The 72,089-nt window shown below is 40.1% G+C and overlaps 1 protein-coding gene and 1 non-coding gene across 3 annotated transcripts; one reads left to right on the top strand and one right to left on the bottom strand.

Moving 5' to 3' along the window:
* Positions 1–16,939: 16,939 nt before the first annotated feature.
* Positions 16,940–65,374, bottom strand: LOC126293489 (uncharacterized). 2 transcript variants are annotated; one of them, XM_049986743.1, is made up of 8 exons: positions 65,206–65,374; positions 64,772–65,065; positions 64,347–64,684; positions 57,854–58,024; positions 56,231–56,372; positions 46,136–46,317; positions 36,977–37,053; positions 16,940–21,081 (listed from the first exon to the last, which is right to left on the bottom strand). In XM_049986743.1, the coding sequence occupies exons 2-8, from the start codon at positions 64,976–64,978 to the stop codon at positions 20,891–20,893; spliced, it is 1,308 nt and encodes a 435-aa protein (XP_049842700.1). In that variant the 5' UTR covers positions 64,979–65,065; positions 65,206–65,374; the 3' UTR covers positions 16,940–20,890. The 2 variants fall into 2 exon arrangements, with proteins under 2 accessions (XP_049842700.1, XP_049842701.1); XM_049986744.1 differs by lacking the exons at positions 64,347–64,684; positions 65,206–65,374 and having other exon boundaries at positions 64,772–65,045.
* Positions 25,426–25,499, top strand: Trnat-ugu (transfer RNA threonine (anticodon UGU)). The gene has a single exon. It is a non-coding gene; the product is annotated as a tRNA-Thr (tRNA).
* Positions 65,375–72,089: the final 6,715 nt, after the last annotated feature.

Raw genomic sequence — 72,089 nt, 5'->3', positions numbered from 1 at the left:
ATGAGAAAAATCTGTGTTCATCTTTTTACACACTGCGTCCTTGTCTTCCCCTCAATGTTAAATACTTATCTATTATAGTTCCTAAAAACTTTGTGCTGTGTTTGTTGCTTCTCTATTTATTTTAATATTTGCATTACATATTTCACCCTGGTTTGAAATACTCCATACATCGTTTTACAGTGATTTACAAAAAGAATGATTTGTAGGAGATACTTATTTGCATTTTCAGTTTTTAGAACCTCCTCTTGAAATTCATTCTTAGTCTGAGCTACACAGATAATTATTATGTCATCTCTATACAGTATTAGTTTCTGTTTTGCATTGCCTAGGAAATAATTTACCTGGAGAATGAGTAGGATTGTCCTGAGTACAGTACCTTGTGACACACCATGTTTGACAGTCTGTACATCAGTTCTTTAATAGATTATATTTCCCTCAATAGTATGTCTGATTTTTGTCACTATATGGCAGGAGCATATACAACCACAGATTTCCATTGGTTTACTTATAACATGAAGTGTTAATGGTACAGCATGACACAACACTCTATTGTTGTCATCACTAAACATAATAGGTTACATGAATACATTATGAGAAGTGTTTGCTGCAATTGTTAAGCATATGTGATGTCTCTAAATCAGAAACAACATGCTGATAGTGTGGACAAAGGTATTAATAAAAACCTAGCTGCAAAAAGACAGCAGCTAACTATGCAACACAGCTGCCCAGCTCTGAGACACAAATACCATTATCAATGGCGATGCAGTTGTTTGAAACCACATGCAGACTAGCAATACACGTCTCGTGATTACTGCTAATTGAGGACAACCTGTCTCTTGAAATATTCATTTCCCCTAGTTGGTTCCGTAACACTAGATTTAAGGTTGATTCGTGGTAGAAGTCAACAGATTACCACTTCATGTCAGGTCACTATCATGTTAGGGTGTATTCACACTGGACATGACGTCAAGTCACATCACGTTGATTTGATGAAGCCCCATATCAAACAGTGATAGTGAGGTTACGGCATAGCGGATATACCATCTGTGATACAAAACGTCGAGAGTATAGTATCAGAAATGAGGATCTAATAACGATAAAGTTTATTAGTGTTCAAAGAAAACTTTATAGTGTATGATCTTGACCAACTTTGTGTGGTAAAGTGCTGAGAAGTGAAACAACACTTTCAAATATCCACATTTATTTGCTAGTGAAAATGTAAGGGAAAAATACGCCTGTTTATCTAATCCATTATGTTTTTTTTTCTTTACGTAACCAATAATATTATACATGACTGTAATTTTATCCTTCATTAGAGCTGATTTTTTTCTTTTAAAAATGTTATTTTATAAAAATTATTTCATCAACTTATGTTCCAATTTCTACACAGTGAAAGCGTCAGCTCTTTTCTGTTGCAGTAAAACCAAAATAACGTTTCAATTTCAGATATCTGGCCTCACTTGTGGGTGACCACCGAGTGGAAGAAATAAGCAGATCGTCATGGAACATTTGCAAAGTTGGCACGAGGACAAAAGAAAAAAAAGATGAAGAAGAAACAAAGGCACAAAATATACTACAATAATATGTGCGAGCCATGGCCGCCTCTATTAGCGACGACGGAACAGGTGGACTCCAATGTTAACAGTTGAAGGTGCAGTCAAAAGTTTCTCCCCGCGAAACCTTGATGGTGACGTGACGTCTGTTGATGTTCTGTTGAAATGTATGCTGAATGTTTTGGTGTGGAGTGGGGTGATGTGACAGCAAATTTGAATTTGCCTTACGATGCCAGCTATCTGCATAATTTTGAATTCTGGTGTAGGAGGATACGCTGTAGACGACACTATCTCTCGTTGCTGGGATTTGGCTGGAAAAAGAAAAAAAACCAACAGACTTGTAAACAGTCAACTCTGTCACTGTGAGTAACAAACTGAAGGCGAAAAATAAAAAAAAAATGAAATAGCGACGTGATCCATCAATTCATCCATCTCAATTTCATCACAGTCTAACATAACAGTCGCGACACTCAATGCTGTAACAAGTGTTAGCATTTAACAGCTGAAGCGCTCCAGGTGTAGAGAAAGGAGAACTTCAGATGCGTCATAAGTACTGTGTTTGTTTTGCATCCCTTACCAACGTGATTTACGAATTATTTGAATAATTTTTTTCCTCCAAGTGTTTGTGTAATATCAGAAAACAGATGTTTCTTAAAATGTTTCTAAAATAAGGGCAAATAGTGATGAAACTCATGAATCCAGTGTCAAGTTACAATACATCCATGAAGAAACACTTTTGACGTTGGATAGAACTGCAGCTTACCACGTTAATATCAACAGAATATAAACACATAGATTCACACATAATAAGCACAGACATATATATCTACATGTCAAAGTGGTCGACGCCCCATTTGTAGTTCCATAGGCCTGCTGTGTTTTAGTCATTGTCGCCTATTGCCACAAGTACAACCTTCATCTTTATATTATTCTAAGTGGGACAAGCAACTGCCAAACAGTGTGAGAAATGTAATGTGAGTGTAAACTTCAAGTCATCAAAGTCATTAACACTGTCAGAAGTGCTATCATATGTTGAATTTGCCATTAAAGACGTTTCATCCAATGACATATGCAATAGTTTATGAGTATCGGAGAAATGCTGTATCGTCTGCTTTAAAAGGTGGAACTTATTGTCACTTACCCTATATTTTATTTGTATGTCTTCCACATACCTCTGTAATGTACACACTGATGGAAACGTAAAGCATTTTGACAAAACTTGTATCCCTGAGTGCTGTAATATAATAAGATAAGAGCAAACAGTTTATTTTTGTCTTTCCATCTTGCAGATGGCATACTAACCTGGTGTAACAACTAGCCAAGGGCATCTTTTTTTAATATTTTGATCCTATAGTCTTCAAATTTTGTTTGTTCTTCTTCACCTGATCCTTCTGATACAGTTTCTGTTGCTGTCTTTACTTAAAATGATAGGCACTTTTCTTGTCCCATAACAGTTTTGCACGAAGTCTAGCGATCTGCACATTCTGATACTCCACACGCTTTTTCTAAACACGAATAACTGCACTTAATTTTACCACTTCATTATCAAAGCATGTCTGTGTTGACGATTCAGACGAATCGGACACTGATATATGGAGAGTTGAGCTGGCTGCTTCCGTGCCATAGGAGTGTTTTACACCTTTAGACGGATTGTGTCGAACCTTTGTGGCAGTCTCCTCTTCATCGTCTGTTAACGTGGCGTATATGGAATGTCAAACAATGTGACTTACTGCATTCCACACGATTTTATTATTGTCTGCATTCATAAACTGGTTTTGGTCGACGTGTAGCGGACAAAACTTAACATTATTATAAAGGCAAACAGGGCCTTTTTTCATAAGGTCTTCTCGTTTGCTATTCACTAGCCATTTTCTACTCCTACAACGAAACATTAATCATTAATATACATGTAATCTGCAAGGGAATTCAGCGAATCCTGGCGATATAGTTCAGTAAGATGATGGTATACAGGAAACGTAAAAAAAAAAAAAAAAAAAAAAAAAAAATGGTATCTTCTTCTTCTTGTTGTTACTCAAATGTATTGCGCTACGCTACGCTCCCATTTGTAAAATCCATTGTACAAGCCAAAATAAACAACTAATATTTGCTTTCGCTTTAACGAGCGCGTAGAACTCAACAGTTTAATTTACTGGCCGCTTGGCGTGCTGCTGGCGCAGTGTTGCGAGTGTAACGTTAGACAGTGATTTCTCTCTGGTCGATTTAAGAAGAAATCTAATCGACCATTATAAAACGTTTGTGTAGTCGCAAGGGCGCGACGTTTCAAATAACCTATGGAGCGGTGTAAGTTACAATGAATGGGAACTGACAGAAGTAAATGACGTTGTTTGGTTGGTTTGTGGTGGTTGAAGGGACCAGACTGAATGACGTTAAATTGATTTATTAAGATTCGTAACAAGTGATACAAAAAGTGAAAAATGTCTCAGAGGCAAGAACAACGGAAAATACTCGTGTGAAACGGAACGATTTACACAATGCACTGGCGGCAGTGCAGATGTGGGATCCTATGCAAGAGATATTAGCAGCTAAAATGTCATGTTATATTGCAGGACGCTAGCCCAGCGTGAAAAAATGGCGCGTTGTTCGTAAAGAACAAAAAATCCACTTAGGAAATAGAACAATGTTTATCGCAAAACTGATTTTCAGGCTTTACATTGGATCTACTACTTCCATAACACTTGCTGAAAAAAATTCTAGGTTGTTTAGGACTAAAGTGTTTGAACATTACGATTTACGTGATACAAAGTACATGCAGTCGTCCAGCACGAGTCTGGACGTTTTGTGAATCAACTGATTTGTACAGTGACGTAACCAGTCAAGCGGGGCCCAGAGCGTGAATCTAATCAGGGAGCCCCTCCTTCTCCTCCATGTCTGTCACTCCCATCATCCTCAACGCCACAAAACTTAACCCACACTTCAACTCCTATACCCAGACTCCTGCCTCCTTTTCGTCTATAAAGCTTTTATTCATTTGTTGGTGAAAATTCTCTCAGTACTCCATATTTTACAGATATCTAAAGCTTCTATCAATCAGTTTGTCAAATGATACTTTTATGTTAGTTATTTCTAAGAATACTATTTCTGAGAGGTTATATACCGCTGTAAAATCCTTATTTGCAAATTACAAAACCTCTGATGTTTTTCAAATTTTATATTGAATTACTAAAGATGGAACAAAGTGCTATGGTTCAATTTTCTCTTAAGACATATGGCAATACTGCACCACATTTCTTCCCCCAAAAGATTAACAAAACTCCAGGATTCAATTTTGTATTTTAAACTGAATTCTACATTTCGTTCATTGAATATCTTACTCATAAGAATGTTTATCAGAGTGTTGAGAATATAAATGAATCTTTTTTCAAGTGCGTAGATGGTATCTTTTATCTCAGGCCAGCTTTGGTATTACCTAGCAGTAGGTCTAACAAGTTTTTGAATCATGGATAGCAGATACATAGTGACATTGTCATTTGCAAAATGCCTGATTTTACTATAAATATTGTCTGCAAGGTCATTAATATACAACATGAACAGCAAATGCCCCAACACACTTCCCTGGAGCACTACTACATCTCATGATGACTCTCCATCATGCTGTGTTCTCCCTACTAAAAACTCCTCAAAGCAGTCAGATTTCACTTGATGCCGAATATTATTGTACTTTCGACATTAAGCATACTTGTGGTACTGAATCAAATGCTTTTTGGAAATCTAGAAATACGGCATCAACCTGGTTGGCTTGATCCAAAGATTTCAGGATGTTATGTGAGAAAAGGGAGAGTTGGGTTTCACGTGATTAATGTTTTTGGAACCCAAGCTGGTTGGCATTGTGAAGGTCACTCTGTTCGAGATACCTCATTATGTTTAAGCTCAGAATATGTTCTAAGATTCTACAGCAAATTGTTGTCAAGGATACTGGACAATAGTTTTGTGGATTACTTCTACTATCTTTCTTGTAGGCAGGTGTTACCTGCGCCTTTCTCCAAGAACTGGGCACCGTTTTTTGTTTGAGTTAGTTATAGTTAGAAGAGGGGCTGCAAATTCAGTATAGAATATGACAGGGATTTCATCTGGGCCTGGAGCCTTGTTCAATTTTAATGATTCCAGCTATTTTCAACACCACTGACACTAATACTTACTTCATTCATTTTTTTCAGTGGTGCAAGGATTAAACTGGGGCAATTCCCCTGGGTTTTTCTTTGTAAGGTGTTGTTGAAAATGGAGTTAAGTATTTCTGCTTTTGCTTTGCTACCCTCAATTTCAGTTCCTGTCTCATTTGCTAGGGACTTGACACCAAATTTAGTGTCAGTAACAACGTTTGCATATGAGCAAAACCTATTACGCAGTAAGCTCTGTTTCCTTAGGAACCTTTAGTGAATCTTGTTCATGTGCCATAATGTCAAGAGAATTTTCAGTGTTACACACTCTCACACTGCAACAATTAACCTTTCCGGATAAATGGAAAAGTTGATTCTTCATTGAATATCAGATGAGCAGTAAAATGTTCATCTTCAATAGCTTCCTGAATTGGGATACAAAATTGAGGATACTGGTCAGAACCTTGTGATTTTAATTGTTGGACAAGCTACAGGCAGTACAGTTTGAAATGTAACTGCTGTCACAAAATATTTCACACAGTTTGCTGCAGTGTTCCAAGTTTGTGGCTTGCATATACCATCACCACAGTTGCATCTGGTACACATCTATCTTCAAGAGTCTTCCAGTTCCGTTCCTTCAGTATCACTGTGACACTCGCCCATGGATTAAACAAACCTGTTACCATTCATGCAGAACTTCTCTGTATATGTTCAATATCCCCTGCTAATCCTGTCTGGTATGGGTCCCACACACTTGAGCAACATTCCAGAAACAATGGCATGACTGATTTCTAAGCAGTCTCCTTTGTAGGCTGATTAAACTTCCCCAGTATTCTGCCAATAAACCAAAGTCTACATCCTGCTTTATCCACAACTGAACCTGTGTGACTGTTACATTTCTTATCCCAACAAAGTGTTACATACAGGTATTTGTATGAGTTGCCCGATTCCAACAGTGATAATTGATATTATAGTGATCATTGATATTATAATCGTAGGATACTACATTTTCTTAGCTTTGTGAAATGCAAAATTTTACACTTACTATGTGAGATATGAATGTAATAGTCTGTGGAGAGTGATCTCTTGGGTTCTCTGGGTGTGATTAATTAACGGTTATCAACAACTCAGATAAACATCCAAATGCACACCATTAGTCTGTGTGAATTTTAAAGTTATTACCATACAATTACGACTGAAATCCCTCTGCAAAAAGTACTATCAATTCTTATCCGAGTCAGATAAATGTACTAGGGATAAAAGCTGTAAGCAGAAAAGTTGTCCAAGATACAGATGTTAATTCCCAGAATGACAAATGTTATGCACACAGATAGCTGGCACACTGGAGCAAGGATTTGCTTTTCACACTGTCTATAAAATTGGTACTTATTGACAACTTTTTTTAAGCTCGATATGTAAATGGCTCTGCGTTCACTAACCTATGTCTAAATTTTCTGATGCTCAGTTTTGAAAAAGTGAAAGTATAAATATTTACTGGGGCAGATATAGAGGATATCTTAAAGACACTCATTTTGAATTAGTGTGCAAGGATAGGGAATCGAATAAGTTAGTAGGAAATCTGCTTCTGGTACTGGGCACTGCAAATGTTGAATGCCCATGAGAGGAGATGGACTTGGATAGCAATTAGAGGGTACTGCAGCTGCACTGCCCTGTGCTCACATGGCAAAGGTGCCACTGTCACACCATGTGAGTACAGCAGCCAATACAACTCCACACAGCCAGCATATACGGAGCCATCCAGTTCATTGTTTGTGTTCGGAACCACCTACTGGATTTGAACTACCTTCCTTGTTGTTTGAGAACTACCTTCCTTGTTGTCAGCTTATGCTCTCTGGCCGCATCTCAGATTCATCTCTCTGCTGTTCTTGGCCTTTTTATTACCGTGGTGGTGATGGCTTCACATAGGGTGTCATTCTGGTATAAGTTGTTTGTCCTTGTCCTGGTCTCTTGTCTTGTCCTCAGTCTGTCTGTTGTATTTCTGTGAATTTGGATTACTCTTCCAAATGTGGCCGTCCCGCCTGGAAGTTTCCTCCGTTCCTCCATTCGTCCAGAACTGCAAAGCATATACGGATATTCGGGTACCTACAGATATTGCTGCCTCCTCAGTTTTACTACATAACTGCTGATCATCTGCTGTTATTAGCTTAATATTTACTTGATTGTAATGGTATCCTTGAAAGAAAGTATTTGCATATCTATAAATGCTGAGTCTTATTTATAGTGTGTTATTACTTATTATGCAGCTTTATAACAAACACAGCTAACTGCCATGCAGCCAACATAACTTCTGTGTGTGTGTGAATCTACATATTAATACAACATGTAGAAAGAATGGCTAGTGAGCTGTGTTTCTGAAACTTCCTGGCAGATTAAAACTGTGTGCTGACCTGGGACTCAAAACCTGGCACCTTTGCATTTTGTGGGCAAGAGCTCTACTAAGTGAGCTACCCAAGCACGCCTCATGATGTTCACTCAGAGCTGTACTTCTGCCAGTATCTCATCTCCTACCTTCCAAAATTCACAGAAGTTCTTCTCTGAAACTTGTGGGTCTGACATTCCTGGAAGAAGGGTATAATGGAAATATGACTTAACTGTCACCTGAAAGATGTTTCCATAATTAATGTTTCACTCTATAGTGGAGTGCCACAGCAGAACACTGTTTTAATCATCCAGGAAGTTTCATATCAGCACAGACTTTGCTGAAAAACGAAAAATTCATTCTGGAAATATTGTCCAGGCTGTGGCTAATGTTCTTTCTTCCAGGAATTCTTGTCTTGCAAGTTTCACAAACCTTCTGTGAACTTTGGAAGATAGGAGATCAGGTACTGGCAGAAGTAAATCTGTTAGGAGGGGCTGTGAGTTGTGCTTGTGTAGCTGAGTTGGTAGAGTACTCGCCTGCAAAAGGCAAAGGTCTTGGTTTCGAGTCCCGTTCTGGCACACAGCTATAATCTGCTTGGAAGTTCCATATCAGCATACACTCCAGTACAGAGTGAAAAATTACAGCTAGGTTCAAAATTTTTTTTTTAACTGGTAGCAGTTTGTGAATTGTTGCTTTATGTTAAGATGGAAGGTTACTGTATATCTTACTACCATAGTACATAACTCAAATGGCTCTGAGCACTATGGGACTTAACTTCTGAGGCCATCAATTCCCTAGAACTTAGAACTACTTAAACCTAACTAACCTAAGGACACCACACACATCCATGCCCAAGGCAGGATTCGAACCTGCGACCATAGCGTTCGCGCAGTTCCAGACTGTAGTGCCTAGAAATGCTCGGCCACCCCCGCTGGCTCCATAACTCAGTTATGAACGCTGTGCAAGGAGGAAAACTACACAAAAATTGCTTTTGTGTCTTGTATTGTGACTGTGTATATAATAGTTCAGTTAAAACCGATTTTGATTATCATCAACATAACCATTAAGTACATGTATTGGGAAGTGAGTGAAGAAGTCCAAGATTTGTGGCTTCTGCAAGATTCACTGTTATCTACTTTATACAGTATTCTTAATGCTCTCTTCTGCAAAACATACTCTTTTTTTTTTTCTTCAAGTACACTGTCCTAACAGATAATTGCATAAGGTGAGAGGGAATGAGGACATGCAAAATACGAGGGTGTGCTGAAAAGTAATGCCTCTGAATTTTTTATTCAGTTCTCAGTATCGGTAGAAATATTACATGTCACGCATATTACTCTGTTGACTTTACCACTTCGCTAATACAAGTTGCAATCCTCTGCCGCGAGGTCTCCAAACAGTAGCATGTAATGTAAAAATGTCAGTGAATGCACATAGAGCATTCTCTCCTTTGACACGACAGTGCCAGGCCACACACAAGTACTGCAACAATGTGATGCATTAGGTTCACTGTCGTCAATCATCTTCCATACAGTTCTGATTTGGCCTCACCCAATTTTCATCTGTTTCCAAAATTTAAAGAACACCATCAAGCGTTTCACTTTAATAGTGATGAAGCAGTGTAAGTTGAGGTGCCACTGACAACAAAGTCAAATATTCTACTGCGACAGTACTAACACATAGCAAAGCAAGCTGAGACCCACTTCCATTTTGTTTTGTTATTTGCCTCCTCACATACGACAGCAAGTCAAAAATTATCTACACTTTTCATTCTACCATTTATTAACATGAAGCTAGGGGTATACAATGCACATCATTTTTCTACGTAATCTCCCTTCCTCTCAATGCACTTGGCCCAAAGGTCATCGAGCTTACGTATTCCTTCCAAATAAAAGGTATGTGGTTGGTCGTGAAGCCACTTGTGCACCGCATTTCGCCCGTCCACATGTGAGGCAAATCGGCAACCACACAAAGCATCCTTGAGTGGCCCAAATAAGTGAAAGTAACTTGGAGCAAGGTCTGGGCTGTAGAGAGGGTGTTCCAATACCTCAAATTTCATCTTGTTGATGGATTCAATAGTGTGACGGACCGTGTGTGGCTGCGCATTGTCGTGCAAAGACAACACCTTCTTTGACAGCAAACCTCAGTGTTTGGTGTGAATTTCTGGCTTCAGCTTTTTGGCAATAATTCACTATACCCCCCACTGTTGACAGCCGTTCCCTTTTCCATGAACTCTGCCAGTGTGGCCCCTTGTGAGTCCAAGAACACAGTTAACATAATAATCCATCATAAGACAGAAATTTTGCAGCGGCTGAGATCAGCAGTTCAACAATTGCCACAATGTTCTGCTCGATAACATGCTGTTGCATTGGGGATTTCGGATTGCAGTTTGAGAAGGATTGTCCAAAGTGATTTGAAGTTCCATCCTTTCAAAATAATGATTGTTCATTAAATACACCCAGCAGACTACGCCTACCGTCAAAATCTGTGTGAGCAAACACTTGTTCAGATCCCCCCGAATGCAGCTTTCATCAGTAGTGACAAGGCACATTTTCATCTTAGTGGGTGCGTGAATAAGCAAAACTTTCACTACTGGGCTGAAAATAACACCTGAATTATTCATGAAAGTCCGCAACATCCTCCTAAAGTGACAATGTGGTGTGCCATATCACAATTTGGCATTTTAGGACCCTACAATTTTGAGGAAGGAGTGACCATGACAGTGAATTCAACATGTTATGTTTCAATGTTGCAAAATTTTCTGCAACCCAGAATGGACGAGATTGTTGAAGAACATGGACTGTGGGACATGAGGGTTTCAACAGGATGGAGCTACTGCTCACACAGCTCGAATTTCACTTGATGTTTTGAGAAAAATGTTTCTGGGCTGTCTTGTCTCTTTGAGAGCTGATGCTGGGTGGCCTGCAATTGTCACCAGATTTGAGACCACTTTCTTTGGGGATATCTGAAGGAAAAGGTTTTCAAAAGCCGCCCTCATGCCCTACCAGTGTTACAAGAGCGGATTATTGACGAAGTAAATGCCATACCCTGCGATGTGTGTGCAAGAGCTGCTCGAAACTTCAGGGATCGTCTACAATAATGTAATGATGCTAACGGCAGCCATCTTGAGGCCATTATTTTCAAAACTAAATGAATGTAAAATGGTATATTGTACTAATTTAGAAAATAAAAAAAACATTTTCTCTCTATACATCCAGATTTAATTTTATTGCTCCTTAAAAAAGGTTAGGCAGTTCTGCTGCTCCCTGTATATGGGGTCCCAGAAATCGCAGAAAGAAACTGTTGTGACTGGCACTTACGTATATAAGGTAGCCACTGCTTAACAAAAACATTGCTTGTGTAGCCACCAAAGTACCTGGCAGGTGAGCAGAGAACCAGTGTTTGATTCTCAATTTATCTGTGTGGTTTTTTTTTTTTTTTTTTCCACGTAATTGGTACAACAGTTAGTAAAATAATCAGTAAGGAATAATAACAAGGTAGGCAAATTTCTCAAATGGCTTGGATTAGTGAAGGACTAAAATTGTAAGCCTTGTTATATTCAACAATTCTGAATAATACTGCTGTGAATTCATCAGGAGAGACTACAGATAGTCAACCATGCAATGCTTGTTTACAATGAGGCATAAACTTTATTTAACATTTAAGAATTTCAGTGTGCTCCCTGAAATCCAGCAGGAACTGTACAACCACGTGGATGTAATAATTCATAGCGTAATTCATGATCAACTTTCAGCACCAATTTTTGCGACAATGCTATTGTATGTGTGGTATGAATTAAAATTAATTAATGAAAAAGAAATACTGTATTTTGAAATGTAGACAAGATCTGTTTTCAGCCAAATCTTGGGAAGGAAAAATGTTGTTGCATTAAGATTGCAAGCGTGAGACGTCTAGATGCTGCAGGTATATTTGTTTCAGATGTTGATATTACAGTTACCATCAATGCAGTTGTTTGAAGGAAAGTGAGGACGTGTAGCAGAGTGGGAGACAGAGTCGTTGTAAGGTAACCATTTGAGAAATTTATTTGCTTTCCTCATTACTATTATTTATTGATTAACTCTTCTATTTCCACCAATGTTGATACAGGAAAAAAAAAGCAAACTGGACAAAGCATTTGGGATTTGAACACAGGTTTTCTCCTCCCTAGCCAGATACCTCCACCACTACACCAGTGTTGCTTTTGTTGAACAGCATTTATGCGTACATAAGAAGTACCCTTGATTACCAGAAAATACCAATTTTCAGATGCCATGTATAATTATGAAAAATAACCAGTTTTCAATTATCTATTGATCCTGTCATTTTTGAGCCAATTAAGACATGAACATTAGGGGTGGTCTTCTCAAAAACACGTGTATGTGAGGAGGGCGGGGGAGGAGGAGAAGGAGCAGGAGCCAAAATATCTTAAGTCTTTCATTTTAGATTGTACACAAGTGACTTCTCAAGTACAATATGAGCGAAATGGGTTGGCAATGTCTTGGGACTTCCCCTGTGAGTAGCAGCGAGACAATGTTCAGTGAAGGACAAGTACAGCAATGTGAAATTATGGCCTGAATGGGACTTCCGCTGAAATTATCAGAGCACACATGATGCTAGCATTCGAAGCATGTCAGAGGGAGGAAGCTTCACCATAAATTTGTTTAATTTGCGCTGAACTGTTGACTAGCCGAGATGGCTAGTTTACCTGCAAAAGCTATCACATGGTGCAAGATCCACAGCAAGTTGTTTGATTGCAAAATGTCTGCTTCCATTACAGATGTTTGTTGTAACAATTGGCAGTTTCTTCAGCGTAACTCCTCCCTACACACATCAATTAAAGAAATAGTGCTTTTTTTTACGTCATTGGACACAAGTGCAACAATTGAGAGGCACTTTTGAAGTCAAGTTGCATTTGAGTGCCTCCCTAGTGTCCTCACTCTTGGGGGTGTGGTCCTGACATGCAGGTCATAAAATCAGATGCGAACAGGAGTCGTGATGGGCAGCAGAGGTAGCATTCAGATAATCTTACAAGGAATTTAGCACCAGAGCTATCATCCAAAAATGTGTACACCTCCCTGCACACAAACAGCATACAGTAGACCTCTGTTATTTCGAAATCGGATATCTGAAAACTCAGTTAACCCATACTAGCTGTTCAGTTCCAGTCGAATTACATCAAAAAATTTACTGCTTAAACTGAATTTCAGACAATTTTTATTACAAACTAAAATCACATAAGCCATATCTTATTCTTCACCTAAACCGAATCAGTGCAGGGTGGTTATAATTAAACTTTGCTACTGGAGAGGGGCCCATGAAAAACAAGTAATCATAGAGAAATGAAACTTTGTGGAAACATCTTTGTAATAACATGTGGAAGAGAAATAATGAATAAACTATTGAAAGGAACACATTTTAATTTCCTTGTGAGAGGGTAACATTTTTTAACTGCATACCATGTTTACCTCCCATGTTACAAATTTTGCTTGATGTGACAACCACCTGCATTTACAACAGCCTGGAACTGCACTAGAGATTACTTTGCAGCTGCCTGAAACATCTCAGGTGGGACGTTAGGTACCTCCCGTGCTATGCTAATTTTCAACCTCCGAGTGTTAGCAGCCCGTGATAAATCTGAAGTCTACTCTCTCATCAGTAAGAGGTTCAAGACAGAAAATAGAGACAAAAGTGGCAAGCAGCTGTTCATAACATCATGTAGCCAGTCAAACACGAAGTAGTGGCGAAGTTAATATTTGAATGGTTCCAACATATACACTCACAGAAAATTCTATTATCTGGCCATATGCTTCAAGAAATCACCCAGAAAAAGGGAATTTATTTGTTTGTGTGTGTGTGTGTGTGTGTGTGTGTGTGTGTGTGTGTGTGTGGTGGGCGCGTGTGTGTTTGTTTTCTGAGGCCTGGCTACAGTGTTTTCAGGAAAGGCATAAAAATAGTACTGTCGGTGTCTGCGGGGAGGCACATGCAGTAAATGAGGAAGATGCCAATGAGTGGTCATGACAATTTAAATCAAAGATATCACATTTGTATCATCCAAGAGATGTTTAATATAGATGAAACTAGGACTTTCTATAACCTGCCTAAAAAAATGTTAATGTCAGTGGTGAAAAAAAATCACGAATCAAAATGCAGCAAGGAGAGACAGACAATGATCTTGTGTTGTAATTCAATGATTCTGAGAAGCACAAACCAACAGTGATTGGAAAATACAAAAATTGGACCACTGCTCAGCATATCAGTTCAATGATCTGGAACGACTACTTACCAGCTATGTAACACCACTAGCTGTCTGCAGTCATTGGACTGAGGAATTAAGTGTAACTTCAGGTGCTGACTTGTTTAGGCTGCTGTCAGTGCAATTGAACTACAAGAAACAGTTGCACATTGGAATGAATTACAAGCTATTCAGAACATGTCTGCTACTTGGGATCCACTTACGACAGACACCATAACTAACTCTTAAGCAGGCCTGATAACTCCTCTGAAACTGAAGAGGAAACAGATGATCCAGTACCCGAACTTATTCATAACATGGATACAACTTCCGATTCTGACATCGCTCTTATACAGGTTTACTACTGATTGGTGACTCTCGTACTGCCAATATGGAAGAATGTACACAGACAAATGACAACATCCATGCTACTGAAGAGCCAGTTATCAATTCTGCTTAAGACACAGAAGAGAATGATAACGTTTTACTGTCATATTTTGAGGAAGAACAAGACGATGTGACACTTGTCACCCCACACTGAAGTCACAGCTGCAGTTGTTGTTCTCGTGAGATCTGCTGCCACTTCTGATGTCTTCATGGGATTTCAAGCTGCCACTGGATGTGGCATCTTCAGAAAGTCCCATAATTTTATGACTAACTGTCAGACAAACAACAATTAATGATTTAAAAAAATAATTTAGAGACAAGAACGTGTAATGAATAAGGAATGCTGTAAGCTAAAATGTGTTCTCATTAAAACTTGGTGTGTTAAAGAACATCATATTCAAATGCTTCTTAGGATTATCGACTGTTTTATTACACGATACACTAATTCAGTAGGTACAGTATTGTTCCACAACATATACGTAATTATACAGCTCGAAAAAAAAAGAAAAGATAAGAATTTGACAATATATACATATATTTCCAAAGTTACAAAAAATACCCGATATACTATTGTACAAATATGGTGAAGATATACTTTTCCTTAGAGTTCATGAAAATAGAGCACCTTCTTTTGTTGCTTCCTTTAACAAAAGAAAAAGATAACTGAACAGTTGTGTATTTCTACAAAAATAAATAAATAAATAATAATGTCACTAATTCAAACTTCATTAAACCAAACTGGCTATATTTCAGTGTCTTGAAATTCGGTTAAGAGAGGGTCCACTGTAGTGGGCAATGGTGCCTACTTGGGAGCAGTCACTTATGTTGTACAGTAAACGCAACAAATCTTACTCCATGTCAAACAAGCTTTACTGATCTGCTTGTATTTGGCAACCATACAGGGCACAGAGAACACAATGTATATTTTTGAAGCGGATGATGTGCTGAATATCTCAGCACTGTAAAAATAGTTTTGTTTGAGTCACAATTCGAATTTCTTTCTTTGGTGGTTTCGTGGACTTTGCCAATTTTTTGAGTGCATTTCTAAGAATTTGAAATATTTACTGTTGTGGATGCTGGTTGAGTGAACTTTTGTGAATTAGCAACAGTTAGCATTTGAATTCATTTGTGGTTCGACGAATAGTCAGGACACTATTTACTTGCAGCTGGTGGTTCAGACATGACTTGGATTATCTACAGTCAGAACTTCATTTGCCACTGTTCCGGTGACATTCCAAGTAAAATCGGTCAGGCTAACATTCATTTTCACAGCAACATTAGTAAATGGAACGAAGAGTCATACATATTTTAAATCACAAACTTCTATTAAGTCAGTACTGTTATACAAAACGTACACAGCCTTTGAAAGAATAATTTAACATTTTAACGAGTAAATATACATATATATGTTTGCACAACATGCTGCAAACCTTTGTGTCTGTTTCTGCTATGTATTCCAATTGTCCTGATATCACAAATAAGTATATTACTAAAAAAAAATTTCTGTTTAAAAGATCAAGGGTACTGTTTAAAAAGCAACAACATTTACTTGCAACTCAGTGTTCAGAACATAGAAATTCTGAAGTGTTGTGCATAGTATAGTGGGTGGGCTTACGAGTCAGACTACTGACTTCAATAGTTTCAAGCATATCTGGTACAGTACTTTGCTGTTAATAGCACTTTGGGCTAACAGTGAAGAGTGTTGATGGAATTTGTTACATTAAATTCTCGGCTAAAGTAATTTGTAGTAGCTTGCCACTTCACTGCGACTTATTTGTGCACTTAAAGGAAACTGGGTGCAGCTGATCATTAACAGAAGCGAAAGCACTGGATGCAACCAATCTCCTAGACAATACAGAGCCAAAGACAATAGTTGCACCGCACTGCAGATTGGCCATATTCCAGGTGACAGTGTAATTTATTATTAACAATCTAGCAGTAGTGTAATAAGAGGCCCATTACTGGTGTAACTGCATACAATTGCAATACATCAGATTTCAAATAGAACTTAATTCCTGAATACTCTTTCCATTAAACACCAAGTGCTGAATAAATCACAGTGGATGTTGGAGAGATCAGTAATTTTAAAATCCAACAGCCACTTATCTTGAGCTCTGAGCAGGGAACATAGGTATTTACTGTCACAGGTTAGAAAACCATTGCAAAATGTGATGTTCATTTACCTATAATGCAAGTGCAACTGCTGAACAAGAACAGTAGGAATGGGAGGTTATAGTGGAATTGGTAAGAAGGTTGTGGTTCAACGCAAAAAGTTTTGCAATTCATGTGTCGATTTAACCTACACATGAGATGGTATTTATTATAATCTAAATATTGAAATACACTGTATTTCCAGGTAAAGTCATTTAGGCTAACATTTATTTTCTCAGCAACAAAAATAAATAGAACAAAGAGTCATACATATTTTAAATCACAAACATCTGTTAAGTCTCTGAAAGAACAATTCAATGTTCTTAGCAAATAAATAGATATATACATAGATCTGCACAACTTGCTGCAAAGCTTTATGTATGTTTATGCAATACATTGCAACAGTCCTGATATCACAGATAAGCATATTATTAACATTTATTTCTGTTTAAAAATTTCACATATACTAACAACATTAAGTACAAGAAAATATGAACCCCTTGAATTTGCACAAAAAAAGTGTGCTTAAGATATGTACATGTTGCAAAAGGACCTTAACTGGTTTCAATCTTTACTTTACTTTGAAACCCTTATAGATACACACTTGATATGCAAGAGACAAGATTCCAACTATTATCCTCCATCTCACTTCTGCTGTGCCACAAACCCTGTTGCTTTCTGTTCAACAAATAACAAGAATTTCTCCTCTCCAATATGGTACAAGTTTTCACTGAAATTCAACTATAAGAACAACAAACCATTTTCTTTATTACAGTTGTTGCATAAGAGGGAGGGAATAGGAAATGAAAATGTACCTTATCACTTCTTATCATCAAATAATCAAGCAAAAGCAGAAAACTGAACAAAATTTTTGTAGGAATCTGAGATTTCGACTGCAGATTAAGTCAGATAATTGACATAAAATCATTTGTTGCTATACAACACATATACTAAAGGCTACTGACCAAACCACAAATACTGTTTTACATGGATAAACGTAAAGTAGCAGCATTAATTATTCAATGGTTCACATACTATTAGTATGAACCTTGTATGTAAACATTAGTTTTAGTTTCATACCAACTGTCCAGCGTATCAAAATATCAGTACTGGTGTCACACAGTATGCAGTACTTTGTTTTATTTGCTGAACTATGAAGCTAAGTCAGTAAGTATCTGCACTTCTGCTCCAATTATCTTTAGGCTGCCTCTATGGCTTTTTGTGCTCACCAGCACTACACTGCACCATCGTCTTCACCTGTGGTAGGTTGCAGCATCATTACATCATCTGCTTTGTACTGTTGCAACATAAAGAAGTCTGTGCCGCTCTGTTTGCACTGTAGAAGAACAGCGTTCCGTCCGTTTTTTGTGGTCTGAAGGTGTACCAGCAGTGGCAATTCATAGAAGATTGTCAGCATAAGATGGGGACAATGGTTTGTTTGAAAATGGTTGGATGAGTGTGAAGGACAAAGAAAGAGTGAGTTGTCCAGCTACAGCCACAACTATGTCAATATTGAATCAGCCCATCAAATGACTGCTTATCATGTACCATGTACAGATTAGTTATAGCACACAAAAATCATACATAATGAGCCCAACTTTCACAAAATCGGTGCAAAATATCTTAAAAAAAGCTCTATGAAGAGCACAAGTGTAACTACATGAAAATCTGTCAGCACCATCATGCTAATGAATGTCAAACATTTCTAAAATGAATGGTCCACTTAAAGGTGGTTTAAGTGGCCACCGATTCAGCTCCAGTCAACAGGCAAAAGTAACGGTGCATACATGGCTTATTGTGCAATCAAATACCTTTTTTTTCAGAGGGTATCACAAAGCTTGTGGAATGATGGACTAAGAGCACTGGAAAGCAGGATGATGACTGTTGAAAAATGATGTCAATAAAAATTTTGTACTCTTGTTGTAATCAATTATAAAAATTGATTGTAGATACTCATGACTTACCCTCATAGATATGAATAAAAGAAAACACTACCTACCATAATTTCAAAATTATGTTAACTTCAGACAGCCTCAATCTTATTTAAAGAACATGAGATTCAAAACAAAGGTTAGAAACTACATCAAGAACAACTATCTGCTTTTAGTAGTTTCAGAAACTGAAAAAATTATATAAAAGCTAAGAAAACACAATCGTAGAAAATTTCTTTCGTACATTACTTTCAGGAAGTGATAAAACGGTTCCGTCAATTTGGATGAGAGCAAATGTTTTTTCCATCTAATTTGGTGCCCCCAGGTCATGACAATGAAAAGGGAAAGACCCGGGGTGGGGGGTGATGATGAACTAAAAAAACCACTGTGATCAGGTCCAGTACCATGGGATGCAGTACACACAAACTTAGTTTATGCCTTTTTTCTATTTATTTCCATACCTGTTAGCTCACTGTAAAATACTTCCAACTGGCTGCAGCTCATAATTTGTATTCTGGAATTTGCAATGAAGTAAGACTAGCTCCTCACTGATATGGTGTTTAGAAATGCAGCATCGGTTTAAATAAGAAAAGGATACAAAGGTGGGAAAGAAAATTCAGACTCATCTTTCTCATATTGATAATCACAGCATTAATATTAATCAATTTAGGAAAACCACTGGAAGCTTAACTTGGATTGTCAAATGAGAACTGAAACCTTGTTCCTCCAAAATGAAGACAAGTGCATTAAAGATTGTGCCAAATTGCTTGTACCTGTTTACGATCTACAATCCAATCACCAATCCAATCTGTGCATTAATGTAGTTTCTTTCTGGGAAGTTAACCTATATCATATCAACACATCACAAAATAATGCTTAAATTGGGAAGGATACTTTAATTTCTGCTAGACCTTATTCCTTGGCTTTCAAAACTAAATTTTACCTTTGTTTGAAATTTATGGCTTTAGTTAACCTTCTGACCTTGTTATTTATTTTCTGTGATTAAACTGCTTATCCGTCTTCCTCCATTCCCTTCTAAGATATTTTTTCCATAAAGGTAATCCATTTCAGATATAGGCTATAGTTTTTGTTTTTATTTATTGTAACCCAGTTCTCTCATGATAACTACATAAAATGCAACCTGTATATTATACTGACCAGAGGGAAATTTCAAGAAACAGTTTTCTACTTTCCATGTTTCAAACATGTTATTTGATGTTTAAATATCGTCTAGCACTGTTTCTCATTTTATTCCAAAAGATTATGAATGAAATACAAGTCACACAACAATTGTTGTTCAACTACCAATGCAGTCATATAGTTTTTTATATTCTGACTTACATTTCAATCTGGTATGTGGTAGATATGTTTGTACACACATTTGAGAATGAGCAACACTGCAAACTAACTAGTAGTGCACAATAAAAAACTATTTTAAAAGAACAGACTTGTGGAAATAATGTTCTTCAATTTCATTATTACCAACTGACTACTGTAGATTAATGCTATGTGTTTTTGTTGTTCTTCAAAATAAGATTTTTAATGGCTGGTGAAACACCCTTAACATGTACATTTTAAAGCAAATGGAAAATTACAACATTGCACATCTTGTACAAATTAATTTTTTTTCTGAATGGAAGATAAAAGCAAAGTGACCATAGCAAGAACACCCCCCCCCCCCCCCCCCAGAAATGGTCGTAATTTGCTATGTGACTGAAAATTTTCTTCAAGTCACGAAATGCACAATCAATTCACAAAAGAAAAGGGGAAGTTTCAACACATTTGCAAAATATTCTTTAACTATGCCTGCTGACACTTGAGAAGCACACGTTATAAAAGACCTGCTTGAGCTTCACAACAGGCAGACTTACAAAATTTCTAATGCATGTCATTCTACAGCATCTCTGTTACCTTAATAAGATTTGCATTTCTTCTGCAACTGCTTCACTTTTATGAACTGTCAGTAAGCAATGAGACTTTTTTTCAGCTTTCAATTCTCACCTGCCTATTGCTTATGGATAGCAACAATAAAAGTGCAAGTGTAGAAAACAATCTTGAATTTTAAGCTTTGTTCTCATTTTCTATAGGCCTGTCAAACTTACGTTACTAGTTATAACATTTTCCACAAATTGAAGAGAGATTCAGGCATCAGTTTCATCAGAAACAGGGAAATCAGGTGATAGTGGTGTGTCTGGAGTGGAGGTAGCAGGAGAGCTTTCGGTGGGAGAACTTTCAGCTGGTGATGTGGTGGTGGGAGACTCTGAGGACTCATCTTCAAGTGCCTGCTGCATCTCCCTCTGCCGCTTCAGGCGGCGCTTCACCGCCATCACACCTGCAACAAAAAAAAACCGGAAAGAAGTTAGTGTACAGGAAAAGCAGGAAACATCAATTGATCATATAATAATAATAATAATAATAACAACAACAAATGCGAGTTTTGTAAACCCCGCACCTAACGCATCCCCAAGTAGTGGATATGCGAATGCCCAACAGGTATGCAGAGTAGCTGGGAAATAAAATGCCACCCATGGACCAAAATAACAACCAAAACCCATGCTGCACCTGACTTGGAGCAAGTGGCGGTATGGTTAGCATCCGTTCACCACGAGGTGCGGCTGTAAACATGCTCGAAGAACTCACAATCCCTGGTTCTACACCACTAGCAAACGCTAAAAAATTGATGACAGGCAAACATGACTCTTACAAGTAAAGACAGAATTACCTCAGGTGGACAATCCGCCCACACTGATGTGACAATCAAGCGTTTGGATTCTGAAGAGCTTGCAGTGCTCTGGTAAACTTCCATGAAAACCACACACTTATATTGGCACTTTCAACATTCAGGCACTCAATCGAGCAAGAAAACTACACAATCTCACAACAGAACTTATGAAAAATAAAATCACAAATTCTCTTCTTTCGAGAAAGACGCTTCACAGATTCAGGAACAATAGTCTACAATAATCACAAAATCTTAAAAAATGGAACAAACAAGAAAATTGGCAAAGGAGTGGCACTATTTGGCTCATCGTAAACAAAAAATTTTAGATTCAGTATGAGATATGAAACCAATCAGCAACTGACTTATGACTTTAAGAATCAAACATACAAATGGAAATTACACTTTTATTTAAGTATGTGCACCAATTAAAGGGGACAGTAAAAAAGAGTTCCAATACAAAGTGAAAGATTCTGGGAAGAACTTTAAACAGAGAGGGCGAACAACCTACAGAAGATTAGGAGAAATTTCAAACTAAAATCAGCCAAACAACAAAAGAGCTGATCCTTCTTCACATAAACCGAAACACCCTTGCAGGACTGAAGAATGTGAGAACGCACTAGAAGAAAGAAAAAAAAAAGGCATTTCAAAATTACAATTGCAACAAATTAGAAGAAACATAGAAGAAATTCCTCAAAGTTAGCAAACAAACATCTAAGATTGTAGGACAACATAAATGAAAATATGTCACTGACCTACTGCAGTCAATTTAAGACAACTTCAAAACTTACAACACATGCCATTTCTACAAGACCTTTGTAAACCAAATCAAAGAAAGCAGAACCTCTGCTATCAGAAACAAGGTGATAAATTAGCCTTGACAAATAAATAAAAACTGCCAGGAACAAGCCACATTTTTCACAGCTTTTAAACTGTCCAGAATCCAAAGAGAGATTCCCAAAATTACATCCAGGTGTCACAACAGAAAGTTCATCCCCACCAACATAATGAAGTTTACTCACACTTCAAGAAACTACGGGTGGGGGGGACAGAGAACATCAGGGGAGGACAGAAATGTGGCTGAACTCATGAAATATTTAGGATCAAACTCACTCAAAGAAAATACACAAATATTCAAAAACATTTGTCAAAAACCGAAAAAATTCTCTATGGTTGGAAGATTACTCTAATCCATCCACTACATAAAAAAGGCCACAAATCAAATATAAACAACTATAGAGGAATCCCACCTACAAAATCTTATCAAGTTGTCTTGACTTATCGGATTTAATAGAGCATAAAAGCAATTAGAACCAAGATTAGCAGAATACCAAGCAGGCTTCAGACCTAACAGATCATACCCAGAACAAATTTTTAATCTCAAAACTATACTCAAAATGCGAGCCCCTCAGACAAAAACCTCCAGTATGCACATTTGTGGATTTTGAAAGGGCCTACGCCGACTTGACAAACAGGCCTCCACTATTTCAAATTTTACACGAGGAGGGACTGGGTCCCAAAACCTGAGACTTCATAAAGCAAACCCTAACTGGAACAAAATCTAAAGTAAAATTTATGTGGAAATTTCAGAACCTTTTGACAACAAAACAGTAGTGACAAAATGAGATGGACTCTCTCTCCTTTTCTGTTCAATGTTGTCCTAGGAAATAATATGGAAGAATGGGAGAAAGAACCTATGAAACTTGGGTTTTGGGAGACAATCCTACTGGGCTTTCCCAAAAAAAGACCTCTACATACCATACCTCGCATTTGTGGACGATACTCAAGGAGGGTGAAAACACAGCGGTCAAACAGCTCGAGATACTTAAAGATTGTGCATAAAAAGCAAGGTTACAAATCTCATTCTTACATTCAAATACAGAAGTCGTGAGCGTGATAAAGGTAAAATTAACTGGTTCCCATAATTAAATACACTGGAGAATTCATCAAACTGACAGGCCTCGAAAAATCTCCCAGCAAAATTACGTCAAAAAGTCAAAAAAGCATCAAGGTTAGGCTAAAACTTCTACAACAAAAAAATCCATGTGAAGACAAAAAATACTTGGCTCTACAATACAATTACAAACACGAACTTTAAGAGATCAAAAAAGGAGACAGAATGATCATTAGGAAAATTTTAGGATCAAGACATACTTAAGATGGTTATGGGCTACAACCACTCCAAACAACAGTAAAGTGTTCAGACATCAAAACTGGTATTAAGAAAATGCAAATGTAACTCTTTGGTCATCCAAACAGACTACCAGAAAAGTGACTGAAAAAAAGGATAACAGACATAGTAACATCACACAAGATCTCACCACCTCGACTCAACAAAATTCGAAAGGACCCAAAAGATGCATATGTAAGACAAACCAACATTTTAGAAAGAGACACCTTCAGACATGAAGTAGGCAGATGGGAAGTTAATTAGAGCATCCAAAACACATACACTATAGACCAAAGTGATTGGAAGAACGTGAACAAGCCTTCTCGTAAAAAAATGAAAGCCTACTGGAACAACAATAAGAACCTAAAGAATAGTTGACAGTTTTTTTTACATCTTCCATTTATTGATAGCATTTGGCAATAATAATAATAATAATAATAATAATAATAATAATAATAATAGTAACAATCTTTATCTGTTAACAGTAATTTCAAATTCTTGGACATTATTATTTTTTTATAATTTGCTTATACTGTGTTGCAGGCAGGCATGATCAAAAGACTGTTTTACACTCACTCTCTCTCTCTCTCTCTCTCTCTCTCTCTCTCTCTCTCTCTCTACCTCGAGCCAGACTGTAGTGTGGCCAGAGTGGGCGGGGACAGCAGTCACTTGCGGTGTACGGTGTGCTTGCTTGCTTGCTTGCTTGTGTGTGTGTGTGTGTGTTGTGTGTGTGTGTGTGTGTGTGTGTGTGTGTGTGTGTGTGTGTGTGTGTTCCTCTTTTCTGAAGAGGCTTCGGCCAAGAGCTAATATGTAACAGTCGTTTCATTATGCCTGTCTGCAACTCAATGTGTCATCCTATGTTGAGAACCAATCTGTCGTTTTCATAATATTACAAAAAAAGATAGATTGCTACTCTCTATATAGTGGAGAGTTGAGTCACACACAGGCACAATACAAAGACAGTTATACATTTAAATTTTCAGCCAAAAGGAACACACATCACACAAGCACAACTCACACATGACCACTGACACTGAGGCCAGACTGCAACTGTGCCCGATGGGAACAGCAATATGGTGTGAGCAATGCGGGTAAGAAGGTGACATGGTGGTGAGGAGGGAGAGGGACAGCAGCTGGTGGTGGGGAGGGTGTAGTGCTGTGTGTGGGAGCTGCAGGGCTGTAATGGTGAGATGGTAGGGAAGGCAAGTGGAGTCACATGTAGTCTGAAGGTGTGTGTGTGTGTGTGTGTGTGTGTGTGTGTGTGTGTGTGTGTGTGTGTGTGTAGTGGGGGGGAGCAGAAAACAACAGAAGTAAAAAAGAGGGAAAATGCTTGTGGGTGTGTTGGTAAAATAGAAAACTGCATAGCACTGGAGTGGAAGCAGGGACGGGGATAAGTGTGTGGAGGACAGGGCTAGTGAAGGTTGAGGTCAGGAGGGCTACGAGAATTTAGGATATATAGCATGCAGGTTTCCCACTTTCACAGTCCAGAAAGGCTGATGTTTGTAGGAAAGGTCCAGATACCACAGACTGAAGCAGTCACTGAAGGGTAGCACACTGTGTTGGGCAGCAAGTTCAGCAATTCGACGATCCACCTGTCTCTTGTCCACAGTTTGGTGGTGGTCATTAATGCAAACAGACGGGTTTTTATTTATATATACGAAGACAGTAACTTGCTCTCTGTTGATGACCGTGCAGCTTTCCCATGGAATAATGATGACTAACTGAAAACATCAGCTGCCGACAGGTGTTGAAGGGATAAGTCCCTGCAGTCGCGCTAATCATCTGTGTCCTCGGTGGCTCAGATGGATAGAGCGTCTGCCGTGTAAGCAGGAGATCCCGGGTTCGAGTCCCGGTCGGGGCACACATTTTCAGCTGTCCACATCGAGGTATATCAACAACACCTGTCGGCAGCTGAGGTTTTTAGTTAGTCATCATTATTCCAGGGTTTTTATTTGTCAGAATCACATAGAAAGCAGCACAGTGGTTGCTGTTTAGTTTGTAGAGGTAGGCTTTTAGAGGTAGGCCTGCCTTTAATGGGGTAGGAGATGCCTGTAAATGGACTGTAGTAGTTGCTGGTGGGAGGAGTAGGGATACTGTCAGTGGTAGCCTGGTGTGATGTGGATGGAGCCATCCCTGAGATGGATGTCAGCATTGAGGAAGGTGGCTTGTTGGGTTGAGGAGGATCAGGTGAAGTGAACGAGGAGAAGGTACTGAGGTTCTGGAGGAATGTGGATAGGGCGTCCTCACCCTCAATCTGGATCATGATGATGTCATCAATGAATCTGACCCAGATGAGAGGTATGGGATTTTGGGTGGTTAGAAAGGATTGCTTTAAATGGCCCATGAGTATATTCGCACAGGATGATGTTATGCGGGTGCCCATTGTCATACACCGGGTTGGTTTGTAGGTGATGCCTTCAAAGGAGCAGTAACTGTGGCTGAGCATGGTCATGGCGACTGAGGAGGAGGTTGAAGGTCCAGTGTTTGTCAGGTGTTGGGAAAGGTGGTGTTCAATAGTGACAAGGTCATAGGCAACAGGGATGTTACTGTACAGGGAGGCGGCATTGACAGTGACGAGCAAGGCACCGTGTAGTAAAGGAAAAGCTACTGAGGGGAGTCGCTCGAGGAAACAGATGATGTCTTTTACTGGTAATAGGCTGAAGGGGCTGATCTATGACAGCAGATATTCTCTTAGTGGGGCACAGTAACTGGGCCCAATAGGGTGTCCTGTGTGGATGGGTTTATGGAATTTAGGAAGCATGTAGAATGTAGAAGTGTGGAGGATGGAATTAATGATTTTGCGAGTGACTGGAGTTACTGCTGGATTTCAGGAATGGGTTTGCTGTAGCAGGGTTTGTAGGTAGACATATCTGACAACTGGAGACCCTCAAGGTAATCCTGTCTCCCAACCCCTTGCCTCACAGCTCGTATCCCTGTAATAAACCTAGATGCAATACCTGTCCCATACATCCTTCTCCCACCACCACCACCACCACCACCACCACCACCTACGCCAGTCCTGTCACCTATCTCCTATCCCACCAGTAGCAGTGCTATCTGTAAAAGCCATCATGTGATCTACAAACTGTGCTGCAACCACCATGCTGCTTTCTACATGGGCACGACAACTAACAAGCTGTTTGTCCGAACAAGTGGCTCCTGTCAAACTGTGGACAAGAGACAGCTGGAGCACCCAGATGCTGCACATGCTGCTCAACATAATGTACTTCACTTCAATGACTGCTTCACACCTGCACCATCTGGGTCCTCCTTACCGACATCAGCACTTCTGAACTGTGCAGGTTGAACTCCCTACAACATATCTTTCATTCTCACAATCCCCTTCGCCTCAACCTTCCACCCACTTCCCTCCTCCCACTCTAGCATTATCCATGATTCCTACTCCACCAACACACCTACTAATCATTTCCCCTCCTCTATGTCTTCGCCTCTCCCCTTCCCCCCAGCACAGCCAATCAATTCTGTACCTACCAGTCCTATCTTGCCCCACCACACACCTACCTACTCTTCACACTAGCATTTCAACTTCCCCCACCCTTAGCCTCCTACACCTCACCCTCCCCACCCAAATTTTGTGTTATAGGATTAAATCAATCAAATAATACGTCACAATTGTGTGCCCAGGCTCAATGAAGATTATTTATTGTTCATTATATAATTTGTCCTGCTGGAGAGTGAAGGATAGAGAGATGTCTTCAATTGTCATTTATGCTTTCAAACCATACCTGGGTAAGGAGACGATGCACACACTGCCACAAAGTGGGTAGCAAGGCGTCCAGCAAGAACCGAAGAATCGATACAAATATTACCCTGACAGATGAGGTGCAGAATGACCAGAAGACTATGGAGTTAGGCTTATATCTGGCATGAAAGGAGGAGATGCAGTACTAACAGCATTCCTTCTTACTGTGTTTAACTGGATAGTTAGCCTTTGCACAAAGCTGCATAAAGGTGAGGAGGATTGTCTGCGAATCAATGATCCTCCGAAAACCTCAAACCACACACACACACACACACACACACACACACACACACACACACACACACACACACGTCAATGATCCTGGATAGCTGTTAGAATACCTTCACTCTACTATGGCGTCTGTCAGCAGCTGAGGGGATCTGTATGAAGGGGAATACTAGTTCCCACAGCACAGGTGATCATGTCAGAGATGCCTCCCAGTCTCATTGATGAAATATGACACCGAGGAAGTGATATGACAGAAGAGGTACATAACTGCCAGTTGGCTCTTCTAAGAGCCCGACATGATAAATGGTCCTCTAGCCAGTGACAAGGAAGGGACAGGAACATCGGAAAGTGGTTACTGTCACAAAGATTAGCGTGCAGCACTAACTAGTGAAGTGGCGAGACTGGAGGAAGAGAATGTAAGGTCAATAGCCAAAAATGTATCCCCATGAGTGGCACTGACTTTGGTAGGAATCTCTTAATTGAGGAGACACACATCACGATCAACTAGAAGCTGGTCCATCAGAAGGCCCCCACTAGACGACTTGGCAATACCTTATAGAGAGGGGAATCTGTTGAGAGGCCAGACAAACGTGTGGTTCCTGAAGTGGGGCAGCAGCCTTCTCAGTAGTTTCAGGGGCAACAGTCTGGATGATTGACTGATCTGGCCTTGTAACACTAACCAAAACGGTCTTGCTGTGCTGGTACTGCGAACGGCTGAAAGCAAGGGGAAACTAAGGCCGTAATTTTTCCCGAGGGCATGCAGCTTTACTGTGTGATTAAATGATGATGGCGTCCTCTTGGGTAAAATATTCTGGAGGTAAAATAGTCCCCCATTCGGATCTCCGGGTGGGGACTACTCAAGAGGATGTCATTATCAGGAGAAAGAAAACTGGCGTTCTACGGATCGGAGCGTGGAATGTCAGATCCCTTAATCGGGCAGGTAGGTTAGAAAATTTAAAAAGGGAAATGGATAGGTTAATGTTAGATATAGTGGGAATTAGTGAAGTTCGGTGGCAGGAGGAACGAGACTTCTGGTCAGGTGACTACAGGGTTATAAACACAAAATCAAAGATGGGTAATGCAGGAGTAGCTTTAATAATGAATAGGAAAATAGGAATAAGGGTAAGCTACTACAAACAGCATAGTGAACGCATTATTGTGGCAAAGGTAGATACGAAGCCAACAGCTACTACAGTAGTACAAGTTTATATGCCAACTAGCTTTACAGATGACGAAGAAATTGAAGAAATGTATGATCAAATAAAAGAAATTATTCAGATAGTGAAGGGAGATGAAAATTTAATAGTCATGGGTGACTGGAATTCGGTAGTAGGGAAAGGGAGAGAAGGAAACGTAGTAGGTGAATATGGACTGGGGCAAAGAAATGAAAGAGGAAGCCTCCTGGTAGAATTTTGCACACAGCACAACTTAATCATAGCTAACACTTGGTTCAAGAATCATAAAGAAAGGTTGTATACATGGAAGAATCCTGGAGATACTAAAAGGTATCAGATAGATTATATAATGGTAAGACAGAGATTTAGGAACCAGGTTTTAAATTGTAAGACATTTCCAGGGGCATATGTAGACTGACCACAATCTATTGGTTATCCTGTAGATTAAAACTCAAGAAACTGCAAAAAGGTGGGAATTTAAGGAGATGGGACCTGGATAAACTAAAAGAACCAGAGGTTGTACAGAGTTTCAGGGAGAGCATAAGGGAGCAATTGACAGGAATGGGGGAAAGAAATACAGTAGAAGAAGAATGGGTAGCTTTGAGGGATGAAGTAGTGTAGGCTGCAGAGGATCAAGTAGGTAAAAACACGAGGGCTAGTAGAAATCCTTGGGTGACAGAAGAAATACTGAATTTAATTGATGAAAGGAGAAAATATAAAAATGCAGTAAATGAAGCAGGCAAAAAGGAATACAAACGTCTCAAAAATGAGATCGACAGGAAGTGCAAAATGACTAAGCAGGGATGGCTAGAGAACAAATGTAAGGATGTAGAGGCTTATCTCACTAGGGTAAGATAGATACTGCCTACAGGACAATTAAAGAGACCTTTGGAGATAAGAGAATCACTTGTATGAACATCAAGAGCTCAGATGGAAACCCAGTTCTAAGCAAAGAAGATAAAGCAGAAAGGTGGAAGGAGTATATAGAGGGTCTATACAAGGGCGATGTACTTGAGGACAATATTATGGAATTGGAAGAGGATGTAGATGAAGATGAAATGGGACATACGATACTGCGTGTAGAGTTTGACAGAGCACTGAAAGACTTGAGTCGAAACAAGGCCCCGGAGTAGACAACATTCCATTGGAAATACTGACGGCCTCGGGAGAGCCAGTCCTTACAAAACTCTACCATCTGGTGAGCAAGGTGTATGAAACAGGCGAAATACCCTCATACTTCAAGAAGAATATAATAATTCCAATCCCAAAGAAAGCAGGTGTTGACAGATGTGAAAATTACCGAATTATCAGTTTAGTAAGTCACAGCTGCAAAATACTAACACGAATTCTTTACAGACGAATGGAAAAACTAGTAGAAGCCGACCTGGGGGAAGATCAGTTTGGCTTCCGTAGAAATGTTGGAACACGTGAGGCAATACTGACCCTACGACTTATCTTAGAAGAAAGATTAAGGAAAGGCAAACCTACGTTTCTAGCATTTGTAGACTTAGAGAAAGCTTTTGACAGTGTTGACTGGAATACTCTCCTTCAAATTCTGAAGGTGGCAGGGGTAAAATACAGGGCGTGAAAGGCTATTTACAATTTGTACAGAAATCAGATGGCAGTTACAAGAATCGAAGGACATGAAAAGGAAGCAGTGGTTGGGAAGGGAGTGAGACAGGGTTGTAGCCCATCCCCAATGTTATTCAATCTGTATATTGAGCAAGCAGTAAAGGAAACAAAAGAAAAATTTGGAGTAGGTATTAAAATCCATGGAGAAGAAATAAAAACTTTGAGGTTCGCCGATGACATCATAATTCTATCAGAGACAGCAAAGGACTTGGAAGAGCAGTTGAACGGAATGGATAGTGTCTTGAAAGGAGGATATAAAATGAACATCAACAAAAGCAAAACGAGGATAATGGAATGTAGTCGAATTAAGTCGCGTGATGTTGAAGGAATCTGATTAGGAAATGTGGCACTTAAAGTAGTAAAGAAGTTTTGCTATTTGGGGAGCAAAATAACTGATATGGTCGAAGTAGAGAGGATATAAAATGTAGACTGGCAATTGCGTTTCTGAAGAAAAGAAATTTGTTATCATCGAGTATTGATGTAATCGTCAGGAAGTCGTTTCTGAAAGTCTTTGTATGGAGTGTAGCCATGTATGGAAGTGAATCATGGACGATAAATAGTTTGGACAAGAAGAGAATAGAAGCTTTCGAAATGTGGTGCTACAGAAGAATGCTGAAAATTAGATGGGTAGATCGCATAACTAATGAGGAAGTGTTGAATAGGATTGGGGAGAAGAGAAGTTTGTGGCACAACTTGACTAGAAGAAGGGATCGGTTGGTAGGACATGTTCTGAGGCATCAAGGGATCACCAATTTAGTATTGGAGGCCACCGTGGAGGGTAAAAATCGTAGAGGGAGACCAAGAGATGAATACAGTAAGCAGATTCAGAAGGACGTAGGTTGCAGTAGGTACTGGGAGATGAAGAACCTTGCACAGGATAGAGTAGCATCGAGAGCTGCATCAAACCAGTCTCAGGACTGAAAACCACAACAACAACAATTATGTCAACTATCGTTCCACTGGATCAGCACACTGAAGTGACCTGGTTAGGTGTGAAGGGGCCTGGAGGACAGGTCTATGATCACTGTTTGTGGGTGTGGAACAACAACAATGAACACATTTTCAGAATCTAACGGCATGAGGGGTCAGGAGCTTCCAGCATCACTGCAGGAGCTTACTACTAAGATTTCTTCTTTTTTCTTTAACAAATTTTGGTGGTCAAAATTCCTGTGAGGGCTTACTCGCTACGTATAGGAATGTGGAAAGAGTGAACATGCCCTGACAATTAAGCTTATTTGTGCAAACATATCGTGTGTAAGTTGAGAGAGTAAATATGTCAGGTACTGCTGATGACTTGGTCACAGCAGTGGCAAAGATTGATATCACTGTGACTGGAAGCAAATGATAATATTTTTTCCAAGCTTCAAAATAAGAGAGATGATCTACCGCTTTCAGTTCCCGGATTTTATGTTCGTCGAATAGGTTAACACACTTCAGGGTTAGGGAGGGTGGTTGTTTCCAATGTCAGCAGGTGGTTTGTAGAACACATGGAGAATTTTCGTGAAGTGGCCAGCCACATTCTCCACGCATCAGGTTGTATTTAAATACGGAAGACATAGGCCCAAAGTGCTTACTTTTAAAAAATCGTGTCACATTGCAGCAGTAACAAGAGTTTGACCTCTTCTAGAAGCAGATTCCCCTGTAAAGTGAAGAGATATGCACCAATGTCTACCTCGTTGTCTGGTGGCTCTCAATGTACAAAGTGGATTCCTCAAATCTGCAAATGTTTGCCGAGTTCTTCATCTGTCTGCAGCATCAGTTCCCGATGAAAAATTAATCTTTGTACTGTGTTGAGGTTCTTGTGGTTGTGTGATGGTAGCAGGTACACCACCAAGTTGTTTACAAGACATTAATGCCTAAGACTGAGGTGGATTTGGCACCTTAATTAAGATTGAACCACTTTGCTATTTGATAAGAAAATGGAGATCACCAAAAACACTTCAATAGACGATTGGTTTAGTAGAGAGAGAAGACCTTCCATCTGTTTGGGTGCAAATCAGCAACTGAGGGAATAACTGTCTGCAAATCCCTCGAATTTGTGTTCCCCTCCTGACATAGCCAAGGAGGAAACAATCTAAAGGTAGTAACAATCAGCACTAAACTGTTGTCCATACTGGAAAAATTGCTGAAGCCTCACAGCTGCCGGTTGTCCTGTGATGCCACATATCCACCACGATGGCACCCTACTTTGAACGTGTGTTGTTCTCCATGTTTGCCACCTGCCAAAGTAAAGGCCACTTGGCACGATAGCCAGTGCCCCGGGGTCCAGGCGCTGTCAAACGGACGGGCACCTATTTCTCATTAAGCGCAGGGAGATGACAGCTCGAGCCTCGACAGTGTGACCCCTGCGTGGTCTGGGGGGTCACCAATGCACAGCTACCTGACGACCTCCACACTGACTGGCTATCACGTTAGATAGTGGGCAATCTTCCCCACGTGTCTCGCACAATCTGTAAAAAATGTGAAAAGGTGAATATCAAACCGAGATCTGGGGACTGAATGGAAGATAACCAAAATATGTGTTGTAAAATGAAGGAACAAAGTGGAAGGAGCCAGAATCGACATCCTAAGAGTGAGCTACATTGTCAACAGGAAATCTGTCAGAGAAAGTCAGAGAAAATATATAACGAGAGAGAAAAATAACAGCACAGAAAAAGATGAAGCAATGCCATGGCTCTGGACCCCTTGCTCCCACGCACCTACTCCAAAAGAGTTCCGACTCCCGTGAGGGCTTCTCTCGTGATTCCCACTTCTTCGTAGAAACAGCACTGCCATTTTGCTCTTCATAGCTGGCACTGCCAGAGAGTTTTCGTACAGATGGTACAGAATGCACTCAGCCTTATGAGGCCAATTGAGGAGCCACTCGACTGATTAGTAGCAGTTCCAAGGTCATGAAACCCTACAATGACCAGGAGAGCAGCATGCTAACCACATACCTCACTGTACTGCTGCTGGAGAGACCACTGGCAGGGAATGACACACAGGGCATTCGGGCACCGTGGTCCTTCTAGGGCCAGAACACAAAGTAACCTTACCCTGGTTTTATTTTTCTGATGGTGATAATTACCAGGTGCACCGGTATGAAAAGAGCGTTAAGATAAAAATGTGTCGATATGGAGCATTTGTTGTGAATGAGCCTTAATTTTGTTTTTGTTTGGTTGGTATGTCAAAGATATTTAGTATACATCAAGTCATGGAACAAACATCATCATATGTTTTTATCATGTTAACAATGTCGAATTTTGTACCAGAATGTGATGATTTGCGGAAAGCATTAATTTTTTTGTTTCCATTTGAAAAAGAATGCTGCAGACTTGCATCGAATGCTTGTCGAGGCATATGGTGATCATGCTCTATCAGAAGCAACATGCAAAAGATGGTTTCAATGGTTCAGAAATAATGATTTTGATGTAAGAAATGAATAACATGGAAGACCACCAAAAAAGTTCGAAGACGCCGAATTGCAAGCAATATTGGATGAAGATGACACTTTGAGTCAGAAGCAAATGGCAGCAATGCTAAATGTTGCACAACAAACAATTTCTGACTGTTTGAACGCTACGGGAAAGATTCAGAAGTGTGGAAAATGGGTGCCACATGAATTGAGTGAAAGACAAATGGAAAACCAAAAAACCATTTGTCAAATTTTGCTTCAAAGACATGAAAGAAAATCAATTTTGCATCGAATTGTTACTGATGATGAAAAATGGATTTATTTTAAGAATCCTTAAGGTGTGGTGTATCATGAGCTTCTAAAACCCAGTGAAACTGAATACTAATTGCTACAGACAACAAATGATCAATTTGAACGATGCATTGATCGAAAAAAGACCAAAATGGGCTGGAAAACATGGCTAAGTAATTTTTTTTACACGATGATGCACCTGCACACAAAGCAAAACTGGTTCAGGATACAATCAAAACACTTGGCTTGGAGCTGCTACCCCACCCACCGTATTCAGCAGACTTGGCCCCTTCCGACTACCATTTGTTTTCATCAATGGTACATGCATTGGCTGAGGAACACTTCAATTCCTACGAAGAAGTCGAAAATTGGATATCTGATTGGTTTGCTCCAAAAGACCAACATTTTTATTGGCGTAGTATCCACAAATTGCCAGAAAGGTGGTCAAAATGTATAGAAAGCAATGGTCAGTACTTTGAATAAAATGTTTTTACTTTTCAATACAAAATAAGTGTTTCACTTTCACAAAAAAGCACTCATTTCATACTGGTACACCTTCAATTTTTTATTTTACATCTCGCTTTTATGAAGGGCTAAATGTAAATGTACAAGAAATGATTGAGGAAAAGGTGTTGACGTGATAATCATTAATAGCTAGTTTGTGTGCTGGAATTGGTGCAGTTACAAATCAACACTACATTCAACTATTCTTAGAATACCCCAAACTTGGCAATGAAAGACTTCGCTTCCTTTTCCCAAAGGGTGATGTGTCGACTCAGTAAGGCGCCCGACAGTTTTTTTTCAATTGAACACTGGTTTCACTCTAAGCCCAGGAATTTGTGCTGTCTTGTACTGTTTACCCAAAGCCTACATATACAGAACTGTATTATCAGATGTGTAGCTCCTCCACCCCTTACAAATTATGGCCGTTTATAGAATTCTGGTGCACCAGGCACCTGTTGTGTAGCATAGGGACTCTCTCACAATGATGTGTGAGCACCTACAGTTAGTGTTGAAAGAAAATGGATATTCGCCTGACCAGATTTGCCCAGCTTTAGTAAGATATGGCATGAGACTATGATAGAACACCATCTGAGGCACAGCAAGCCTTAAGCATAAATTCAATAGCCAGATTGACTGAGGTCCTAACAGAATTTATGAGACAGGAATTTGGCCTCTAAGACCTACTTAAGAGCACTGTAATACTTCTACACAAACGGTGAAACATGAAAGAATGCAAAGACTACAGTACAATTAGTTTCAACCATCATGTTACAAAGGCTGTAAAGACAATGATATTAAGATGAACTGAAAAGAAAAATTGAGGAAAATACTGGGGAAGGCAAGTTTTGGTTCAGGAAGTGTAAAGAAACAATAGATGCTATGGGATGCCTGAGGATGATCAGAGAATGAATAACAGAAATGAAGAAGTAGGTGTATATTTTATTTCAACTAGTGCATGACTTTAAATAGTCACCTGGAGTATACTGTTGAAATTTAAAAGATGTTGGTATGGGCTGGAAATATTGAAAGTTAATGGAGATGCAGACAAAGCAAATACTGAGAGTACAGAAAGGAGACTGAAGATATGAGCATTGGAAGGGATGTAAGGGATGCCAATTGCCACTGAAGCTGTTCAACATATATGGAGACAAATTGAGATGCAAGGCCTTAGATGATGCAAGAGGCATTATAACTGGAGAAGAAAAGATAAAGATTATAAAATATGTTGACAATCAAGCACTGCCGGCAGAATCGGAAGAGAAGCAACAGCAGATGTTGAAGAGTATTGGAGGAAGGAAAATGTAAGAATGAAGATAAATATGCTATAGGAAATACAAAAGTTATGAGAACAAGCAATAAGAAAGCTACAGTTAACACATTCTTACTTGGTAATTAGATAGAACAAATAAAATACTGTATGTACCTGGGAAGCTTAATGACGTGGAATGGGTACTGTATAGAAGAAATAAGGAGGTGGATACATATGGGAAAAAGGCATTTGAAAAGGTGAAGCAGTTGCCGACATTTAGAAGAATTCCGATGGAGCTAGATTTTATAAATGTTATATCTGGAGTGTACTGTTATACAACAGTGAATAATGGACCATTAAAAAGAAAAGATGATGTTCAGAAAGTTTTGAAATGTGGCTATGGAGAAGGATGCTTACAGTTGAGTGGACTGACAGACTTAAGAATGAAGAAGTTATGAAGAAAGAAGATTTTTTAGACATGATCAGGGACATACACTGCGTAGGAATTGCCTGCAACATATAATTATAGATGGAAAGGTGGAAGGCATGAGAGGAAGGAAAAAAAAAACTGTTGCATGAAAGTATGTTTCGATAATATATGGTGGTTCTCTTGATTAATCTGCAAAGATGAAAGTGTATGATCAGTGCCACGTTAAGTGACTTAATTTGATCAATTTGACTGCCAAGTTTTAACTCTGGGCAAGCAATTTATCAGACCATGTGCATTCAGTGACTGCACCATGCATATGCCAGCATGATTCATATACAGCATAATTCTGCGGAGGTAACAAAATTCAATGGAGGGTCATGTGTGTGGATGCATAGCTGTGCCAATCATTCGTTTAGAAACATAGTGACGTGCATCAGTAATATCCAGTCACAAAATTGACCTAAAAGTTGCCTGGTTGCCAGCTGAAAAATTGAGGCGCAGAGTCAACATCGTTCGACATCAATCCAAAACTCACATGGAACATGAAAGATTGTGCAACATTATGATGGTGAGCAGCTGTAAATAAATTGCTTGTAGCATTCTGCTTGAAAGTTCGATGTTAGTGGAGCCTAATCAGAAAGTAATAAATTACTACTGCTGATTGACACTTACATTTAATTGTCTGGTAGAGTTTCAGTCCTCGCCTATTGATATCACATGCTGTCACTGAGCCACTGTGGTGTTCTGACCTGCAATTACGTAACTGCTATTAAAATTACTGCAAATAACATAAAACTACCTTATAAGTCAATGTAATGGTTCATTTTGATTGCTATTGTATGTATGTTTTTCCATGTTTCGGATACAGCCATTATCAGAATCACATTTAAAAATCTCAATACAGATACAGTGTATCATGTTTTCTAAATGTGATTTGGATGATGGCTGTGGACAAACATGTAAGGCGTATTGAAAGAAAGAAAGGAAGGAGAGAGAGAGAGAGAGAGAGAGAGAGAGAGAGAGAGAGAGAGAGAGAGAGAGAGAATAGTGACCAAGATAGCCAATTAAACTGATTAAAATTAATCTTTTCTTGCTTTGAGACTTCAACCAACAATACATTTAAGTTTATTTAAATAGTATTTTATGCTCTTCGATAATGATTCTCACTCTCACTCACTCACTCACTCACTCTCATTCAGTTACGTAGATCTCATCAAGGAGTGTCAAGAGGCATCCAGAAATGATTTACAATTGTGTTTTTTTGTACTTTATTTATTAATGCACATGTGTCAATGTACTTGAGATCTCGCAATATATTCGCCCCCTCCCCTGTCGAAAACATCAATAGACAGCTGTCCTGGTAAGTTCATTACTGCATCACGGGACCACTGTTTTGGATATTAAACACGCAGTTGTGGGCAGCTCCCGGCAATTCTCTGTTGTTGCCAAATTTCTTACCTTGAACCATCCTTCCTGTTAGTGAATAAAGAATAATAGTATGGAGTGAGTTCCAGTAAATATGGCGGATGTGGTACAAAAATGAACTCCAGTGATGTCAAATTTGCAGTCATAACATTGCCAATGTGGGGCCGCACATTATTGTGCTGGAGGAGCACTGCTTATGATAACTTCCTTGTCAACTTTGCTGAATCCCGAGTCCAAATCCTTTAAGGGGTCATATGTACATCTTGCTGTTGACAGCCAGTCCATCGGCAGTATACCACAAGTGTCCCAAAAGACAGAGATCATATGCTTACCAACAGAGGAAGCAGCACAAAATGTCTTGGGCCAGGTACTCCCATGATGTTTCCATAGCGTGGACTTTCTTCTCAGGAGCATGATAGTGACATCTTCATTCTACACCATCCACTAGTTCTCCAAAAAAAAATCTGTATCTTCATTCTTCATTTCCAATAGTCAATGACAGATTTCAACTCTGTTGTCTTTATGAGCCCGTGTCAAGTCCCCTGGAACCCAGTAAGCACACACTTCTTTCATAAACAAATTGTTACGAATAATGGACTGCCACACCAGTTCATCAAAGGTTATTCACCTATCAGCCATAATCAACTGAGACATAATCTCAATGTTGCCCAGATATCACATTGCCGACAGACAACCAGTACTCTCATTGCTGGGTGCATATTCCCTTCCCCTACACAACCCAGTGATCTACCTGTTCGTCTGTACAGGAGCTTCTCGATCACGCACCAAAGTTAAACTGTTTACAAATATCTGTTGTTTTTTACTCCTTACTTCCACAAAAACCATGCAGTCTGTCTTTGTCCAAGGGAATCACCTTTCATCTTGTTCATAGCTTTCTCTACTTAACAACAAACAAATGCTGTCATTTCAATATACACACTTTCCACAAATCCCATGTACTGTATGTCCAGAGTACTAAGACTCAGTTCATTGTCCTACGAGAGGATGTGTCCATAGTTTGGGCACAACTTGTGAAGCAACGTAATTGTAAATCATTTTTGAATGTCACTCTTACATTAACAAAAGACAAGCTAATCAAAGTTAGTGTGTGTACTGCGTTAACAATAGGCTATTAGCATATTGTTTAATGCTATTCACACTCACGCCACTTAAATTTAACAGAGTAAATTAAAAAGAAAGCTGTTACTTTGGAAGAAAAAAAATGCTGCCTCCCAATTTTATTACGTAGTTGCTGCCCATCTGCTATTAGTAGCTTAATATTTACTTCATTACTATGGTATTTTTCAAAGAAAAATATCTTCCTTCATCTATAAATTAGTGGAGCGACCCATCATTGCCCAGGTGTTTATTTACAGCTGTGTCTCCATGACAGTGCCAAGCAGCATCTGGCTTTATGCTTAATGTTTATGTGTAAAGTCTGGGAACTCATGCATGCAGGCTATGCTTCTTTTTCAAACTCACTCCCACACCTTTGATACGTGCATTTCTTATCCCCACAGCATTTATCACCTGGTAGTAAGGTATATGAGTAATGAGATTGGTTGAAATTGGTCCAGTGGTTTAGGAGGAGATGTAGAAAATGGAAACAAACGCACGAGCGTGCACACACACACACACACACACACACACACACACACACACACACACACACACACACACACAAATTTTTATAATATATAGTATGGTTACTGAGTCCTATTTACAGCGCATTACTACTATCCATGATTCTTGTACCAAGTGTTAGCTATGATTAAGTTATGCTCTGCAAAAAATTCTACCAGGCGGCTTTCTATTTCATTTCTTAGCCCCAATCCATATTCACCTACTATGTTTCCTTCTCTCCCTTTTCCTACTCTCGAATTCCAGGCATCCATTACTATTAAATTTTCGTCTCCCTTCACTATCTGAATAACTGCTTTTATCTCATCATACATTTCATCAATTTCTCCATCGTCTGCAAAGCTAGTCGACATATAAACTTGCACTACTGTAGTAGGTGTGGGCTTCGTGTCTATCTTGGCCACAATAATGCATTCACTATTCTATTAGTAGTAGCTTACCCATACTCCTATTTTTTTATTCATTATTAAACCTACTCCTGCGTTCCCCATATTTGACTTTGTATTTATAACCCGTATTCACCTGACCAAAAGTTTTGTTCCACCTACCACCGAACTTCATTAATCCCCACTATATCTAACTTTAACCTATCCATTTCCATGTTTAAATTTTCTAACCTACCTGCCCGATTCATAGATCTGACATTCCACGCTCTGATCCATAGAATCCCAGTTTTCTTTCCCCTGATAATGACGTCCTCTTGAGTAGTCCCCACCCGGAGATCAGAATGGGGGACTATTTTACCTCCGGAATATTTTACCCAAGAGGACGCCATCATCATTTAATCATACAGTAAAGCTGCATGCCCTCGGGGAAAAATTACGCCTGTAGTTTCCCTTTGCTTTCAGCCGTTCGCAGTACCAGCACAGCAAGGCCGTTTTGGTTAGTGTTACAAGGCCTGATCAGTCAATCATCCAGACTGTTGCCCCTGCAACTACTGAAAAGGCGGCTGCCCCTCTTCAGGAACCACACATTTGTCTGGCCTCTCAACGGATACCCCTCTGTTGTGGTTGCACCTAAGGTACGGCTATCTGTATCATTGAGGCACGCAAGCCTCCCCACCAATGGAAAGGTCCATTATTCATGGTTCATGAAAGAAGGTTGTATACATGGAAGAACCCTGGAGATACTGAAAGGTATCAGATAGATTATATAACGCTAAGACAGAAATTTAGGAACCGGGTTTTAAATTGTAAGACATTTCCATGGGCAGATGTGGACTCTGACCACAATCTATTGGTTATGAACTGTAGAATAAAACTGAAGGAACTGCAAAAAGGTGGGAAATTAAGGAGATGGGACCTGGATAAACTGAAAGGACCAGAGATAGTACAGAGTTTCAGGGAGACCATAAGGGAACAATTGACAAGAACGGGGGAAAGAAATACAGTAGAAGAAGAATGGGTAGCTTTGAGGGATGAAATAGTGAAGGCAGCAGAGGATCAAATAGTTAAAAAGACGAGGGCTAGTAGAAACTATTGGCTAACAGAAGAAATACTGAATTTAATTGATGAAAGGAGAAAATATAAAAATGCAGTAAATGAAGCAGGCAAAAAGGAATACATATGTCTCAAAAATGATATCTACAAGAAGTGCAAAATAGCTAAGCAGGGATGGTTAGAGGACAAATGTAAGGATGTAGAGGCTCATCTCACTAGGGGTAAGATAGATACTGCCTACAGGACAATTAAAGAGACCTTTGGAGAAAAGAGAACCACTTGTATGAATATCAAGAGCTCAGATGGAAACCCAGTTCTAAGCAAAGAAGGGAAAGCAGAAAGGTGGAAGGAGTATATAGAGGGTCTATACAAGGGCAATGTACTTGAGGACAATATTATGGAATTGGAAGAGGATGTAGATGAAGATGAAATGGGAGATACGATACTGCGTGTAGAGTTTGACAGAGCACTGAAAGACCTGAGTCGAAACAAGGCCCCCGGAGTAGACAACATTCCATTGGAAATACTGACGGCCTCGGGAGAGCCAGTCCTTACAAAACTCTACCATCTGGTGAGCAAGGTGTATGAAACAGGCGAAATACCCTCATACTTCAAGAAGAATATAATAATTCCAATCCCAAAGAAAGCCGGTGTTGACAGATGTGAAAATTACCGAACTATCAGTTTAGTAAGTCACAGCTGCAAAATACTAATGCAAATTCTTCCCGAAGTCGGCTGACTTTGGGGAAGATGAGTTTAGATTATGTAGAAATATGGGAACACTTGAGGCAATACTGACCCTACGATTTATTTTAGAAGCTAGATTAAGAAAAGGCAAACCTACGTTTCTAGCATTTGTAGACTTAGAGAAAGCTTTTGACAATCTTGACTGGAATACTCTCTTTCAAATTCTGAAGGTGGCAGGGGTGAAGTACAGGGAGCGAAAGGCTATTTACAATTCGTACAGAAACCAGATGGCAGATATAAGAGTCAGGGGACATGAATGGGAAACAGTGGTTGAGAAGGGAGTGAGACAGGGTTGTAGCCTCTCCCTGATGTTGTTCAATCTGTATATTGAGCAAGCAGTAAAGGAAACAAAAGAAAAATTAGGAATAGGTATTAAAATCCTTGGAGAAGAAATAAAAACTTTGAGGTTCGCCGATGACATTGCAATTCTGTTACAGACAGCAAGGGACTTGGAAGAGCAGAGAGCAGTTGAACGGAATGGAGAGTGTCTTGAAAGGAGGGTATAAGATGAACATCAACAAAAGCAAAACGGGGATAATGGAATGTAGTCGAATTAAGTCTGGTGATGCTCAGGGAATTAGATTAGAAAGTGAGACACTTGAAGTAGTAAAGGAGTTTTGCTGTTTGGGGAGCAAAATAACTGATGATGGATGAAGTAGAGAGGATATAAAATGTAGACTGCCAATGCAAGGAATGCATTTCTGAAGAAGAGAAATTTGTTAACATCGAGTATTGATTTAAGTGTCAGGAAGTCATTATTTGTATGGAGTGTAGCCATGTATGAAGTGAAACGTGGACAATAAATTGTTTGGACAATAAGAGAATAGAAGCTTTCGAAATGTGGTGCTATATAAGGATACTGAAGATTAGATGGGTAGATCACATAACTAATGAGAAGGTATTGAATAGAACTGGGGAGAAGAGGAGCTTATAGCACAACTTGACTAGACGAAGGGATCGGTTGGTAGGACATGTTCTGAGACATTGAGGGATCACCAATTTATTATTGGAGGGCAGCGTGGAGGCTAAAAATCTTAGAGGGAGACCAAGAAATGAATACACTAAGCATGTTCAGAAGGATGTAGGCTGCAGTAAGTACTGGGACACGAAGAGGCTTGCACAGGATAGAGTAGCATGGAGAACTGCATCAAACCAGTCTCAGGACCGAAGACCACAACAGTAACACTACTATCCATGCTGCCTAAGGTTAAAAATGACCACTGCTGCTTGCATGTTCGTAATGTAATTTTTCCAATCCCTGAGTCAAGATACAGTAATACCCCAGATTTGCACAATAGTTGGGAGTGAGTGATAACCGTGTAAGTGGAATTTCTGTTAAGTCTGGGTCCAGTGCTGGAAATTTTATACATACAAATTATGTTCAATTGGGACTAAAGAAAGCAATGTAATATAAAAGAAAACTGTTCAGTAACATGTTCAACAGTACAACAAATTATAGTTCAGTACACAGCAACAACGTAAACTAAAGTTACTGTGACGTAGAAGGCTTCACAACACCCAACATCGAGCTTGCTAAAAGATTTTTATTCCCCGATTTGTAGCATAAATGCTCATTTCAATGGAGCCTATTTTTTTCTTAAATTTATAACGATTGTTCAAATGAACATAGGCCGCCTCTGAAATCTGCAACTGACATTTGATCTTGTGACTGAACTGGAGCTAAAGAATCAGGCTGTTCAATGTTTTGATCTTGCTCACTCATTCATATAAGCTCATTAATTGTTAGCTCTCAATTGTGTACATCCAGCTGTTCTTGAATATGATCACCATCCACCTCCAAATTTAATTGTCTGGCAAGATCAACCACTTCTTCAATCACGTTATCCATTTGATCAGAATCTACTGCTGATTTCCTCTGGTTTTCAGTGGTGAGAAACAACATGACGACAGTTTTTTGCAGATGCCATTTAAAGCTTTTTGTGAAATTTCATTCCAAGATTGTCCAATAATTCTCATGGGTGTCTAAAACATTGAATTTCTTCCAAAAGTCTTTCAAATAGATCTCATTGTTTCATCTAATAGCTTTACGTGGATGTGCAAAAGATTGTCTTATGTAATAAACTTCTGAAGTTTCAACAAATCAAGGGTCCATCAGATGAAGCAAGGTGGTAGTATTCAGTGGCAAAAATACAACTTTCACATGCGAGTTGATACAAGAGTAACATGAGGATTTAAAGCATCACTTTAAATAGGATTTGTTTTAATTGGCAATAACATTTGACTTCATGTATGAAGTACTGATAAAACGAGTTCTCAAAAAGGGAAGCTGCCACTCAAGCTTTAGCATCTGACTCCTGAATCATGGGTAACCCAGGTCATATATATTTTTTAAAGCTCCTGAATTTTCTGAACGATAAACTAAGAGAGGTTTTAATTTACTATCACCAGCTATATTCTCACCAACCATCACTGTTAATTGATTTTTGGCACCTTCAAAACCTGGAAAGGTTTTCAATCCACATGCGATATTGGTTCTACTAGGCACTTGTTTCCAGAACAGATTAGTTTCATCTACACCAAATATGATTTGACTGGTACAGCCACCTTCTCCTACCACTGACTCGAGTTTCTCTGTAGAGAGCAACACAGTCTCTCTCTGCTTTCTGTGATGCTATGCCAATTACGACAACTTTTGAACTGGCTAACCCAACTATTGCTATCTTTCCAATCGTGCACCCCACGGGTCATGCCCATGCGGTCGACTCAGATGCAAGACCTGCCCCTTCACCAACCCACTATCTCCTACCAAACGTGAGGCAGGACTGTGCGTGAAAGCAGCTGTGTTATGAATTAGCTATGTTGCAATTACTGTACAGGATTCTATATGGGCCCAACAAGTAACTAACTGTGTAGCTACATGAATGAATGACCATTGCTAAAATGTGGCGAACTGCAAATTTGACCGTCCACTAGCTGAACATGTAGCACATCACAACACGTATGACATCAACAGCTGCTTCGTTACACAAGCCATTTGGATGGAACTCTGCAGGTGAGAATTTTCTCTTCAGCAATCCTGCAATCCCCCTGACCTAAATTTCTGCTAAACTGTTTCCCAGTGTCTCACCTTATTTCCCCTCCCCCTTTCCCACCTGTCACCCTTTCTCCCTTCCCTCCATGTCTCCCTTTTCACCTTCCTCTACTTTCCTCCCCTCTGTCTCCCTTACATGCCCTACCCTCTAAACCCCTTTCATATTGTTGTACAGCAGCTGAATTATCTGTCAAAAGACCTGCCACACTATACCACTACACACACCTTGCCTGATATGTCTTCCTATACACCACCGCCCAACATCCATCTGTGCAGGCAACTCCTCTGAATAAAAGTACTCAATAGTCTGTCATGCTGTAGCCCCAGGAGTGTGTAAAGGGTGTGTGTTTGGTTGCATGTGTGAATGTATGTACTTTTGTTAGAGAAAGAGCAAGTGCTCGAAAGCTAGTACGAATATCTGTTTCTGTTGTGTCTGTCTATACACCACACATCAGTCTACTACATGTGAGTGTCTGCCTTTCCCCAATTTTACAAGCTATTCCCCTCACAAATTACCACTTCTGTTTTCCATTATTATAAATATGCGTATATGTAAACCTACTGTAAAAGAAAGTGTGTGCTCAAACTGTAACTCTAATTGTAAATGTGTACTGACACATCCAATATTGCTCTAAACAGCAACTGAAGGAGGAATATTCAAACAAGTAAGTGAATTCCTGCTACTACGACAACAGTGTCTACTGCCAAGGGGAAGTAAGAACTGCAGCTAGTGCGAAGGGGGCTGTTGTCAAAATATTGTTCATGAAATGGAAACACCTACTTGGCGGAACAACTGGAAGCTCACCATTAATCAAATCATATCAAGAAAACTTGAGATATTATATTTTTTCATTACTAACACACACATATGAAAAGGAGTCATTTCATGCAATATGTCTTTAAAAAAACTATTATAGTCTAAAATGTTACAAAGGTCTGTTAGTAGGTAAATGACAACAAAGACTGAATATAATTACTGAGATAAACAGAGCGAGACTCTCATGATGGAAGATGGATGACAAAATAGATTAGTACGAGTGGAAAAGCAGAAAATTACACAACTAAAAAAGAAATTTGTAAATAATAGATTTCAGTTATCAGCCGTCCTTTGGAACATTTATTGGCAGATCTAGATTTCGACTAGCAACTAGCTGTTCTCAATGCACTATCCTTTTTTGGTAAATGCATGTAATGCCTGTTTGTCTGGATTTGTACACAGTTCATGAATTGTGTAAAAAAGCCACACAAACAGGCATCTGCCAATAAATATTCCAAAGGACGACTGATAGCTGAAATCTATTATTTACAAATCAAAATAATGGTCACTGTGTGCAACAGCCTCTGAATGAAGGGTAACCTGATAAGAAGAAATTCATTGGACCAATCTTCCCAGGATCAGAATTCCATTTCAGTCATTAGATATGAGAAATCTGACTCACAACAGGAGTGGCATTAAACTCAGGAACAACTACATTACAACTGTAGTCAAATACACTCAGATATCCCCCGCATGAACATTTTATTCACCTTCTGCCAGCTGCAGCTTCTTTCGCTCTACGGTTCCGAGTTGCTCGTACCTCCTCTCGTATCCTTTGCAACTCTTTAATCACGTCAGTCTCAGGAGGAAATAATGCTGCGTCCAACAGTGATCTGTGTTTCACACCTGATGTCAGGCTTTGCAGGTAAATGTAAATGAGACGGCACGTCGGCTACAAAATGTCAAAACACGAATTATATTATACAATGTAGGCTTTCACGGCCGATACTGTCTTCACTTAAAACTTCTGGGCTGGTAAGCCGTGGTTAATGCGTAAAACTCTCTCCTCCAACATTTCGTCTCCAACTGTGGGAGACATGCTCTGAGCTACTGCCACTTTACCTCGGAAGATGTCTCCTGCACTCTGAGACGAAATGTCAGGGGAGGGTTTTATACATTGACCATGGCCTATCAACCTGTAAATTTTAAGCGAAGACAAATTATATTTTGTACAGGTTACTTGAAAAACCTTCAGTTACTTGAAAAACAGAAGCTATTACCACTACAAAGCTGCAATATGACTATTTGTTTGTGGCAGATTTCATATTCTAGTTTGTGTAATCATAACACTGGCTTGCTAGAATGAACCATTATCATAACAGTTATAATACACTACACATTGTGCAAAGCTTTTTTAATTCAAAAAAAGGTTAATTTACAAAAGATTTGTACAGTGCACACTAGCTAAACCTAACAAGCCAATATGATTTGATTGTGTTGACTATAATATGATAGCACTATTGAAACAAACAAGGAGACCACCCAGCAAGTGGATTTTTGTGATTTTTTTTTTTTTTTGTATATGTACCATATATCAAATTCAGAACTCAAATATCAGTTAGCCAAAGCATTTCGATTCAACTCTCAAAAATTCTCAAGAAAAATGTCTTTGAAGATTTCCTTGGAACTATAATTCACTAGAGCTTACATGATTTTTTTTGATGGGGCAAGAGGCTTGCTCTGTAGTGTCTGAGGTAAGTAATTGCGTGAACAATGGATTGCTGGAACAAATCACTCTATAGCCTTTTTCCAGTTTATTTTTATCATTGAATATAATTACCTATTTCATTTAAATGTAAAATTCATCAAATAGATATTCACTCATTTTTTACGAAAAATGCACATCATCTAGTTTCTAATTAGATATCAAATGCACTGCAAATACATATTCTGAATTATCAATATTTTTTAAAACATTTTTAATAAAGATAGTTTCAATAATAGACATTACAAATTTATTAACAATGTTTTATAAAATATTGATAATTAAGAATTTATGTTTGCAATGAAAACTGAAATTTTGTATGCAATATGTAACCGTAATGAAAAAGACTTCCATTTTTCTTAAAAATGGAAAGTAAATGTGTCTTAATCAGCATATATTTGATGTAATTTATATTTAAATAATGAAAGTATTTGAATTAAAGAAAAAAGATCATAGTGACATCTGAACCAGAGCTCCAATGAGTACTCAATTACAGTTCTCTAACACCACCACATGAGCCACGCAACCCTTCATAAAAATCAACTGCATGTTAAGTAAATTTGAATTCCTTGGAAAACTTAAAAGTCGATTTTCTTGAGTATTTTTGAGAGTCACATTGACCTCCTTCAGCGACTGATACTTGAGTGATGAACTTCTTATACCAAAAATATAAAAAAAAAATACATAAATGCAACTTTCAGGTGGCCTCTTTGTGATGGTTGGGTGTGGGATTGAAGGGACCAGACTGCTAAGCTCATCGGTCCCTTGTTCCACGATAAAATCACACGAAATAAAAACTGTCACTCGTTAAAAACGGAGAACTGAGACAAGGGACGACACAATACAAGAAAGACAGACAAAGACCAGACAAACGGAACTAAAATCACACCGAGTGTGAAGGTGGTTGGCCGACCATGAAAATAAGGAAAAGCCAACCACCAAATGACATTAAAACCCACAGTTTAAAACCACAGGCCAAAGGCCCAAGTCAATACAGGAAATAAAAGGACAAACACTCAAATCATACGATAAAAACCCCCTGCCCGAAGAAAACTCAACACGAGGTCCGCCATAGCAACGTCATCACATAAAAGGGCAGGGAGGGTATCAGGCAGCGCAAACGTCTGCCTGAGTCCTGTTAAAAGCGGGCAGTCCACCAAAATGTGGACCACTGTCAGAGCTGCCCCGCAGCGACATAGTGGTGGGTCCTCCCGGCGCAACAAATGGCCGTGCATCAGCCACGTGTGGCCAACGCGCAGCCGGCAGAGGACGACAGAGTCCTTCCGAGAGGCCCGCATGGAGGAGCACCACACACCGGTCGTCTCCTTCACCGCCCGAAGTTTGTTGGGCGTGGGCAGGGTGCGCCACTCGTCACCCCAGGCACCAAGCACTTTCTGGCGCAAAAGCGACAGGAGATCACACTCCATAAGGCCGAGTTCCAGAGCCGGTGAACTCACTGCCTGTTTAGCCAGCGTGTCAACCCGCTCATTGCCCGGGATAGCGACATGACCTGGGGTCCAAACAAAGACCACGGAGCGGCCGCAACGGGCAAGAGCATGGAGCGACTCGTGGATGGCCATCACCAGACGGGAACGAGGAAAGCACTGGTCAAGAGCTCGTAAACCACTCAGGGAGTCACTACAGATGACAAAGGACTCACCTGAGCGGGAGCAGATATATTCTAGGGCGCGATAGATGGCAACCAACTCGGCAGTGTATACACTGTTCCCGGGTGCCAGCGACCGTTGCTCACAATGATCCTCTAGAGTAAGAGCGTAACCAGTGCGACCAGAGACCATCGAACCGTCGGTATAGGTCACGGCAGATCCGGGAAACTCGGCAAGGAGAGAAACAAAGCGGCGGCAGAGGGCCGGAGGAGGGACCGAGTCTTTTGGACCCTGTGCCAAATCCAGCCGAATGCATGGTCGGCCCACACACCAAGGGGGCAGACGGAGATTGGCCCGGAAAACAGGCGGGAGAGGAAAAAACTCAATCCCACACAGTAGAGCCCGGATGCGAACCGCGATCGTACACCCTGACCGGGGCCGCCTGTCCGGAAGATGGACGATCGAGTGCGGGAACAGGAGACGGTAGTTGGGATGCCCTGGCAAGCTACAAACGTGGGCAGCATAAGCGGCCAGAAGTCGGTCGCGCCGGATCCGCAATGGGGGAACACCAGCCTCCACAAGTAAACTGTCAACAGGGCTTGTCCGAAATGCTCCTGTGGCGAGTCGGATCCCGCAGTGATGGATGGGATCCAGCAATTGCAACGCTGATGGCGATGCCGAACCATAAGCCACACACCCATAATCAAGGCGGGACTGGATCAGCGCTTGATACAGCCGGAGAAGGGTGGACCGATCAGCACCCCATCCGGTGTGGCTAAGGCAACGGCGAGCGTTTAAATGCCGCCAGCATGTTTGTTTAAGCTGCCTAATATGAGGCAGCCAAGTCAACCGGGCATCAAATACCAGTCCCAAGAACCGATGCGTCTCTACCACAGCAAGAGGTTCACCGTCAAGGTAAAGGCGTGGCTCAGGGTGAACCGTGCGACGCCGGCAGAAATGCACAACGCAGGTCTTAGCGGCCGAAAACTGGAAGCCGTGCGCGACAGCCCACGACTGCGCCTTGCGGATAGTGCCCTGCAGCTGGCGCTCAGCAACTGCAATGCCAGCGGAGGTGTAGTAGAGGCAGAAGTCATCTGCATACAACGAAGCTGCGACGGACGATCCCACCGCCTCAGCGAGCCCATTGATCGCAATTAAAAACAGGGAGACACTGAGGACAGACCCATGTGGGACCCCGTTCTCCTGGACCCGGGAGGAACTGTGGGACGCAGCAACTTGCACGCGGAAGGAACGAGACGACAGAAAATTCTCAATAAAAATCGGGAGCGGGCCCCTAAGACCCCACCCATGAAGTGTGGCCAGGATGTGATATCACCAAGTCGTATCGTACGTCTTCTGCATGTCGAAGAAGACGGCAACCAGATGTTGGCGGCGTGCAAAGGCTGTACGGACGGCAGACTCTAGGGAGACCAGATTATCGACGGCAGAGTGGCCTTTACGGAACCCACCCTGAGACGGAGCCAGAAGGCCTCGAGACTCGAGGAGCCAACGCAACCTCCGGCTCACCATACGTTCTAGCAAGTTCCAAAGAACGTTGGTGAGGCTTATGGGGCGGTAGCTGTCCACCTCCAGCGGGTTCTTGGCAGGTGTCAACATGGGGAGGACGATGCTTTCTCGCCATTGAGACGGGAACACACCATCAACCCAGATGCGGTTGAAAACATCTAGGAGGCGTCGCTGGCAATTCACAGAGAGGTGTTTCAGCATCTGGCTGTGGAAGCGGTCTGGCCCAGGAGCCGTATCAGGGCAAGCAGATAGGGCACTCTCGAATTCCCAGTCGCTGAAAGGAGCATTGTACGACTCCACGTGGCGCGTGTGAAAGGAAAGCCTCCAACTTTCCAACCGCTCTTTCCGGGAGTGGAAGGCCAGTGGGTAATTCGTAGATGCGGAACACTGAGCAAAATGCGCTGCTAACCGGTCCGCAATCGTGTCGGAGTCAGTACACAACACTCCATTCTGCGAAAGCCCAGGGACAGAGACAGGCGGCCGATAGCCATGGAGTCGCCTAATCTTAGCCCAAACCTGCGATGCAGAGGTACGGACGCCAATGGTGGAAACATACCGTTCCCAGCACTCCTGCTTCCGTTGGCGAATAAGGCGTCGGGCACGGGCACGGAGCTGTTTAAAAATGATGAGGTTCTCCAAGGACGGGTGCCGCTTATGGCGTTGAAGAGCCCGCCGGCGATCTCTAATCGCCTCTGCGATCTCTGGCGCCCACCAAGGCACAGTCCTCCGCCGAGGGGACCCGGATGAACAGGGAATCGCAGATGCCGCCGCAGAAACGATGCCGGTGGTGACCGACTGAACCACCGCATCAATGGTGTCAGGGGAAGGAGGTGCGATAGTGGCGAGAGAGGAGAACAAGCCCCAATCAGCCTTATTCAGAGCCCATCTGTAGGGGCATTCAGAAGAGTGACGCTGTGGTAGTGACAGAAAGATGGGGAAATGGTCACTACCACATAAGTCGTCATGGACACTCCAGTGGATGGATGGTGAAAGTCCGGGGCTGCAGATAGAGAGGTCGATGGCCAAAAATGTGCCATGGACGATGCTGAAATGTGTCTGCTCTCCCGTGTTTAAGAGGCAGAGGTCAAGCTGCGAGAGAAGAGTCTCGACATCTCTACCCCGGCCAGTAATCGCGGCGCTACCCCACAGGGGGTTATGGGCGTTAAAGTCGCCCAGTAACACAAAAGGAGGAGGCAGTTGTGCTATCAATGCAGCCAACACATGACGCGAGACATCACCATCTGGCGGAAGATACAAACTGCAGACAGTAATAGGCTGAGGCGTCCACATCCTTACAGCGACAGCCTCTAAAGGTGTGTAAAGAGGTACACATTCGCTGTAGACAGAGTTAAGGATGTAGACGCAAACTCCACCAGATACCCTCTCGTAAGCTGCCCGGTTCTTGTAATAACCCCGATACCCACGTAGGGCAGGGGTCCGCATTGCCGGAAACCAAGTTTCCTGTAGGGCAATGCAGAGGAAAGGGCGACTGCTGATGAGTTGGCGAAGCTCAGCAAGGTGGTGGAAAAAAGCGCTGCAGTTCCACTGGAGTATCGCTTTGTCCATGTCCGAAAAAGGCGTGAAGGGGCCGAGGAGGCAGATCACGCCACTGGGTCACCTGCTGCCACCGATGGAGGACCAGTACAATCCGCTTCCATGGTGTCCGAGGGTCCGGCGAGATCCAGGTCCTCAGCGGACGCCCGGATCTCCACCTTATCCTCGGACGCAGAGCCTGTAGGGAGCAGTGGGGTGGATGCCACCGCGTGGTCCTTGGCCTTAGAGGTCTTCTTCTTCGTCTTGTCTCTCTGGTCCTTGGGTTTCACTGGCTGGGAGGACTCCAGCGAGTCAGTCTCCGGGACGGAGGAGGAGCGGGAAGCCCTGCGACCAGCCGCTGGTCTGCTTTTCTTCCATTGGCTGACGTCACCCTTCCCAGAGGCGGAAACCTGGGTAGGAAGGGACCCAAGGGACCCTTTCCGTGCTATTCGAGCCGGGGAAGTTTGAGGCTTCCCCAGCTTAGAAGTGGGGACTGATGTCCCCGATGGTTGGGGGGTTGCTGCTCCTGAGGCAGGTAGTGCAGGAGCAGCAGGGAGTGAAGTGCCCCCCAACATCAAGGGGGCAGGTGTAGCATTCCGGCTCTGAGAGGTGGCAGTCTGAGGGAGAGCTAATGGGGCCATAACAGTAGTAGCCGCGGCGTAAGAGGCAGTCATTCGAACAGGATGGAGGCGTTCGAACTTCCGCCTGGCCTCAGTGTATGTCAGGCAGTCCAGGGTCTTATACTCCATGATTTTGCGCTCTTTCTGGAAGATCCTGCAGTCCGGCGAGCAAGGCGAGTGGTGCTCTCCGCAGTTTACACAGATGGGAGGCGGAGCACATGGAGTATTGGGATGGGATGGGCGTCCACAATCTCGACATGTGAGGCTGGAAGTACAGTGGGAAGACATATGCCCGAACTTCCAGCACTTAAAGCACCGCATCGGGGGAGGGATATATGGCTTGACGCCACAACGATAGACCATCACCTTGACCTTCTCAGGTAAAGTATCACCCTCGAAGACCAAGATGAAGGCACCGGTGGCAACCTGCTTATCCCTTGGACCACGATGTACGCGCCGGACGAAGTGAACACCTCGCCGCTCTAAATTGGCACGAAGCTCGTCACTGGACTGCAATAGAAGGTCCCGATGGAATATTATGCCCTGGACCATATTAAGACTCTTATGGGGCGTGATTGTAACCGGAACATCCCCCAGCTTGTTACAATCGAGTAACCGGCGGGACTGGGCAGAGGACGCCGATTTGATCAAAACCGAGCCCGAGCGCATTTTGGACAAGCCCTCCACCTCCCCGAACTTGTCCTCTAAGTGCTCGACGAAGAACTGAGGCTTCATGGATGTAAAGGATTCACCATCAGCTCTCGTACACACCAGGTAGCGGGGCGAGTATGGTTCGCTGGCATCCTTAGTCTTTCGTTTCTCCCATGGTGTAGCCAGGGAGGGGAACGATTTGGGGTCATATGTAGTTGCGTTGTAATGAGCCCTGGAACGCTTAGAGACTGCTGGCGGCTGGCCGCCAGCAAGAGATGATGTACCACGCTTCATTGCGGGTCATCCGCCCTGATGCCACCTACTCCGACCAAGGGCCCTCCCCACGGGCGCCACCCAGCCTCAGCAATGACAACCTGGCAGGATGGCCATTGCCGGGAGTCCCAATGCCCCAAGGAGATAGGCATCTACTCCTTGGCATACGTGGGGAGTTAACGGCGCTGGCATCAGCAGAGCGATCCCTGTGTAGTCAGGGGGCTACAACCAACAGGGTACATGGCGGCCCCACCACAACGGACTGGCTACCGTGCTGGATTTCAGGTGATGTAGTCCAATATCGTCATTGGCGCATAAAGCGACACAGCATAGCAGACTGCAATAAACTGCACCCAAGAACAAATCCACGCCCAAGAGATGGTAGGTGAGCGGGACTGCTAAGCGATGACGACAAACCTGGCTAGAGATGGTAATGCATGATAGACACATCGCTCCTTGTAAGGCGCCCTTCCCCAATCGGCTCGCTCTTCGGAAAATTTAGAAGGATGGAGGTCAAATCCGTTAGGGGACCATCTCACAAGGCCAAAACGTTTGAGACTCCTTTTAGTCGCCTCTTACGACAGGCAGGAATACCGTGGGCCTATTTTTACCCCGAACCCACAGGGGGGGGCCTCTTTGTGAACCACATTCCAGCTTCTTGGCTGTCGTCGTAGTTTTTCATAAAATCATGTTTTCAGAAATGACAAGGATAGGATGATGATGTCAGGAAGTAGTGTATTGGAGATAGAGACAAACTACAATTGTTTCTGCTGGGGTGAATGAAGGAGCTCTCCTAAGGAGATAACTTGTTTGAAGTTTTTAGAACTTAAATTTTAACACTGCCAATCACATCAGTAAGAGCTTCCAAAGGACTGAAGTATGTATTTTCTTCCATTTTCGAATAGCTTATGTGACATTTAATAAACTGAATCTCACTGAACAAGAGAAACTGTGATAACTGTAATAATACCGAGACCGCAAATAAAATGCAACACTGATTAGCATTATTCTAAAGTAGTAAGGAAACAGCTGTATACAGGAAAAAACTATACTAAAATGACCACTACAATACAGTAAAATAAGAGGAATCTTTCAGCTGCACTTTGTGTTGGCCCCAAAAATTAATTACCGACAAGAGATCTACAACCTATTCAAATTATCTGGATTGGATGAAGCATATCACATACAACAATAACTGTGTGGTACGATACTCATGCCGAATGTCTGAGTGAAGTGAGATAAAGTGAACACACAACTTGACACATTTCTTCTCAAGCAATCAAATATATCGTTTTGAAATGGTAGAAATCTGGACTTCAGATTGATAGGGTTTTGTGTTCAACCACTACCAACCTTAGAGATAAAGCATTAATGTGTTTTGTAGTACTGGACAGTTATTAAGAAAATGATCAAACCCCCTAAGCTTTCACTAGTGACACTACTAATCAGTACAGTGACCGAGCATTTTAAATATCATTGTATCCAACACATTCTTCCAAGAAAATAAGGGTTTCGGGTGGACATACACTTCTTATTAATGTCTTCAGACACACTAAAAAAATAAAAATACGAGGCAACAGTGGGAAAATTATAGTTTTCACTGGAATTAAATATAACTACAGAATGTGACATGGGGAAATAAAAGATTGAAGTAAGAGAGGGGGAATTTCAGTTAACTGGTGCATTTTAAATACGCAGAACAACTATAAACATGGACAACTGTTTCTATAATGGCATCTGTAGGTAAGGAATGCCTTTAAATACTCTGCATGCACATAGGGACAGCTGACCACAACATTGCAGAGCTCGTATTTAGAAACTGGACTTACTTAAACACACTTCATATTTGCATCACATTTATTGATTTAGCCATTGTACTTCAATGAAGTGGGCTTAATTTGGCATAAAATGTTAAGGCAGAATTGCATTTTTCTAGAAACTGCACAGTTACTTACAGGGGGTAGAAGTCTAGGCCTAATTTAAATTTGCGTGACAATCAGATTTAAATGTAAGGGAATGGAACTGAACTTGTCTGGTAATATTACGTGTAGGCTTTCGGCTAATATTTAACAATATGGTGTTACAAAGGTAACTATGAGCTGCAGCTCAAAAACTTTGTTTCTTTTTCACTCAGTGGACTGGCTGCATACAGCCAGATACAGCAAAGTATCTGCTTACAAAATTGTAAGTGAGAAAATCTGTATAAAACTGAGTACAGTTAATACCTCTCTACATTTGGGCAAGCCAGTAATGGATGTGTGAAGAGAATAACTGATCAGCATGAAGAATTCATGAAAATAGATATTAAAACCAACAAAACTGCAACACTCTGTTATGTGGTACAGTGGTACAGGCACTCTCCAGCAGTCGATGTACGTACTGGAGATCAGAAAACAGATATGGTAGGTTGATTAATGGGATTAAGAGAGACTAAACAGCAAGTTAATCAGTCACACTTTGCTGTAATAAGCCTAATGACACCACAAGGGGAGAAGAATGGATATCCAGTTTGATCCTGTGCTGCACATTTTCATACAGAAGACCAAGTAGAAATAGAGCAAAATAAGAACAAACACAGAACAGTTTCACACGAGCTTACTTTGACTGATTTGTCATACAGAATGGAACGAGAACAACTCGAGACATCTGGGTGAAGAAGTGTTTCAATATTCGAGGTGCCAACTTCCGTCAAACACTCAAGCAACAGCTGTGGATGGACAAGAAAAGTTGGAGGAGGAGGCGGCGGCGGCGGCGACGACGACCACCACCACCACCACAATGGTGATACGGAAATTTTGGATTCATACAGCAGAATAAAAACATGATTAAGTGGCACAAACAAGGTAGTAAATCACATGGCACTTTGATTCACAGCATCAACATACTTACTGATGTCACAAAATTAAGACAGTAGAATGTCCACAGGACTGCATTGAGTGCAATAAGAGGAAGAACATCTGGCTGCCTGACCTCCATTGTGACAGCTGGATAAAGCAACAAGGTAGGCAGCAGGAAGAACATGTTTGTTGCCCTGGAAAAAAAAAGTGAGGATCAAAATCAGCTCTCAGACACTGCTCATTTCTTTAAGCAAAGTGACTCATATTGTAGTTGCTCTCTGTGATTAAATATATTTATCACTTCTTAATGAAAATACAGTGCACAAAACTATGGACCTAATGACACACAAGTACACAATGTAGTATTAAATACTTAATCTTGCCACCAAACATGTACACACGTCCCATGAAAAGTTTTAAGAATTATTTGAGAGCAAACTAGAATGTTACTAGCTGAGCAGGTAGTACCAGCATCACTGGAAGATGACAGCACTGCAAATAAGGCAATTTAGGGACCCATTTAAACATTTGAGTCCCAACAAAATATAAAAGAATTAATTTTTTTCACAAAGTTACCTGTATCATCTGTTATGCGACAAATGCAAAAACGAACTGGCAAAAAGCAAACAATTATTTTATAGTAGTTGTTTCACTTTGGGACCACTGGGACATACAGCTTTCAACGACTTATCATTTAACTTCCATGAATTTATAATGCCTAAAGCAAATGAAGGCTAAATAAAAACCAAAAATGGGCTTACAATTTAATAGATATAGATCTCAAGTACAAACTGCTTTGTACTGGCTTGCAATCTGAGCTGATCCTCCTATCTCCAAAGATCTCTCATTTTCTTAAGAGTGGCACCTATATTCGCCTTAGTCACGCACGTTTCTACAGCCTTGAATTTGTCTTCCAGCCATTCTTGCTAAGTCATTTTCAATTCCCACCTTTGTCAACGTTTATAATCTATTTTGCTTGTTTCATTTGCTGCATATTTATATTTTCTCCTTTCATCAATTAAATTCAATATCTCCTGTGTTACCCTAGGAATTCTGCTAGGTTTTGTCTTTTTACCTATTTGATCCATTGCTGCCTTCACTGTTTCACCTCTCTAAGTTAACCATTTGTCTTCCATTGTATTTCTTTCCCGTGTTTTAGTGTTATGTCTGTGAATAGTTCCTCGAACTACGAACAACCTTTTTTTTTCTCTCTCTCTACTTAAATGTTTACCTTTTCGTAACATCTTCAGCCTTAATCTGAAGTTCTTAACCAATAAATTACAGTCAGAGTCCACATCTGCCCTTTGAAATGTCTTAATCTGAAATCTTCCAGTGTCATAAGTTCATTCACGATTTTTATACCATGTGTTAGTGATGATTAAAAAATGCTCTGTGCAAAACTCTACCAGGCAACTCCATATTTCAATCCTTTTCCCCAGTAAATGATCACATATTTTCCCTTGCCTTTCTTCTCCTATTACTAAACTTCTGTCACCCATCACAATTAAATTTTTGTATCCCTTAACTGTTTGAATAATCTCACTGAACTTTTACTGCTGTGCTGGGTGTTGATTTTATATCTACCTTGGCTACCGTAATGCATTCGCAACGCTGTTCGTACCAGCTCACCCACATTTGTATTTTCTTTCTTTGATTCCTTGGGGATTATACTCACCATACAAAGGTGTGAGCTGCAAATAGTATACGGGATATCACCCCGACTCCTGCTATATGAAATGCACCTCTCCACACAGGCCGGTCAAACAGAACAAAGGCTGCTGCTCCACATGCTGGTAATGCTTCAATGTTCATTAAGATCACAAACAGGTATGCAGCCTTCACACACCTTGATAATAGGAAAAGAAAATATTTTGGTTACCTGTAACTCACATGAAGTTCCATACAGAAATATAACTATCTTTGTTTAACCTTACGTAAAATAGTCAGTTAGGCATTATCAATGGGCCCTACAACATGTTTCAAGGTTCAGAAGTATGTCACAAAAGTTTGTGTGTACATTCAGTCATTTCAATCCATACACTAACACTACTCACATACAATACTGAGAATGTTAGAAGTTATTATCAGAAATGCGTATTATGTTAAGGATTCAAGTCTACCACTATTTAATGATTGAAATATTTTGACTATTCTGTGTATTCGTACTTGTGAAATGTATATCTTTATACATAATAAGCCAGAATTATTTATAGGAACCATTTTCAGCTTGTGTATGACACTGGAAACGAAGACAATTCCATGTGACCATCTCGTAGATTAAAACTCTACTCCTGGGTTCCTCAGTACAAGTCTATGAAAATTTATAACAAATTAAAAGCGAAAACTTTCCAGGGTGGAACAATGTACAATGTTGTCCAAAAGGAAAATTAAATGCCATATTTGAGCAAAAATATTAAGTCATGAAATTTTCTTTCTAATTAAATAAATTTGTACTGATAGTTGTAAATAAAGGTTGATTTTAAGTTCAGACACACTGTATGTGTCTCGATTATAATATATACACTGGTGAGTCTCGTAGACAACAAATCAATGATTTGTGCTTGTAAGTAATGAGATAATAAAATTCTAATTCTGAACATGTGACAAAGTACTACTACAACAGTATTATGCAGTAATACTATCCAAAGTAAAGGTGCAGCCACTTTAAATCTAGTCTCTATTCAATACTGTGAACACACTGATGGTTGATTGTCTAAAAACTTAATGCCTTGAAACAGCCATGATGTAACAAAATTATTAGTTTGTCACAATGTGATTCATACATAAATTTATTGCTCTCCAAACAAGTCATCCATCACCTTCAGCAAGTATGACTGCGACTCAACAACTCCCACTTTGTTTTACTGTTCTACGTGAGGTGTATTTATATCATTACTTCAAAAATTATTTCAACAGGATTATTTCCTACTGCTCACACTAAAATAATGTTTGTTAACACGCATTTCCTTGTAATTCATATGCCTTCTAAGGATCAGTTAATCAGGTTCTATTTTTATGGAGCTGAATTCAACGAGTATTCAGAATTATGTTAATCTCTTAATTTAAAGAATCTACTAATTACAGCATAGCATGTAAAATCGAACACATTTCTATACTCAGGGAACACAGTGCTCTAAATCAGTATAGGTCAGTTTTCCAGTAAATTAGTATTGGTGGAGTCCAATTTTTTAGAGCAATGGATACTATGGGATTTCAAATATGAAGTTCTCTTCTAAAATAAAGATTATCAAAAAACTAATTACTTTATCAGAATCAGCAAAACAATTTATTATATGAGTAATAACAATTTGGAATACACAATAAAGAGAAAAGAATCTACAAAACCACCCCTTTAACTATTGATGACATTTGGCATAGGGACAGGTGATGGAGTTTAGAAATAAGTGTAGCTATGTAGAGGTCAATATAAATGAATGCCACTACACTGTGAATGTTTCTGGGCACTATTTTACTGACTGGGCTCTTACTTGGGGGTAGAGGAGTTCACATAGAGTTCTGGCTACCCACACTCTCAAAAAATTAATTAAGGCAAATTTTGTTTTCAGAACACGGCTGATTTCATTCCTTACCCTTACGCACTTCCTGTAATGTCTTTGTTGTCAATGGGACATCCAATAGTCATCTTCCTTCCTAGGAGAGTCATCATGTTGTGGTCTTCAGTCCACAACCTACATCCATTTGGACCTGCTAACTGTTTTTAGCCCTTGGTCTCCTCCTACAATTTTTCCCCTCATACTCGCCTCCATTACCAAACAGACAATTCCCTAATGCACCAGGGTGTGTCCTATCAACTGACCTCTTTTAGTCAAGTTCTGCCATAAATTTCCTTTTTCCTGCATTTGTTTCAGTACTCCCTCATTAGCTATTTACCTATCTATCTAATTTTCAGCATTCTTCTGCAGCTCCACATATTGAAATTTTCTGTATTTTCTCATCTTAACTGTTTATCATCCATATTTCAGCTTTGTATGAGGCTTCACACCACACAAGCACCTCCAGTAAAAAAATCATCGTCACCATCACAACATATTGCATTAACCGGCCTTTAAGGTCTACACCAGGAAACAAAAGAAATTATCACACTACAATAGAAGAAAACAAGCAAGTTATAAAAAATTATGAAAGAACACATTACAAAGTACACAATAAAAAAGGTCATCAGTCGCACCAGAGGAGATGTCTACTGCAGACAATTGTCTACTGATGACGGTCTCTAGTTGTATCTTCCACCATTGCTGGCTCCACTTTAAGGATTGTTAATACTTGAGCCTTTCATTGCGTCTTTGGATGTCCCTTGCGGTGTTTTCCAACAGATTTAGAATGGAGCACTTGGTATGGGAGGGATCTATCACCTCTTTGGATGTGGTCATACCTCTGTAGTCTCTTGTGCCCTAATATCTAGCCAATGTGTGGTTTTCCAAACAGTTGGTACATGTCTTCTTTCTTAAGCTTTTGAAGATAAGGTGTAATTCTCAACTGAATTCTTAATGTTTCTCTATCAGTTGCCTCAAGGTAAATATGTGGTCAACAGACTACCCGCCACGGAAAAAGACACACAGATAGTTGGGTACTGTTCCTTCAGCAAATGATTTTATGTGGTTTAGCAGCAGTGTTGTAAAGACTTTATAATCAGTTTCAAGTAATGAAATCTCTCAGCAGTCTGATACTTGTGTAGCATCACCCTTCTTGAAGATGGGACATAGAATTGTTCCCTTCCATTCCTCAAACATAATTTCTGTTGGCCACATGGTCATTATTAATAGCTTCAAAGCATCCATCAATGTTTCACTTTCCAAGAGGAGCATCTCAGCTGTGATGCTACCACCTTCTGGAGCCTGATTGTTCTTGAGAGCCTTTGAGCTACACTGATTTCTTCCTCTGATCTCTGATGGTTCAGATGAATATGATACAGACATTTATGAGCAGCATATTGTCTACGACCAAGTTCTGACTTTTATTTGGACAGATAACAAATGGTTTCCTATTTTTTAGGTGTGTGTGTGTGGGGGGGACTGTTCACCAGCCAAGATTTATGTGAGATTTATGTGATGATGACTTTGATTCATAACTATTTTTTGTGCTTTTTTTCTTTCTGGCAATGAGACATGGATCTTCAGTTATGAGGTTGAGACCAAGGTCCCATCTTCACAATGGGTGAGGAAAGATTCTCCAACGCCAAAAATAGCTCAGAGGTCAAACATCAAAGCCATGCTGATAGTTTTCTTTAACTTTGAAAGATAACTTCATCATGAATTCCTGCACAACAAATGCAAACTGCTAATTGGCTGTACTATCAGGACATGTTGCGACACTGCGAGAAAATGTGAGAAGGAAATGGCCTGAAATGTGGTGAGACAATTCGTGGCTCTTGCCTCATGATAACGTACCTGGACATTCATCCCTGTTGTTGCGTGACTATTGCACAAGCAATGAAATCACTGTGCTGCCTCTCCCTCTGTACTCCCAACCTGGCCCCTGTGGACTCTTACTTCCAAAGTTGAAAATCCCACTGAAATAATTTGAAACAACAGTCAATATAAAAGAAAATTTGCAGACAGCACTTTGCGTGATCCAGCAAGAGGCATACCAAAACTTCTTCCGGAAGTGGAAATGGCATTTGGAACAGTGTATCAATTGTGCAGGAGAATATTTTGGAGGACAGCATGCCCAGTGCAGAAAAATGTCATGGACAAAGTACTGGAATTTTTTGAACAGTCTTCATAATGAAAACAAACTTATTCAACCCACCAAAACAAATCAATTTTTGACAATATAATATAATCGGATAGATAAACACACATTTGGTATGTGTGTTTGCGTATACATCAAAACTGGTGGTGATGTACTAATTAATCAATTTTGAGGTTTTTCTTGTTGGCAATTGGTAACTTTGTTGGACTGTGGTTAGTAGGTATCGTGGATACTGCTTTACAATCACTGGTCAGGTAAGGTTTCTGATGTTAGTTTTGAGACTGGGTTTTGTTTTTTTGGTCTGTAGACCTCATTTTAGATAGATAGGGTAAGTGAAGGTTTGCATAACAATTTCAACGATTTAAAGTAGGTTGGATACATAAAAAAAAATCTGCTAACCAAGTGGAGACAGGAGAACACACACACACACACACACACACACACACACACACACACACACACACACACACACACACACACACACACACAGCCACACACAGCCGCACATGTGTGCGTGTGTGTCCTTTTTTTTCCCCCTAGATAAGTCTTTCCGCTCCCGGGATTGGAGCGACTCCTTATCGTCTCCCTTAAAACCCACATCCTTTCGTCTTTCCCTCTCCTTCCCTCTTTCCTGAAGAAGCAACCGTTGGTTGCGAAAGCTTGAAATGTGTGTGTGTGTGTGTGTGTGTGTGTGTGTGTGTGTGTGTTTGTTGTGGTTTCTATCGACATACCAACGCTTTCGTTTGGTAAGAAGGAGCCACTGGTTTCAAATGCTTGCAAACATAAAACTTTTTTTATATGTGCTCTGCCACTGCTTGGTGAGTAGATTTTTTTATCTACAATAGTTGTTCACCAATAGGGATGAGGGTATGTTGTCATGATGCAAGAGCCATGAATTGTCTCACAACATTTCACATTCTCTCTCAGCATCGCAACAGTTCCTGATAGTACCACCAATTACCAGTTTGACCTTGTGGTACGAATTCATGATGAAGCTATCCTTCGAAGTCACAGAAAACTATCAGCACAGCCTTGACATTAGACCTGATAAGCCTTTTTTGATATTGGAGAATCTTTCTTGACCCATTGTGTAGATGGGACCTTGGATTCAACATTGTAACTGAAGCCCCTCTTATCACCAGACTACATACGAAAGTCAATAAAAAAGTGTACAGGAAGGATGGAGACAGACACACACACACACACACACACACACACACACACACACACACACACACACACACACACACACGCCCGAAGGACGACTCAAACCTCTGACGGGGGGGGGGGGGGGAGCCGCACGAACCATGACAAGGCACCACAGACCACACAGCTACCCCACATGGCAAGAATGAGGAAATACTGGACCGACAGAAGAGCAAAAAAAACTTTATGACCAATCAGTACTGCTGAATTTTTACTAAACTGAATTTTACCACTGAATAACAGCTCTCTGTGTATACCTTCTAATGACTATCTCGAGTGCTTCAATATAGACAATAATAATAATATTTAGAATATGACGGCAAGTGTTTAAAAGCCGGCATTATACTAAGAATATTTTATGTACTTTACAAGCTCAAATAGCGGGAAGGAAGAATGTCCAAATATTAAAAGGGAAGTACAACAGCTTTTCTTTGCGAGTCTGTTCTGATGAAATACAAACTCACACCTCAGAAGAATGTGGAAAAAAAAAGCCATACTCTTTCAAGGGATCCATCTCAAAACTGGCCTTGACAATTCATGCGAATCATGAAAAACTTAAAGATGGATAGTTTGACTGGATTTCAATCAGCGTTCTACAAATTATGAGTCTAGTGTCTTACTATCACACAATATCCCTTGGATTGAACAAGGACAGGACATGAAAATGACTCAGTCCTTTTCTATGTAGCCATCCTACGAAAGTAATGAAAAATTTAATACCTGGATAGGGAAATACAGGTCAGAAATCTATATGCGATTGCAGTCTCAGCATATCCCTATGATGAATTATTCTCGGGTTATCAGCCAAGTGGTGGCGTTATCTTGTCCCAATGTTTCAATGAGTTTAGTAGCCATCATCTTCTGGCGACTTCGCCAGACATACAAACGTAGCGACAAGACGACACCACAACTCGGCTGACAACCCAAGAAGAACTCATCGCAAGTCAGAAATCCTTCTCCATGACAAGAGTTACGAGGCTCACACAGTTATTCTGTGTCAAAAAATGTGCAACCACAATTTCCTGACTTGTTAAATAAAATTAGTAACCCATCTACAACAATGTAACAATTTCTCATTGTTACGAGAAATTTTTTATCTTCATTTGTGCCTTGTCCAGGAATGAAGATTTAATGCAGACATGCTATCTCTAAAATAATGCATTTATAGCTATTAAAAGTAATCGATATGTTTCGAATATTGTTCTAAGCATAAATTTGCAGACGTTATAAAAACGCCAGAATTGTCATACCTCATTAAATGCGCAGTCAACACAAACACATAAAAGAAAAGTTTCGTTGAACTTGTTAGATTAAATCCTCTTCTCGAAGTTGTCATCCACAGATCATGTACATAATACGCACAATATAGGCCAAAATATTTCTTGGAACAGGGTGCGACGGGATCATTTCCATGAAAAATGTTTTGTTTAACTAGTTCAGGAAGCCAATCGTCAACATTGGTTCCATGGTCGAGAATGAATTTCGTTATAAAGTATGTGACGCTACAACACAGAAATCCAGCTTTCCAAAAGGTTTCCACCAGGAGGGACCTATGTGGTTCAATCAATTCCATCCTCTTCAGTAGCAACTGTTAAACACAATCATGAATGTCAAAATAATGTCCTTTTTTTGTAGAAGGGAAAGTCTTCAACTACATAAAGATTCATCACTTTACCTGAACCATTCTGTAATACAGCAGGTACAGATAGGCCCAAAATAGAAGCCCCACGAAAGTCCATGACAACAAGCTGACCGTAGGCCATCGTGTAGGAAGTGCAGTTGATAATATTTCTGTTAATTGCCATAACCACACTCGGACTTCCAAGGCATGCAGTATAGCAACGGCTGTCAATGCTTCAGCAAAATAAATGCAAATGCCCATAACCTGTCACAAACTGGCGTGAGCTACCATCAACAAAAACAACAGCTGATCTTTACCAGAGGCAATGAGCAACCAAAATGACGTACCCTGCAATAGATCGATTAAATATGGCGGGAATGTAAACATCACGTAACACTACAGTTCAAACTGTTACTATTACTTTTATTTGGCATTCACATTCGATGGCTTCACTAGCTCACAATCAAATTATCAGCTTTCAACCTCACCTAGACCTCGGGCTACGCCACAGCTCAATCTGTCACATAACTAAAGCGACAGATTTCAGCCGATCGCCAACTGTACCGCACTCATTTTGGCGACTTATACAGAGAATTACATTAAAGATAGGTCGCATAAGTAACAAAAAAAGATAACATTCTCTGGAGAAGATTCTCACAGCAAAATAGTATTTTCTAAGAAAATTTCGTTCGACAATAATTCAAAGCGTGTGCACAAACGAGGGAGTTCTTTCTTATTAGCTCACCTTCTTGAGCAGATTCTTGGGGTGTGTTGTGTGCCGCGTCCTGCACATCAATGTGTTCACGGAGAGCCGCACCGCACGTCCATTTTCGTTTTATGAGCGGTGACAAGTTATTAAGACGATTACGGACAGTTTACTTTTATGACGATGTTATGGTATTTTGCCATACGAGAATTTTGTTTCTGAAATTAGGTGAACATTTTATGCGAACCAAATCTTAATAATACATCACATTATTATCGACTCCAAATCAGAACCCTGTCAGATTTTTCTGACATGAGATAATATTGGTTCAATATGCGGTTAGTTACGTGAAGCAGATCGCTTGGTATGTAATAAAGCAGTTATTAATTTTTACGAACCGCCTACGTACTTCCAATACCCCAAAATACAGGATTCATGCTCTGAGTAAACATGATGAACATCCGAAAATGTTAGTAAAAGATGTCTGGTTTATAGTCAGTAAGTCTTCTCCTAGTCAGAAAACTTATGTCTACTAAAAAGCACAAAAGCGTTATCATTTTTGCTTCGTTGCCCAAGGTACTTTTATAATTTTCAGGGAAAAATTTCTTCAACCAAATAACGTTTTGTGTTAAACCTGTATAAACTCTCACAGTTTCTCTTCAGTGTTTCTTACTAAGCATATCTTCCGAGCAAAATAAATTCTGCATTTTTTACGAAAAAACACGGTAAAATTTAACATCAACAGAACTTGCTCATTTCGAAGTATGCTACAGGGCTCACTTCCAAGTACGGAGAATTTTTCTCGATTTGTGGGAAACTTCTCTAGTTTTGGTCATACGAAATTGGAGAGTTCTTTTCGTTGAGCCATTTCCCCCACTCTGTAAGCAAGTTATTAGGGGAAGTATCTCTGACTCGCATTACTCCCATGGGAAGCCTACACATATAAAACAGCACAACTGAGCTCTCTCTCTCTCTCTCTCTCTCTCTCTCTCTCTCTGTCTCTCTCTCTCTCTCTGTGTGTATGTGTGTGTGTGTGTGTGTGTGTGTGTGTGTGTGTGTGTGTGTGTGTGTGTGTGTGTTTACAACAGAATAACGTCAACACTCAACCTCCACAGCAAATCCATATACATGGAAGTGTTCCAGCACTGGCTTTGGCACTTCCAAGAGAACATTCCCAAGTGTCAATAAACGATCTTGACGAAACTTGGGAGGTATGTAGTGGAGGAAAAATAGTGCAAAACACATTTTTTGTTTGTGCCCAATTTCACTCTTAATGGCCAAGACACACCCCAGAGGGTAATTTGGAATTTCAGGTTTACAGGGTGTATCTTCAAAACGATTATATGATATTTTTCTTATAAAAGTTGACATGTAGTTAATGTTCTTTAAAACTGTATTATCAACTTCTGTAATAATACGAAATTTGGCAAAATCCACAGCAACAAACTTTTTAATTTTCAAAAATGAAAACTTTTCTTACAACATACATTAAAGAAGTTTTCAAGCCACATGCTTCCCTGTGTAATGGAGCTGGTTTCTGAAACACCATTTTTGGAAAATCAGCTGTACACAATGAAGCATTTTCAATATACATAATTAAAATATGTAAACGTTCACTGTTATTCTAATTATTTATTTTAGTTATACTGTGGTTGTGTTATGTTTTAAATGGTTGTTTTATGTTTTACATTCATAGCTTTTTGCTTGTTTCTTTTTAGTTTACCATTTCAGATATGTGTATTTTGTTAACTGAAAATAATAAGTAACTCATCATCATGCCATAAAATAATTACAATAATAATAATAATCTGTAAGAAGATGCTTAAAAGATAGCATTTTTTACACCATGCTCATAAAGTGAACGAAATTTCTTCATGTAGTATACTCGACAGAGAAGAAATATAAAATAAAACTCAGTGGGATTTCTAATTGTCATGGGTGATCCTCTAAATATGCTGATTTGTATCAGGCATATTTCAGTCTATTGGTAACCCTTATCAAAGAGAATTGAATATATACTAATAACTGCAGCTTGATAATGTTGTTTCTCAAGTGGAGATTGACATCATAATCATTTAACAGAACTAGATCTGAAAGTCTTCTCATGAAATTCTTCCAACATCAAGAGCCTCCCATATGTGCACCTGTGCCATTGAGCCCTTTGGGATCGCCAGATGAACAAGTTCCTTGTACTCAGGTAAGATGTTCTAAATGGTTATTACACATTGACCACCAAACGAATCAAACAATAATACAGATATTTCTCCCTCACTGAGAAAGAAAACATCTTTTAAATTTATTTTGGCCAGGTTCAAAGATATGTAGTTTAACAGATTTTGATACTGTTACAAGGAAATTTGGGGCATCAAAAAGAGATTCTTGAATTGTTAGTCCACACTTCTCACTAGTTTCTTCTAAAACTATGAAACGGCAGGTAGTCAGTGTGAAAAAAGAAACAAATCTATTTGAGCATTTTAGCCGAGGACAAGGAATATCTGATGTTCCCAAAGGGTTTGATGGCACAGGTACAGCTGTGAAATGTATATGACTTTAGATGTTGGAAGTATTTTGTGAGAAGACTTTTGGATCTAGTTATGTTGGCTGATTTTGGTAATCTCCACTTGATAAAAAATGCAATCAAGCTGAAGTCACTAGTTTATGACCAATTCCCTTGCCAAGACTTACCAGTGTACTGAAATATTCCTGATACAAATCAGTATATTTCGAGTATCACCCATGAAAACTGGAAATCCTGATGAATTTTGTTTTATCTTCTCCATCGAGTGTATTTATAGGAAATTTCGTTCGTTTTAAGTGCATGGTGTAAAAAATGTTATTCTTTAACCATTTCCTTACAGATTATCAGTACTGAAATTATTTTCTTCTATAATACTGGTTTAGTTATTATTTTCAACTAGCAAAATACATATATGAGAAACAGCAAATTAAAGAACAAAAAACTATGAATGCAAAAAGTAAAATAACAATTTAAAAAATAAAACAAATATACATAAAAGAAATAATTAGAACAGTAATGAATGATATGATGTTTTAATAAGGTATATTGTAAATACTCTTACAGCTTATTTTCCAGAAATGGTATTTCAGAAACTAGCTCCATTACACAAGGATGTATGTGGTTCGAAAGCTTCTTTAATATATGTTGAAACAGAAGTTTTCATTTTTCAAAATTAAAAAGAGGAAATGGGATATTTTTAAAAATTTCAAATTATTACAAAAGTTGATTCTAGTTTTCAAGAACGTTGATTACAGATCATATTTTATAAGAAAGAAGACATCTTGGATACTTTGCAAGTAAACTGTAAGTTTGTTCCAGGGAAGAGAGAACTGTTAGAACCACAGCACCATTTTCTTCAAAAAATGACTGAGAGATCTGAGCTAAAGGTTCCTTGGAAACATATATGTCGTTTGTTATTTATACAAACTGAGTTATGAAGGGACATGGTTTTACACATACACTTTCCAATAGAAAAAGCATTATACAGATAGAGGAATCGGTACACAGGGCTGTAACGAGTTGATAAAAGAGAAGGAATGGCACCACATACCACACTGAAGAGCCAAAGAAAGTGGTACACCAGTGTAATATCATGTAGGGTTCCTGCGAGCACTCAAAAGTGCTGCAACAAGACGTGGCATGGACTCAACTAATGTCTAAAGTAGTGCTGAAGGGAAGTGACACCATGAAACCTGCAGGGCTGTCCATAAATCCGTAAGAGTAAAAGGGCTGGAGATCTCTTCTGACCAGCATCCCAGATATGCTCAATAATCTTCGTGTCTGGAGAGTTTGGTGGGCACAAAAAGTGTGTAAACTCAGAAGAGTGGTCCTGGAGGCACCCTGTAGCAATTCTGCACGTTTGGGGTGTTGTATTGTCCTGCTGGAATTGCCCAAGTCCGTTGGAATGCACAAAGGACGTGAATGGATGCAGATGATTGGACAGGATGCTTACATACATGACAACTGAAGTGTATCTAGTAATATTAGCGGTCCCATAAGACTCCAACTGAACACACCCCACACTATTACAAAGCCTCTACCATCTTGAACACTATGGTTCTAAGCACTATGGGACTTAACATCTGACAATATGCTTACCACCTGTCAGAGTCATATCTAGATGTATCAGGGCGCCATATTACTCCAACTGCACATTCTCCACACCATTACAGAGCCTCCACCCACTTGAACAGTCTCCTGCTAATATACAAGGTCCATGGATTCATGAAGTTGTCTCGATACCCGTACATTTCCATCCATTCCACACAATTTGAGACTACACTTGTCTGACCAGGTAACATGTATCCAGTCATCAACAGTCCAGTGTCGGTGCTGATGGGCCCAGGAGAGGTATAAAGCTTTGTGTCGAGCAGTCATCAAGAGTACACGAGCGTTCGGCTCCAAAAGTCGATATCGATGATGTTTCGTTGAATCGCGCAGTATTGAAATCTGCAGCAATTTAAGGAACGGTTGCACTTCTGTTATGTTGAACGATTCTCTTCAGTCGTCGTCAGTCCCATTCTTGCAGGATCTTTTTCCGTCCGCAGCGACATCGGAGATTTGATGTTTTACCGGATTCCTGATATTCACAGTACACTCATAAATGGTCGTACAGGAAAGTACCCACTTCATCGCTACCTTAGACATGCTGTGTCCCATCGCTTGTGCACTTAATTAAATCTTTATAGCCTTCTATTGTAGCAGTGTAACCGATCTAACAACTACACCAGATACTTCTCTTACATAGGCGTTGCTGACTGTAGCGCCGTATTGTGCCTGTTTACTTATCTCTGTATTTGAATATGCATGCCTATACCAGTTTCTTTGGAGATTCATGTAGTATGTTTTAGTAATAGAATTATGGTATGTTCCAGAGAGGCATGGTGATGAGACAAGTGTATCATCCTTTCTCTAGATCTGTGCATATGAGGAAACAGAAATGATTTTATTGTTCTAAATACAGTGGTTTTCTCCCTCAATACATGTGAATTGCAAGGCATACATATTTGGAATTGTAAAAATATTTGGATGCAATGCAAAGCAGCATGAGTTCACAATCTATAAAGAGGCATCACATATTGATGTTACTATAAACGAAATCTTGAGAAGTTTGTAATTTATCTACATGACTTAGATTAGGACCTAATACTACTACTGTTCAGCGTTTGTCTGATTATCAACCATTTTTTCAGTTATTTTCTCTGTCTCCACAGGATGAAGGATACATACTGCTTACGACACGTATAAAATTGTCTGTATTGGAGGTGAGTGAACACGTGTTGGAGAGAGATGATTGACGATGCAGTCAGCACTGACTCAGCCCATTTCGTCACTGGGTGATAGGTTAACACTACTCTCAATAACTGTAGCTCTTGGTGGTTCTGTATCATCATCCGTCAGCCTGAAAACTCCTGTTGTGATCCTCTGTTTAGCTTTTTATTGTCATATGTTATTATTATTATTATTACTTAAATAAGCGATTTTATTCTTTCTACAAAGTGGAGCTGAATGGTGTTAAAATGATTTTCCTCTATTAGTATGCATTTTGAGTAACACTACATATACAAAAAGGATCACATCCGTCCTACCTATGGTGCTGGGGGAATTCACATCACCCCCCCCCCCCCCAACACACACACACACACACACACACACACACACACACACACACACACACACAGAGAGAGAGAGAGAGAGAGAGAGAGAGAGAGAGAGAGAGAGTAGTATAATTACACTCACACTTACAAAAATGAATGAAAGTGATAACATCTGGTGTCTATATTCACAAGTTTTTGTTACTGATACTCACACTTACAAAAATGAGTGAAAGTGCTAACATCTGGTGTCTATATTCATAAGTTTTTGATACTGATATGGATAATCAACTGAACTGTGTTTAGCATGTGGGGCTTTAATGTAGAATATTGTCCACCTGTCTACGATTTTAATTATGGAGTTTAGAAATGGAATACATGAATGTATGCTCATATAAAATACTACAGATGATTTATAAACATTCCTTGGACAGTGCTATAGGTAAAAACAGTCAATTTTTTAATAATATTTTCTTAAGCATTTTTTTCGCATTACGTTCAGTTGTGATCTTTGTTTCCTCTTCCACCTTGTGCTGCCATCACTGTTATCACAGTCTAAGACAGCAGTCACAACACTCTGTCTATTTTTTATTACCTGCTGCAATAGCAGTGACCCAAGCGGCCAGCAAGTTATGCTTCTGTAGGCAGTATCGTGTGAGTGCGAATATTTCCGTTTATATTCAGTTATAACGTAATTGATACAATTAACAGCATATGTAATGCTATATAAATCGACAATAAGTCATAAATGAGAGCACATTTGTCATTCATTAATTTCCAAAGTACCCTGGGAGCTATGAAACGGCACCTTACAGGATAGTTTGTTTCTGATTCTCTTGTAATGTACGGATATTTACTGAAGACTGTCATTCTCCTGTAATAACAAAACATTGCTAGTAAACAGCAGAATACCTGATCTTTGCAGAAAAATGATGTCTCTACCCAACAATGCGAAGTTTTGGTTGTTACATTTTCATCGATAGCAGTGTAAGTGGAACACAGGTAACTTGTACACATTCTAATAACTACATTATTTTACTTATAAAGTAAGCC

This window comes from Schistocerca gregaria, chromosome 10 (genome assembly GCF_023897955.1).
Source record: "Schistocerca gregaria isolate iqSchGreg1 chromosome 10, iqSchGreg1.2, whole genome shotgun sequence".
NCBI lineage: Eukaryota > Metazoa > Arthropoda > Insecta > Orthoptera > Acrididae > Schistocerca > Schistocerca gregaria.
This window is presented reverse-complemented; position numbering and strand designations above follow the sequence as displayed.

Bases quoted from the DNA above. Each gene is read 5' to 3' on its own strand.
- LOC126293489 (XM_049986743.1), bottom strand. From the start codon at position 64,978: ATGGGCATTTGCATTTATTTTGCTGAAGCATTGACAGCCGTTGCTATA. The intron at 58,025-64,346 runs GTATGACAATTC...CCTATTATCAAG, and splicing joins TTGACTGCGCATTTAATGAG to GTGTGTGAAGGCTGCATACC. The intron at 21,082-36,976 runs GTAAGTGTCAAT...TTTTTGTTGCAG, and splicing joins ACTCTACCAGACAATTAAAT to GTGTGATGGCGGTGAAGCGC.